The sequence below is a fragment of the Octopus bimaculoides genome, chromosome 9, assembly GCF_046866305.1.
Source record: "Octopus bimaculoides isolate indiv1 chromosome 9, ASM4686630v1, whole genome shotgun sequence".
Classification (NCBI taxonomy): domain Eukaryota; kingdom Metazoa; phylum Mollusca; class Cephalopoda; order Octopoda; family Octopodidae; genus Octopus; species Octopus bimaculoides.
The window spans coordinates 16,966,910-17,038,998 of record NC_142936.1 but is presented as its reverse complement, the minus strand read 5'-3'; the positions used below and the strand labels follow the sequence as shown (position 1 = coordinate 17,038,998).

The window sequence follows — 72,089 nt, the reverse complement described above, 5'->3', positions numbered from 1 at the left end:
TTCAAAAGCATGTTCATGCTCTAAATAACTTATACCAAGAACTTTGTTAAATGTACAACAGAAAAAAATAATGTGAATGTGTATGGAAAACACTTCCTGGGAGTGGCTGTGTGATAAGTAGCTTGCTTACCAACCACATGGTTCTGGGTTCAGTCCCACTGCGTGGGACCTTGGGCAAGTGTCTTCTACTATAGCCTTGGGCTGACCAAAGCCTTGTGAGTGGATTTGGTAGACGGAAACTGAAAGAAGCCCGTCGTATATATGTATATATATGTATGTGTGTATATGTTTGTGTGTCTGTGTTTGTCCCCCAACATCGCCTGACAACCGATGCTGGTGTGTTTATGTCCCCGTAACTTAGCGGTTCGGCAAAAAGAGTCTGATACAATAAGTATTAGGCTTACAAAGAATAAGTCCTGGGGTCGATTTGCTCGACTAAAGGCGGTGCTCTAGCATGGCTGCAGTCACATGACTGAAACAAATAAAAGAGTCCTAATTCATTTGAACAATGGGGGTGTATATTAAACAATTTCACAAAAACCTCTTGACACTTTAGCTTTGGATCCACTTAAAGCTTTTGAATGTGTGAAATTCATTTTAAATTGTTGACAATGGTCAAGGTGTATGTGTTTATGAACAAATGTCTGTTCCACCACACACTCACACACACAATGAAATATCACTAAAATTGATAACAGCTTAAAAGAAGTGTCTACGCCACAAATGAAACACTGTAAAACAGCTTGTGAAGTTGTTTGTCACTAAAATTAAAATTATTGGCTCCTATAAGATATTCCCACTTTGTAGAATTACAGGGAAACAGTTATAATTCTGTATGTAAACACTATCTCTCTATTCTCTGAATTTCCAATCCACTAATGTTCTATAGAAAAAGAAAACATTCCATGAATTTTCTCCTGTAATTATTTCCAGCCTTAATGAAAGATAGGATGGTCATAGAAGAGATACCTATGATCATGGGTTTACCCAATCAGTGCTGACCTGGGGCCGGACAACTACAGCTGTTACACATGTGCCAATAAAAGTCATTTAAGGACTCTCTGCACAAAAAGCTTAAATGAACAAAAATGGCAACAACACAAGAACAAATCGTGAAGGTTGGTGGTTCTAAGATGAGACTAAACACCACTAATGAGACAGCAAATAAAACTGTCCTGTCTTCATGGACAGGAGCAAACCATAAGAAACAAGAACTTCCACTTCCAATCACAACCAGTGACAATAAAAGGAGTCGCTCACAGCAGTAACAACAACAGTGAGAACTAAGGTATCAGGAACCAACACCTCATAGCAGTACCACTCCATCCACTTATGCCAATCAAAACCAAATGGAGGCAAAGAGGAATGGCAGGCTTATTTGAAATAAAAATGGGAAAAGACACAACAAAAAATTTAAAAAAGAAAGCAATAAAAAGAGTATGATGGGTACATCTGTAAAAATGAAATACTTTCAGTTGCCAAACTAGTTTCTCATGAAACAAAGGCATGATGGGACTTAATTATTGGGCTTGACTTAAACAGCTGAAACTCTATTCTCTGCAATACTGCCATGAGCAATATATTATTTACACCATGTGGAAAATATTCCACCAATATTATCCAAATGATTGCAGCATGGAAGGTGTTTATAAGCCATTTAAAGTAACACACAAAAACCATTAGATTCACTTCAACATTTAAATTTAATTTGTCAAAATATTTTCGTCGCTTTGAGACTGTGACCTGTTCACTGACAAAGTTCTGTGCTATATCGGTATTATGTTTACAATTCACCCAAGACTAGGCCTTCATGCAATGTGTCCCCTACAAAGGTCAAAATTGTTGAAAAATGCGAAAATTGATTTCTAGATTAAGCACAAGACCTGAAATTTGGAGGATGAGAGCAGTCAGATAGAGGAGAGAGAGGGGGGGAGGGAGAGAGAGAGAGAGAGAGTAAAATATGTGCTCAAATGGTACTAGCTTTATTGACCCCATAATGACAAGGCTGTGGCAGTATTTAAAATCAGAATGTGAAGGGTCATAACTAAATAACTCAAGAGACTGGTCTCTCACTCTCCCAATCCTGTCAATTCACTGTTGGTTAAAATCTCGTTTATATTTTTTCCCCTTTGTTTTCTCTCTCACCACACAATTATTTCTAATTAGCTTTTTTTTAATGAGCTCTGAATCAAATATGATAACAATTAATTACAGTTTTATTGCATTTCCTAATTTGAGTATTTTCAGAACTGTACAAGTTCTAAATATGTTTGAAGTAAACCTAAAAGAATATATATAAAGGCATTCTTTGGATAATGGCATTACCCACACCCACTTCTTTAGCGATTCATGAATGCATTTCTTCTATTGTATTCTTTGTCTTTTTCTTTTTCCTTCATTCCTTGGCATGGTGGAAGAGCTTGTGTGTTCCAATGATTCCGAGAGCGATACCGTCAGGAGTCCTAGACTCCTGGTAGGGCCACCCATGGATGCAAGGTCAAGGATGAGGTCCCAGACTAAACATGACCAAACACCAACATCAAGACCCCAACGGCAGACCATGTAGAGGAGGGCTATCTCAAGCCCCTAAGGATTGACTCCGGCGGAAGAGGGCAACACCTGGCAGGCAGGTGTGACAAAGGCAGATAGGTTCTGGCAACTCACTGCAACCAACCTCATCAAGAATGTATGTCTCAATTCTTGAGCCGCAGTGGAGAAGTTCCTGGCCAAGTGTGTGCACATGGCTGTCGTGCAACCACGACCACCTCAAACAATTTACTCAGTGAATGGTTTCATCTTTCTAATCTGTCTCAAAAAGCTCAATGTCAATGGTGTTGTGGACACCGGAGGCAGGTTTGGAAAGCTGGAAGCCTCTAGTCGGTGACCACACATTGGCAGTGAATCTCAGATGGTCACTCTCCAATGAATAGCCGTGACATTGGAGTTCGGTAGCTAGACTGGTGACTTGGGCTGGCCTCTTTAGGATTACTGCAGCCCACCCCTTAAGAGGCATGTTGTTATTGTGGTTATAAAGGCTGAGCATAGCAATTTAGAAATATCTCGATTTTTAAAAGTTGCCACATCTTTTGTCTACAAAGTTTGTGAGGAGTTAGAGACTGAAGATGGAAATGTATCACCAGTATCAAAGCATAAAGAGCATTCTAAACGTTCTGAAATCATCAGAACACCTGAAATTATCCAGCAAGTTCAACAGACCATTTATTACAATCCCAGAAAGTTCATGAGGTCAATTGCAAAAGATCTCCATATGTCAGAAGGAACAGTCAGAAATTTTGTCCACGAAGACATCAGATATAAGTTTTATATGATGAGAAAAAGTCAATTTGTCAGAAAATGCAAAAGAAAATCACTACATCAGATCTAAAAGGCTCTCAAACAAACTGAAAAATGCAGCAGAAGATTTGATTTAGTTTTACTCAAATGAGGAAAACTTCAACCAAGATCAAAAAGTTAACAGAAGAAATGACAGACGGTTATATACAGACCGTTTTGAAGTTACAAGTGTTATGTATACAAAATTTCCTGCAGCTCTCGAGGTTTTAGAAGTTGTCAGCAATGAAGGACATGTGATGCCTCCTTACTTTTTCCCCAAGGCCTTAGAGTTAACTCTACTGCCTACGTTGAAGTCCTGGAAATAATTGTTAAGCCCTGGATAGGCAGTGTATGCAATAGAAGGCCATATGTATTTCAGTAAGTCTCTGCACTATCACACATGGTTCTAGTAACAGGAATGGATGGCTGAAAATTTTCATGATCACATAACCCTTAACATTTGGCCTCCTAATTCTCCAGATCTCAATCCATTGAACTATTATATGGGTGCGCTGTTGAGAGAGAGGTCAATGAACACGCCCATAACACCAAAGATTCTTTGAAAGCTGCCATAGTCAGAGTAATGTCCAAAATGAACCAGGACCATTTGATTTGAGCATGTAGATGATTTAGATCTCATACAGAAGCAGTTGTTGAAGCTGAAGGTGGCTTTATTGAATAACATTATAGAAAAGAAGGTTTATTTTTATCCTCATAGCATTTTTTGATAAATATAGTTATTATCTGTTATCATATGTCTGTTTTTTATAAACATAAATCTGTCCACAAATATCTAATGCACCCTGTATATATAGGTTAGGTGATGCAAATAGGAAACAGAGAATTCAAAATATGAATATATGTTCACTTTTATTAAACATTATATATATATATATATATTACAATAACCGACGCTAACATGTGGAATGAACCCACGTAACCTTGGCAATAGCAAACTATCAATAAAAAACAAAAAAAAAACTGCTAAATTCTTGTTTGAAATATATAATTTTCAAAGTGACACACAATCACTGATCTAATGAAATAGAAAATTTCTATTTGTAAATCTCTCAATGAGAGACATTCAGTAACAGTACTCTAGAGGATAGATTATTTGTCACCATAACAAGGCAGTCGTCATTTTGAAAACTATTTACAAATAGAAATTTTCTATTTTAGTCTTTTATTTTATATCTGTTTATGCTAGTCTTAAGGTGGCTGAGTGGAGGCACAGTGGCCCAGTGGTTAGGGCAGCGGACTTGCGGTCATAGGATCGTGGTTTCGATTCCCAGATCGGGTGTTGTGAGTGTTTATTGAGCAAAAACACCTAAAGCTCCATGAGGCTCCGGCAGGGGATGGTGGCGAACCCTGCTGTACTGTTCCACCACAACTTTCTCTCACTCTTACTTCCTGTTTCTGTTGTGCCTGTAATTCAAAGGGCCAGCCTTGTCACACTGTGTCATGCTGAATATCCCCGAGAACTACGTTAAGGGTACACGTGTCTGTGGAGTGCTCAGCCACTTGCACGTTAATTTCATGAGCAGGCTGTTCCGTTGATTGGATCAACTGGAACCCTCGACATCGTAAGCGACGGAGTGCCAACAACAAACCCTTTGATAATTGGAATTTAAAAAAGCGCTCTCCTGATTATCTAAATTTATTTAATACCTTAATTGTCAAATTCAATTTCACGCTTATTCCAGTAATGGCGTTTATTATCTACTAAAAAATATATTCAATAACCGTGACATATCTCAACAAAAAATTGTTTCAAACATGGCATTCCTCAACAAAAAATAGATTAGTCACGCTGAATATCCCCGAGAACTACATTAAGGGTACACGTGTCTGTGGAGCGCTCAGCCACTTGCACGTTAATTTCACGAGCAGGCTGTTCCGTTGATCGGATCAACTGAAACCCTCAACGTCGTAAGCGACGGAGTGCCAACAACAACAAAGGTGGCTGAATATTTATTTGAAGCAGTATTTTTTTAGGCATATACACATTATGTAACTAACCCATACTTGTTTTTCAGGTAACATTGTATCATACCACTAAACTTAAAAACTGAAGTACTACAGGGTATAAAGTTCACCAGGAATTTCAACAATGATACTGACACACACACACACTCTCTGTCTCTCTCTCTCTCTCTGTCTCTCTCTGTCTCTGTCTCCCTCTCTCTTTCTCTCTCTCTTTCACTCTCTCTTTCTCTCTCTCTCTTTCTCTCTCCTTCTCTCTCTCTCTTTCTCTCTCTCTCTCATTCTCTCTTTCTCACACACACACACATGTACATTACACACCTATTATTACTGGAGCAACAGTATATATGTACCAACCCATCCGGAGCAAAGCATGGCTAAACTTGACTTCTTGAAGAGAGAGCACCTAACTCGTTAATTCATACACTACAAATGATCATGATATCTGGGACTACAAAAGGCTACAAGACCTTAAGATTTGAAGGATGATAAACAAAACAAGCTGCTTTCCTTTGCAACCTTGTTACCGAGCAGGTGACCAGTTAAAATTAACTCTAAATTGAAAAGAGATATAGAACATACATGTATATGTGTATGTGAATGTTATATATACATATATATATATGTGTGTGTGTGTATATATATATATATATATATATATATATATATATACATACACACATACACACATACACATATACATCATACATGTTATATATCCATCATACATCTTCTTTCCACACACCTACTTATACAGAATAACATCTCCTGTGGCAGGCTTGATAATTGCTAAGAAATTTTATCTTGGCATGAAACCAGTGGTTGCTTTGTTAATCCACAAATAAAGAATATTTATTCACCAATGTGGTGCTGAGTACCCATTCTCACTGTTCAATATTAGCATACATACATACATACATACATACACAAATACATACATACATACACACACATACATGCACACACACACATGCACACACATATTTCATTTAAATACATGACTGTGCTCAAATTTTAACTTTTCTATTTTAGATTTTTGCATATTTTCTTATCAGTTAAAAATTTTTTTTTTTATATATAGGCGCCGGAGTGGCTGTGTGGTAAGTAGCTTGCTTACCAACCACATGGTTCTGGGTTCAGTCCCACTGCATGGCACCTTGGGCAAGTGTCTTCTACTATAACCTCGGGCCGACCAAAGCCTTATGAGTGGATTTGGTAGACGGAAACTGTAGGAAGCCCATCGAATATATGTATGTGTATATATATATGTGTGTCTGTGTTTGTCCCCGTCCCCCCAACATTGCTTGACAACTGATGCTGGTGTGTTTATGTCCCCGTAACTTAGTGGTTCAGCAAAAGAGACCGATAGAATAAGTACTAGGCTTCCAAAGAATAAGTCCTGGGGTCAATTTGCTCGACTAAAGGCAGTGCTCCAGCATGGCCACAGTCAAATGACTGAAACAAGTAAAAAGAGTTGATTTGAAACAATAAAGTTCCTAAATTCATACTTGACATTTCCAGACCTTCACAGTCTCATATTCAAGAATTAAATACATTTGACATCTAATTTGTGTTTCATATTGCAGTTGAATTTAAGTAAACTTTCTAACTAAATCGGTGATGAGATCTTCTTATCACTACTTTGATAAATATGGTGAAGTTTACACTTTACTGAGGAGACTTAATAAGACATGTAAAAGTTTATTGTACTTCCTAAAAATGACTAAAATGATATTAATCATTGGGCTAATGTTGTCTTTTACCTCCAGTTGTATGCATATTTTTAATTAAAATTAGTGTTATCATTATAAACATTTTAAGAAATTAAAAAATATTCTACATATTTTAAAAATTAGTGTTAGCATATTTCAATATAACATATATTAGCAGTAATTTAACTATCAAATATATATCTTAGTTATCTCATAATTGTTTGTTTACAAAGCTTTATCAATAGATGTATAGGTTAGTAGTAAGTATTACAATGGCTGCAGAAATGGTTGTCAGATTGAATGACTAACAGCATTCCTGTCACAACACTTAATGCTCTAATTTCAAAATCCTACTGATGTCAACTTTGCCTTTTATTCTCTCTGAGAATTTTGTTGTTATAACTCTTAGTCAGGGGAGTGGAGATGAGTAGTAGTAGTAGTAGTGGTGGTGGTGGTGGTGGTGGTGGTGGTGGCGGCGGCGGCGGCGGTGGTGAGGCGGAGGGGGAGGAGAGGGAAGAGGAGAAGGAGAAGTTCATGAACATTCCAGAACCTTTGAATCTCATGGGGAAAATGGTAGGGAGGTAAAGGTGAAATAAACCATGACTCATGGGTGGCTATTGTTTTTAGCCCTTGGTCAGCATCAATTGAGTAGGGCTATGATCAAAGACATCCAAGCCATGACCATCCTGTCTTTCTCAAGTGGATAAAAATACTGTAAATTTGTGTCATATAAATCAACATTTAGATCAACCATCATGTCAGAAAAAGTCAGACTATATAAAAGAGGTTACATTTTGTGGGCTAACCTGCATATCAAAGTCTAGTTTATATGCCAAAAACATCATTATCTGTTCCTAAGCTACCAGAATGTGATTTATGGGAGGTAGACTTGGCTTCTATCTCTAGCAGATACAGTGGTTATACAGGGATGACCATTGGTTGCTTGTGTTAGAAAGCACCTCATCTCTTTAGATTTGAGACAGAATGCTTGGAAGAGAAAAGACTTCTCAAAAGTTAGTCTAAGGGCCAGGTGTTGATGTCAAAACAGGAGGTGGATTAGGTCAACTATTTTATTTGTGTTGGTTCAATTGACTACACTACTCCCTTAAAATTCAATGACTGGGTCCCTAGATGATTACCTCCAACGAATACTAGACAAACCACCCACACCCAGATATGTCTCTGAAAACAATAATTCTCTGCTCTATTGGGCTATGGTACCCAAGAGTTGACTGTGTGTCTCTTCCAAGTCATGCTATTAAATTAGACATGGCGTGGGCCAACTTCGGCCAAAACTTATCTAAGTAAGTAATGTATCAAAATGAAAAGTTATTTAAATTTAACACTGGACCCATGAAAAAGATGAGCTCTCCCTAAGGCTTTTTGCTACTAATAAACACATCTATTTTACCCCACTCATGTACTGAAATATGGTCTTCTTCACTTGAATTATGGTCTTCCCAGGTCTATACTGGGCATATTTCATATATTCAAGTCTATAATTTTCAGTTCGACAACTATGATAATTATATGATTCAACATTATAAAAGTATGCAGGAATTATAAGCAAAAAGAAAGAAATTCAAGAGGAACTCTAATTGAAAAATATCAAATATATGACATTTTGCTTGTGTGTATGAATGTATATGTTATAACCTAATCAAAAAGGGCCAGTGAGTAAGACTATTAGTATTAGAGGGTTTCTGAGACTGCTTGAGTAAATCAATTTCTAGACATTTATTTCCATATAATGAGTTATTTACACTATGCCCTAGCATACACAAACATACATTCACGCACACATATAAATGCTGTGTATGCTTTGTGAGTGGGTTAGGCAGATGAAAACTGAAAGAAGGCTGTTGTGTGTGTGTGTGTGTGTGTGTGATATGCCTTTATACTCTGTATGTGTAAATGTGTGCTTGTGTGTGTCAGTGTGTCTGTTTTCTTCAGCAATTTCTTGTATGGTACATCAGATTGTGTTGTCAGTTTCTCCTATCAACAAATCTCTATGTGGAATAAGAGAACAACAGATTATGTCATTAAATCATCAGAGATTGCATAAGAAATATAAAATCTAATGTGACTTGCTTTTGACAGCACCTGACACCATAAATAAATATATATAAAACTGAGTCAGCAGAATGCATTCCAGATTATTTTATATTTAGAATAAAAAAAAACATTTGTAAATTCGAAATGAATAGTTTAGACGAACATCAAAAATTCACACATTTGATATTATAGAATACTATTCTTTCATAACTGATATCCTACTTCTGATTGCATTACGTTCTACCAACAGCATGATACCAATTTAGGAATCTGATATTGAGATCATTGTTTGCAAAAAAATCTTCTTATTTTTGATAATTTATCTAAGGTTTAAAAAAATCGAGCTGAATTCTTTTATGTTTCCATATGATCTTATAAAGAGCTGCCTTATGTGAAATTATTGGAATTTGTATTTTGGACAGTTTGGATAAAAGATTTTCTACCTGACATGGTGGTTTATACAGAGATGGTGGTCTAATAATCATACATAACATCAATGGCTATGAGCTAAATAGGTTTAGGTAAGGATCCCCATGCTTACTATTTTAAAAAATGTAATACCCAACATCAATAGATGTATGTCCTCCTCACCATCAAATGAGGCTATATTCATTAATACTTCTCATCATCATAACAAAGGGTAAGGTTGTGAGCTGGCAGAATAGTTAGCATGTCAAACAAAATACTTAGCAGCAATTCATCCATCTTTACGTTCTAAGTTCAAACTCCACTGAGGTAACTTTGCCATTCATCTTTTTGGGGTTGATAAAATATGTACCAGACCTTGTGTATGTAATAGAAAGTGTTATCATAAGAAATCACTCTATAATAACACTTTTAAGATAAAATACAGTAAACAACCCATGCTAATATTTCCAAGCATAAAAATAGACTAAGAAATAGCTAATGGCACAATCTAGTTTATAGCTTAAATGTTTGCATCCATACTGCTGGAGGCTTCTTAAACTTAATCTCTCATAATTTTCTGATAAACCATTGATACCATTAGATTTTTTTTTTATAGAAATATATGTTGAACTTACTATTGTGGCATAACCATTACAAATAGGTTTAGACTAATTTCTATTGTAATACTACCATACTTAGTCTTTCTTTCTGGGTATGTGCTACTGTATTTGGAAGCAAATTATGAGATGATATCATAATACTACAATAACGGGATTAATATAAAGAAAATTTACTATTTTTTATGGGTGTGCAGTGATCCTGTAACACACCTAGAATATACACCCCTCATTATTATCTACAGTGAATTTTAGGCATTATTTGTATATTATTCATATATTTCTTTTGTTATTATGTCCTCTATAAAAACAATGGTCGAAATGGCTTATGGTAATTAGCAATGTTACCCCATATTTTCAGTTTAGATCTCACCACAGTCAACTCTAATTTTCATACTTCCATAGTTAATAAAATAAGAATCACTCAAGTACTAAGGATTAACTTTAATCAATAATATACTTTCCCCAAAATTTAAAGCCTCATGCATATTTTTCAAATTCATTTGCTGGATTCAGTCAATGGATTATGTCAATCTGGAGATTTGCCTTGTAAAGTACAGTCAGTTACATTGACCTCAATTCTTATTCCAATGTCTGGTAGTGTTTATTTGGGTTATTTACTTTCTGGGTTCAAATTATGCTACGGTAAAATTTTTGTTTTTCATCTCTCCGGTGTTGATAAAACTGAGTACCAGTCAAGTACTGGGATCAATGTTTTCAACTCTCCTTCAAAATTGTTCTATGGATATGCATATATACACACAAATACATATACGGAAGCCATGTATTCACCTCTTCACTAAGACACTTGCTCCTTATCTTTCTATCATCCTTTCATAAACTTCAGAACTATATCCCACTCAGCTGAGGGACCTTGTTTTTCAAGATGCATGATGACCCCAACAGTGCTACTTCCATGAAAATCACCTAGTACTCTCTGTGAAGTGGTTGGCATTAGGAAAGGCATCCAACTAGAAACCATACTAAAACAGACATTGGAGCTCAGCAGTCCTCTGACTTGTCAGTTCATATTGAGCCAGCCAATGCCAGTATGGAAAATGGGGCATTAACTGATGACAATAAATATATATATATATATATATATATATATATATACACACACACATAAATCTCTAATGTATTCTGAGGAGAGATAGCTCTCTTAAAATTGCTGCCCTTGTGTTCTAGTCAGAAACTAATGAATAGTATCTATCAGACACTATTTTTTTATGTCATCTATATCTTCACCTAAATAGAAATGCAGAATTTGAAATGTTGGACTTAGTACAGTAACAACACAATAGTCTGATTTTTCTAACTTCAGTAGTTTTGAGATTGTGCAATAGCTATTCGAGTTCAGGTATTTATACTGGCAAAGTGCTTCAAGCAAGATTTATATCAGGACATGATATTCACAAAGTGGGACAGGGATTATGTCATGTGGTTTTGTGAGTGAGTATGAAATGATTGCTGTAGAAAAACTGTCATATCACAAGAAAAAAAACTAAGTTGCAGAAATAAGAATATATAAGTAAAAATGATATTAATTGAAAATTCTGAAGTAATTAAGTTTGTATAAATATTTATCTGCAGAAAAACTGTAATTTTTAAAAAAATGCAATAATGAAAAGATAAAATTTAATAACATATTTCTTTATATCATTCAATAAAGAAAAAGAAAATTCTACAACGTTTATATAGTGAAGTTGCTGTTAAATTCTTTCAGTGTTTGAAAAGAAACTCCACCTTCAAGCAGAAATGAAGCAAAACAAATAAATAAATAAACAACAAATTTCATAAATAATTATTAATAGTAAATAATTAATTTCTTGTAAAACACTGAAATTTTAGAAAACAACAAGTCTTTGTAGTTGTGAAATAGAGAATTATTTCCTCCATATTTCAAAAGTATCATAGCAGAAGGTGGAGCACAGAAATGGAGAACACACGACATTTTGTTTTATCCCGCTACATATCAAGTTCAAATTACATCAGGATTTGTCTGCCACCTGCTCCCTCCACCACCACCTTCTTGTCTATAAAACAAGTATCAATATATGTACTGGGCTTGATTCCGTCAACTATACTGTACCCCTACAAATGAATAACCTTGTGCTAATGTGAAAAATCATTAGAGCAGAATAAGTGTATTATCCAGTACCTAATCCATTTTATTAGAGCATAAGAAGGGGTTAAGTCATTAATTAAAAAGTAATTTTGTAATTAAAATTTTGGGGATATTTTGCTGATATCTGATATAATTTGCAAGTCATGAAACAATTTAATTTTACATATTCAATTTGCATAAACAGAATATTTTCAGAAAGTTCCTTCAATATTATTTGTTCTGTTTGGCAAGATTACATCAAGAATTACATAATACTTCATACAAAGTAAATATTCATAGATGAAATAAAAAGAAAGCAATTACTTTTCTCACCTGAACACAAATGACAAGAAACTCTATGAAGCAAAGCAGTGACTCATCACTTTCAACTGTATCTATGTACTTACTTTACACTAACATATCGATGGTTAAGAAGTTTATTTTACAATCATATGGTTCTAGCTTTAACACTTACAGCACAACACTTTGAGCCTTCAATTGACCAATAAATAATCTGTGAGTAGAAGAAAGCTGTGAGGAAGCCTATCTATCATCTCTCTCGCTTTATATATATATATAAGATGTGGGGTGACATAACATCACTCTCACTGGAGACACACTCAAATACCATCACAGTTTGGGGGAACTTGGTTTTCATGATATCCATGTTATATCATACAGCCTTTATTGTGTTTACAGAGCACTGAGCAGTAGTCACAATATCAGTATTTTTGATACCAGGTGTAAATCATGATACAGGTAACTCTTTTCTACTATTCTGATGGTTTCCAGTCCTCCATGTCTGCTAATTTTTTCTCAACTACAACTTTAATCTTTATGCTCACCAATGCCATTGAATGTTCACCAATACATCAAGATGTTCCTGAAAAAAAGGTGACATAAAAATAAAAAAAATAAAATTAGCCCTGAACGTCCTGTGTATGTGTGTGTGTGTGCGTGTGTGGTCTGATTAATAAGTATCTGGACTGTTGCCATAGTAACGAAGGTAAAGCACACAGACTAAAGCTGCTTGGCACGAATTGACCTTCAACTCTGTTGTACATGCACACAAAGTTTTAACATTGTAACTCACTTCAACTGTTTACAGCAGTACTTGGAAGGAAGGTGTGTAGCATGTGATTGTCGCACCGACCATAACAAGAAGTTGAGCAGAAAATCCATATCAAATTTTGCCAAAAGCTTTGCAATACCTGCTCAGAGACCTATTCAAAGTTTTCAAACAGTTTTAATCATTCTCAACACAATCAAGGAGATCTTGTGCAACTGAAACCTGTGTGTCTTTTTGGTCAGCTGAAAACAGTTTTGGCACAAACTTGGTAGACACATATCTCATACCCAAATCTTCAGTGATAATGGACTGAAGTGAGCTGTACCTAATCTGTATGTCCTCTGATAACTCATAGATGGTGATTTGATGATTTTCCCTCACAGCTGCCACACATCTGCAATATTTTCCTCAGTTCTGCTGATTACATGTCTCTCAGAACTTTCGTCAATACCGACATTTTTTTGGCCACCTTGGAAACGTCTGAACCACTTATACACTTGTGTGTGGCTCATAGACTCCTCTCCATACACTTTCTACAATTTTGCATAGGCTTCTGAGCAGGTATGCCATGACAATTTTCTCTGTCATGGTCAATGTCGATGATCACACATTACACACCTTCCTTCCGAGCACTGCTGTAAATAGCGGAAGTGAACTAGAAAGTTAAAACTAAGTGCACATGCACAGCAGAGTTCAAGGTCAATCTTTGCAAAGCAGCTTCACTCTACTTGCTTTAGCTGTTATTATGGCAACAGTCCGGATACTTATTGATCATACATGTGTATATAATGTATGCATGTGTGTTTGCATACGTACAAGCAATTGGTAACAGCAACAGCAGCAGCTGCACCGCTACCACCACTATCACCGTCCCATCACTACCATGACTACCATCACTATTTTGTATTACATCAATATTAAAATTGCTGTACTCAATATTTTCTTGTCAATTAGAAACATCTAGAAAGACATCATTTTTCCCGACTCATGTCATTTTCTTAAATAACACAATTTGCTGTTTGTTCTACATTATAGTTCTGTCTATCTATCTATCTATCTGTCTATATGTATATCTGTCTATCTATCTATCTATCTATCTATCTATATGTCTATCTGTCTGTCTGTCTGTCTGTCTATCTATCGAAGTGGACCCAAGGGGAGGAGTCAAGGGGTCACATGCCCCCCTTAAGAAAAGAAGTGTGCCCTTCAAAATAATGTTATTGTACCCTTTTCTCCTGGAATTGTATTCCCTTCTGACCTTGTGCCCTCCCTTCGAAAAATTTCTGGGACCATACCTGATCTGTCTGTCTGTCTGCCTGTCTATGTATGTATGTATTTATTTATGTATGTATGTATGTATGTGTGTGTGTGTGTGTATGTATTTATGTATGTACGTATGTATGTATGTGTGTATGTATGTATGTGTGTGTATGTATGTATGTATGTATGTATGTGTGTATGTATGTATGTATGTGTGTATGTATGTATTTATGTATGTATGTATGTGTGTGTGTGTATGTATGTATGTATGTATGTATGTGTGTGTGTATGTATGTATGTATTATTAGAAGACTATTAGTCCAACAACAGTTAAACTAAAATTTGAATTAATACACAAAAAGTGTTATTTATAGTTGAAAGAGAGCAAACATTATAACAATAGAATTTTTCCCAAGCAGACAACTTGGTACTCTATGTTGTGCTTATGATACACTTGTGAGTTATATCCTGGAGCAAGCTTTGTATCTATAGGTTGCTTTTGTAAGACAATAACAATGTGCTCTTCTAATTATACATACGGGAACTGACATAATAATTGTGAGAAATCAAACAATATCAACTCCCTGGTTAACTGGGTTAAAACCTATTTTGTCTTTATGCCTTATCATGTGTTTCTAACCCTTCTAGGTAACCTTTTTATTAATTTATTTATTATTTCTGGACTGTGTTTATTTTTATAGAGCTGAATGTTTTAAAATCATTTTCTAGCTTCAGAAAAGGAAAACTGTATTTGATACAGAAATTGTCAGCTGCTTACAATACAGTAATGTCTTACACAAGTAGGAGACCAGATAATTAGCTGAAAGGGATTAGTCATTTAAATCAAATCCATTACTTGACTGTACTTTTGCTAATAGCAATAATAATTTCTAATATAGACGCAAGGCTAAGGATTGGTTCTGAGAAATTATCTGATTAATTTGACCCCAATACTTGACTGGTACTTTACTTTATTGACCAAAGAAGGATGACAGGCAAAGTTGACCTTGGCTACTTTGGCTGTATTTGAACTGTGAACATAAAGAGCCAAAAGAAACGCTCAGGAAAGGAAAGAAAAGAAAGAGGATTTCATGTTTCGAGCGGAGCTCTTCATCAGAAATATTGGAAAAGTCCAAAGAAGGGAAGACAGAGAAAGAAAATCGCCAACGATGCACACGTGGTCACATATGTACACACACTTCTTTTAGTTTGTGTCTACCAAATCAACTGATAAGACTTTGGCCAACCTGGGTCTATATTGAAGACACTTACCCAAGGTTTTGTGCAGTGGGACTGAAATCAAGAAGCAAATTTCTTGACCGCACACACATGCCTGTGTCTCTACATAAAGGTAAAATGACACCAAACAGTTGACGAAAAATGTTTGCTAAAAATCTCAGAACAAATTGACTCAGATACTCTTATTGAAGAAGTTAAACAAATGAATCAGATACTCCAAAAGTTGCTTAAGTGCTAGTTTGAATTCATGATTTATACTTAAATTCTTAATCTGATTGATAGTCAGTGAAATCAATCTACATGTCTAATGCTGTTGCTGTTGTTAGGGATGATGATGACTGTGGTGATGTTGATAGTTGAAGTAGAGTTGTAGAGCTGTTGTTATTGTTTGCTCCTCTTCCCACCACCACTAATAAGCTCTAAGTGGATCTGAGACTTTATATAACTGACTTAATCCATTGCTTTGTTTAACACCATCACCTGCTTTAGGAGTGTCTTTAACAAATTTCCCTGTTGTAAGTATTCAGACCAGGTGTCTTATTTGCTTCATAGATAACTTCCTCCCTTCATGTTATCAGCCACAGAGATCCTGTAAAAGGGTCATAGCTATTGTCTTTCCTCTGACTATATCATATTAAAAGCCATTCCAACATGCTGGCATTTATGACTACAAAGGGATAAACATCAATGCTTATGCATACACACATACATGTACATACATACATATATACATATATGAATACATATGAGAGGTTGCTGAAAAGTTCCTGGCTTTAAGAGTATCATGAAAGGCCTGGTTGGGGACCCAGCCTTCCAAGTTCTTTTACAGGACTTAGAAAAACTGAAGGACCACTGCAATAACTGTGTGAATCTGAGAGGAGAATGTCTATAATAATAAACATGAAATTCTGTCTATCCATCCATCTGGGACCCCTGTATTTCAGTCTACATTTGCTCTTGATAAACATATTATACCTTTTTGGAATCAGAGTGATTCTGGGATTGAATATGGTTCTTGAACATCCAGAATTGGGATCAGGTCTGGATGGGGATTTGTGATATGCTAACAGTTGAAAATTCAAATTTTAAAAGGACTCCAAAAATTTGTGAACTTACAAGTTTTTCATTTAAACTGAATTTAAAGTAATACCACATTGGTGGGGTACCTATAAATGTTTTATTATTGTTGTTCCCTTTAGTTTGGGGCTGCAGACCCAATTAGCCCTTTGTAGGAGCTGGCTGAAAAGTCCACATGAAATGTGGCTTTTAATCTAGTGTAGAATAAAATCATAATTAACTGATCCTTCTCTGTTTGCTCTTACTCGAAGCCAGGAACTTTTCAGTCCCCCTCGTACATATTTACATAAATATATACACACATGCACATAAATTACTGCTTCACTAACAGTATTTTATTTCAATGTTAAACTGTACTACAGAATATGTCATTACATTTTTAGCCAACACTATATGTACTAACACCATATGACAGATAGAAACAGTCTTACTTATACAAGCCCAACAAATGTTGGCTATGTCCAGATCACCTGTTTAAAATCTTGCATGTTTAAAATTTTACCTGATGATCATGGATTGTATATTATGATATAATCTTTTACGACTACATTAAACAAAATTCTACTGAAACAGCTATTGTAAATTTTAAACGCCATTTATGTTCATTATTTTATTCCTACGCCACACCAAAGATCTATTGGTGAGTCAGATCAATGATTACAATCTGGATTTCATATTTTCATATCTGTGGTATTCTGCCAGTATATGGAATCTACAATGTTGTTTATTTCGCTGTGAGCTCTGTATTTGTACCTAACCATTTTCTGGCATCTTACATGTTGGTGTGTCTTGATTCTTAAAGAATCCTTATAACTAATTCATATAATGTCTTATTTATACAATAGCTTTGTGAGTACAAAAAGAGGGACCAGCAAGACATGGTACAATCCTAAATTTGGATTTTATGAGTGACTAATGTCCCTTTTAGCAGCTGATGGAGTCACTGCTCATAAAGCCACTATTTTGAAGGGCTTAAATAAATTTGACAGTAGTAGTAAAAACAGAGAAAACTATTATAGTGAGGTAATGAATGAAGTGTTTTAGCACAGTCTTGAATGTGTGTCATGAGTGCACCATCACAGATATATGAAGTAGTGTGTCTATATGTGTAGCCAGGCAACTGAGATTTGTGAGTAAGCAAGCCCCAGCTAATTTATAAATATTTATCATCTTCTAGTAACTATTTATCATATTTGATACATAAATATTTATATTTAATATGTAAAAAAAAAATGACATGGTTATATATAGCTACATTGTATTCAACCTGTTAATTTTGTTGACATAGAATAACTGAAGCACAATTTGCACAAGTTATAATTACAGATTAGGATTTATAATTGTATTTTAACATGTCAATCTGTTGGTAAGTGTATATGTGTGGAGGGGTTGAGTAGGGAAGGGTAGAAGAATAGTTTTAAAAAAACAAGTTTCAGTGACAAAGATTTCAGAAAATATGTTACATGTAAAGGCAAATATTTTCACTTGAATGACTGATATCAACAGTCTATTGTACAAATACAGCTACATCATCATCATCACCATCGTCGTTTAACGTCCGCTTTCCATGCTAGCATGGGTTGGATGATTTGACTGAGGACTGGTGAACCAGATGGCTGCACCAGGCTCCAATCTGATCTGGCAGAGTTTCTACAGCTGGACACTCTTCCTAACGCTAACCACTCCGAGAGTGTAGTGGGTGCTTTTACGTGCCACCGGCCCGAAGGCCAGTCAGGTGGTACTGGCAACAGCCATGCTCAAAATGGTGTATTTTACATGCCACCTGCACAGGAGCCAGTCCAGCGGCACTGGCAACAATCTTGCTCGAATGTCTTTACACATGCCACCGGCACAAGTGCCAGGAAGGCGACGCTGGGCACAGGTGCCATCACGATTTTGCTTTCGCTTGCCCCAACAGGTTTTCGCAAGCCAAGTTTTGTGTCCAAAGAATTTCACTATGCAATCATCTTGTCTGGATTCAATCCCACTGTATGATAACTTAAGACAAAAATCTCATAACAGCCTCATCAGAGAAACACAAGCCTTGTAAGTGAAATTACATAGATGTAAATCATGCAGAGGCCTGACAGAACTGTAATCGTTTCTGGGGTGTTAACCCTAATCTATCATCCTGCTTAGCAGATTTAACTAATATTTCTAACTAGTTTGAGTAATTGTGTAGAGGTTCTGTCTTTAATTTGCTCTGTCAATATTTTAAATTGTTTTGTTTCTGAGAAAATTGAAGTATATGTAATCCTCTTTAACAGATAAGATTTAATGTCATGCAACTACTTAGTATCTGCTTTTGTGTACTGTAGTATGGGTAAATACAACAAACAAATCTTCTTGTTAGTAATCATGAAGACAAATTTTTGATACAATGACAAAGAATTTCTTAAGGTCATCAATAATGTCTGCCTAAACCTTTCTTTTAACATTTTTCAACTTCCTGTACCTCTTACTGTCTGTCATACTGTTAGCCATACACTAAGCTTTTTGCTTTATTTTACCTCTCCACAATGGCATTTCTCTAAAATTTCCTTCCTCTATTTTCTCATTACATACACAGACCTTCGAAATATATCAAATTGAATATTAACAGTGATAACTTAAATCAGTTGTCCCTATGCTACAGCTTACAAAGTGAACTGTCTCTCCTCATCAGACTAAATTATTTCAAAACATTAAAAATTTGTCTTGTTTTATACTAAAGTGTGTGTGTGTGTGTAAAACAGAAACAGTGAGGGAGGTATAGAACTGAATATTACAGGATAGAATTTCTACTGAAAATAACATGAACTGGAAAGATGTCATAATAGATAGACTATGTAATGAGTGCAGGTTATGTATAATGAAATTAATATGAAAGTGTTACTTCAAAAGTGTGTAGTACATAAAAATGTGACATGAAAAGAGGTTTTTGTTATTTGAACAAGAAATGGTGAGATGCTGGCAGAGGAAAATAAAAAATAAAATTAATTATTGATATCGATAAATTGGCAAAAGTTTTTAAAAATGAAAACAGACCAATCTAAAAAGCTTTACATTTCTGAGGTGCAGACATGGGCTGTGTGGTTAAGAAATTTGTTTCCCAGTCATAGAGTTTCAGGTTTAATCACATTGTGTGACACCTCAGGTTTGCTATAACTCTGAGACAACAGAACTATAATCGTTTCTGTGGTGGTAACCCTAATCTATCATTCTGCTTAACAGATTTAACTAATATTTCTAACTAGTTTGAGTAATTGTGTAGAGGTTCTGTCTTTTATTTGCTCTGTCAATATTTTAAATTGTTTTGTTTCTAAGGAAATTGAAGTATATGTAATCCTCTTTAACAGATAAGATTTAATGTCATGCAACTACTTAGTATCTGCTTTTGTGTACTGTAGTATGGGTAAATACAACAAACAAATCTTCTTGTTAGTAATCATGAAGACATAAATTTTTGATACAATGACAAAGAATTATTGATACAGATAAATTGGTAAAAGTTTTTTAAAATGAAAATAAACCAATCTAAAAGGTTCTACATTTCTGAGGTGCATACATGGGGTGTGTGGTTAAGAAGTTTGTTTCCCAGCCACGGAGGATGTAAATTTGGTTGATGAAAACTGAAAGATGCCATTTTACTCTTTTACCTGTTTCAGTCATTTGACTGCGGCCATGCTGGAGCACCGCCTTTTAGTTGAGCAAATCGACCCCAGGACTTATTCTTTGGAAGCCTAGTACTTATTCTATCGGTCTCTTTTGCCGAACCACTAAGTTATGAGGACGTAAGCAGACCACCATCAGTTGTCAAGCGATGCTGGGGGACACAAACACATACATAAACATACATATATACATATATACGACGGGCTTCTTTCAGTTTCCATCTACCAAATCCACTCACAAGGCTTTGCTTGGCCCGAGGCTATAGTAGAAGACACTTGCCCAAGGTACCATGCAGTGGGAATGAACCCGGAACCATGTGGTTGTACATATATATATATATATTGGCGTTAGGAAGGGCATCCACCTGTAGAAACTCTGCCAAATCAGATTGGAGCCTGGTGTAGCCTTCGGGTTCCACCAGTCCTCAGTCAAATCGTCCAACCCATGCTAGCATGGAAAGCGGACGTTAAACGACGATGATGATATTAGGTTGTTTCACATGAAATGTTATATTTGAAAGGTAACAATAAAAGGTTTCAGAAGTGTTAGAGAACTGATTTATTTAATCAGAGTAGGACCCATGTTCATTTATGATGTTTACCCAACCTTTCTTTATGTCATATATTCCGTCTTTAAAAAAAATTCACCTTTTGCTGTGATAAACTGTCTGAATGCTTCAATTACTTCTCTATTTAAGAATGTTTTATTGCTTATGAAAAGCTCAAAATGCTTAAATAAATGATGACCAATAGGAGAATGGAACTGCAACTATAACATCTTTATACATTTTTATTTTTATTTCTACATTCATTCTCCTATTTCTCTTTATACTCCTTATTTGATTCCTTTTCCCTTCTCATATTGAACTCTAATATTTCCCTCTATTTAACCACCTCACATCGTCTCTGATGAAGGGATATCCCTAATATCCTAGAAACAGCTGTAAAACTAACTTACTCTTTATAAATGTCCTGAAAATTCCACACAGCCTTGGCTTTGTTGTCTTGTTTTATTCAACACACACACACACACACACACACACACACACACACACACACATATTAATATATATATATATATACTAGCTGGTGTACCCGGTAATTCCTGGGGGTAAAGATGTTCTATTTAAACACCTTATTACTCTGATATAAGAAAGCAATTTCGTTATAACTGCCACAAAAGGTGTATTTATCATCATGAAAAAGCACAAGAAACTGTCAGCTGGAGGAGGGAGAGGTTGTTGGAGGTTGGCGGGAGAGGTTTTCAGAGGTTGGCGAGAAAGATTGTTGGCGGTTGGTGAGAGAAGTTGTCGGAGGTTGGAGAGAGGCAAAGACATTATTCTGCTTAGCGAAGGCATCTGGGAAATGTATAACTGCTATCATTCACAGAAAAACTATTCTTTTACCATGAGAAAAGCGCTGTTGAAGTGTTAAGTGAAATTTGGCAATCGTGGATCGAATCCACGCTATGCCTGCATGAAACCACTACAAATATGTTGTGGAATAGAAAATTCATCTACTGTCATGGAAAAAGTGTAACTGTAAAAATACAGAATTATCAGAGTAATGGGCATACATACTTCAATATTTTCTACAAGAATCTTTCTTGCAATGAAACATTGTAAAGATCAAAAGCCATTCCATTTTCAGCTGTTACAATATTTAACAGTGCATCTATGACACCATGTTTATTCAAATCAAAGTATCTCTTAACTATAGTTAAAATATGAGTAACTGAGATATCTGTACTCACACTATTTATGATAGAAAACTTTTGCATACTTCAGATATCAAATATCACTATTTTTTCATGAAAGGCAATTTCATTCCGAATGACGTACCAAAATTTTGTCCTCATTGAACATTTTGCACAAACTTACTGTTCAGGAAATATTTTCTGACATGCTGTCAGATTATCAATGTTTGCAAAGGAAATTGTATGTTCAGTAAAATAACCAGCAATAAGCAATTCAGTTTTGGTTGTTAGTTCACTTTCCAAAACTTCTTTCTCACAATGGAGGAAGAATATATCAACACTAGATTTAATCACATCAAAACACTTGTTTTACAGAAGTTTTGTGTTTCAATACCATGGATTTAAATGCATTTCTCAGAATGCTATTGCAGCATTTAGAGTGACAAGCTTCTTCATCATTCTTAGTTTGTTGAAGCAAATACTTCAATTCAGGATTTTGCAGAAATTTTTCTTTAGATGACTAGAAGCTTTCACTTCATCTCTCAGTATGATAGAAGATAAATATTATACAAATGATCAGTAAATGGACTTGCTCATACATCATTCATGATACATGACCAAAACCATCACTGAATGCTAGTTTCAACAGACACAATGCAACTACTGTGCTAAAACAGTACATGTATAATATGAAATTCAAATGTATAACCATCTGATATTTATGGGTGTGTATGGCTTGGTACTATGTACCATGCTTTTGTTAATAGTTTTACGTTTTTTTTTTTTTTTTTTTTGTTGCTGCAAGCTGACATATTTGAATCTTAGTCCCCATCACTCTTGATCTGGTTAAACATCAAGGATGTGACAGCTGGAGGAAGAGAGTGCTGCGCCAACAATCAGGCTGGTTTCATTTTAACTAACTAGACAGAAGCAATGTGAAATGAAATGGTTTGCTCACGGACACAAACAGTCTAAAGGACACAACAGTCTAAAAATTGAACCTACAATCTTATATTCATGAGCAGTTTATCCTAATCACTAGGCCACGTGTCTTCATGCATTTAATTAATGACTAAACTAACTTTGAAGATATTAAAATCATTAATAGTTATTTTAAACACAGACACAGACACAGACACAAACACACACACACACACAAATACACACATAGGCATACAAACACATGCCACACATATACACACTTACATACACAAATATAAACACACACATGCATGTACAAACACAAACACACATACACACCACACACCCACACACATATACAACCCACACCTACACACATCCAAACACTCACATACAGATGTACTTGCACTTTCAACAAAAATTCTTGGAAATGAACAAAGTATCAGAATACACAGTTTATTCAGTATATTCATTGCAGAGTAGTGAACTAAGTACTCCCTAACTGGCATGTAGAAAATGGAAGATCTCCATTACTGTGAAATTGACAAAAACCATTCTCCCTCATATAGTAAACTTCACAGTCTCAATGAGGAATAATGTGTGTGTGTGTGTGTGTGTGTGTGGTTTTAACACACACACACACACACATGAAAGAGCAAAATGGTAGAATAGTATAAAAATAGAAAATTTAAGCAACGTCATTGGTTAAATGTTAATCAGTAATTGATAAATATACATTTGATTTTGGGGAGACTACAACACTTTATGACAATATGCTATCTTAAAAATAGTATTAGCACTACATACAGGGTGATTGGAAAGTTACAGCCTATTTTAAAATAATTATAAATTATTTGTTAATTGTAATTTTTTTCTCAAATTTTTTTGTGTTTGTTTTTTGAAATATAAATTAAACCTTATACTAAAAGCTTTCCTCTCAAATCCCTTTTTTTGCAAAAATTGCAATTAATAAATAATCTATAAGTATTTTAAAATAGGGAGTTACTTTTCAATTACCCTCTGTGTGTGTGTGTGTGCGGGTGTGTGGTAAGAAGTTTACTTACCATGCATATGGTTTTGGGTTCAGTCCCACTGTGTGGCACCTCAGGCAAGTGTCTTCTACAATAGCCTCAGGCTGACCAAAGTCTTGTGAGTGGTAGACAGAAACAAAAAGAAGCCTGTTGGATATATATATATATATATATATATATATATATATAATCCTTTTACTTATTTCAGTCATTTGACTGGAGCATCGCCATTAGTCAACCAAATCAATCTCGGGCTTAGTACTTATTCTGTTGGTCTCTTTTGCTGAACCACTAAGTTACAGGGATGTAAACACACCAACATCAGTTGTCAAGCGAATGTGGGGAGGACAAATAGATACACACAAACACACACATATATGCACAAACACACACACACACGACAGGATTCTTTCAGTTTCTGTCTTCCAAATCCACTCATAAGGCTTTGGTCAGCCTGAGGCTATAGTAGAAGACACATGCCAAAAGTGTCACACAGTGGGACTGAACCCAGAACCATGTGGTTGGGAAGCAAGCTTCTTACCACACAGTCAAGCCTGCACCTATCCATGTATGCGTATCTTTCTCTCTGTGTTTGTCCCCTACACTGCTTGATAACCAGTGTTGATGGGTTTAAGTCTCCATAACATAGCAGTTTGGCAAAAAGGATCGATATAATAAGTAACGGGCTTAAAAAAATAATACTGGAGTCAATTCGCTTGACTGCAAAAATTCTTTAAGATAGAGCCCTGACATGGGCATAGTCTAATGACTGAAACTAAATATATATATATATATATATATATATATATATATATATAAGCAATGTTAATTCTCTAAATGAAGTATTAACAGTAACTGCAGGATAAAGTGTAGTATATTGCCACTTAAGTGTGGCTGACCCCTAGGGGTGGATGTTACTGTTGCTTTTAGCCCCAGGAGGACATCTCCTCCAGCTGGCTTATCGACACACGACTGTGTCCTGTTTGCCAAGGGAAGTTATCCCTCTCACCACGATCTGCAGCACGAACGGATCCGGATTTCAGGGTTATTTCCCTTCGTCGGCGTTCGATAGCTACTGACCTCGGCGAGAGAATTTCACTGGAAAAGTAGATATAAGATTGCCAGGATTTTGTCTCTCTCGCCGAGGTCAGTAGCTATCGAACGCCGACGAAGGGAAATAACCCTGAAATCCAGATCCGTTCGTGCTGCAGATCGTGGTGAGAGGGATAACTCCCCTTGGCAAACAGGACACAGTCGTGTGTCGATAAGCCAGCTGGAGGAGATGTCCTCCTGGGGCTAAAACAACAGTAACATCCACCCCTAGGGGTCAGCCACACTTAAGTGGCAATATACTACACTATATATATATATATATATATATATATATAATTCTTAAAAAGGAATATTGTTGACAATGACTTTGAAGTTTCAGCTTGCTAAGCCATCAACAGACTGCCTATACATACATAGGTACATGATACATACATACATACAAACATACATACATATGTTTGAGAGATATTTGCACCTGTAAAGGCTTTTCTCTGTACTTTGTTGTGGAGAAAAGTATTTTCACATGAGACAAAAAGATGTTAAAAAAACTATAGTCAACTCTAAGTGGTCTGTGTAGGACTGATGGATGCATTTCAAATTTGTTGCTTCTCTTCAGCACCAGATACCAAGAGAGGCAACTCTGAGCTATGAGTACTACATGCCTCTCAGATGTGGAGTATTGTCTTGCAAATTACTTGGTGAACTTATATGTACTGGAGCCATGTAAAAAGCACTCAGTACACCCTGTGAAGTGGCTGGTGTTATAAAGGGCATTTAGCCATGGCAAACAAAACAAACAGATATTAGAGGTTGGTACAGTCCTCTGGCTTGTGATCTGTCAAACTGTCCAACCCAAGCCAGTATGGAAAAGTGGACATTAAATGATGATGATGATGATGATATATATATATATATATATATACGGAGATGTACTTGCATAGTAAGTGACCTGATCTGAGATCGTGTGCTGGAACGAAAACAATTGCAGCGTGGAAGGTGTTTATAAACCATTTAAAATAACACACAAAAGCCGTCAGATTCACTTCAACATTTAAATTTAATTTGTCAAAATATTTTCGTCGCTTTGAGACCGCGACCTGTTCACTGACAATATTGTGCTGCATTTTGTCAGTGAACAGGTCGTGGTCTCAAAGCGACGAAAATATTTTGACAAATTAAATTTAAATGTTGAAGTGAATCTGACGGCTTTTGTGTGTTATTTTAAATGGCTTATAAACACCTCCCACGCTACAATTATATATATATATATATATATATATATATGTATAAATGGCTACTTTAATGTAGCTGTCCTAAGAGATGACGATATTGCTATTTAACTCGAGGAATCCATCTCCTCCAACTGGTTTATTCAGTGCACTTCTCACACTTGATATTTATTGAAAGTAGAAGATAACTTCTGCCACTCTAGCTCTGAGACCACCAGACCACATGATTTTGATCTATATTGGATCTCCTTGGTGGTGGGTACTCATTTGCCAGGCATGGCAGCAATATATAACAGACTAGTTTCCTTGTATATACACAGACATGCAGAAAGTAAACAGACACCTTTAATTTTCAAAATCTTTTATTTAATATGCAAAGCGAACAATTGAAATGTAATCGATAGATAGGACTACATACTTTAGTATTTAGTTGACATTCCCTTTGCAGTTTTTAATTCAGAAACTCTTTTTGGCATTGAACTGATAAGCTTTGTGATTGTCTCTTGTGGAATTTCTGTCCACTTTTTATGCAACAATTGAAACAATTCATCTTTAGATTTAGGTTTCTGTCAAGTTTTTCATACAGCTCTATCTAGTATGCTCCAAAGATTTTCAATTGGGTTCATGTCAGGAGATTGGCTCGGCCAAGGAAGCTTTTTGATCCCATTTACAGTCAGCCATTGTTGATTCCTTTTCGCTGTGTGGCATGGAGCCCCATCTTCCATGAATAAAAACTCATTTTTCATTATGTTATTGTGTGAATATATTGGAAGTAGTCCTTGCCTAAGTATTTCGATGTATTTTTCAGAGTTTATGGTTCCAACACATTCAATCAGCTCAGAACGACCATTGCTGGTGACAGCTCCCCATACCATTACAGAGATACCGTTATGTTTCAGAATTGGTTGGAGTCATTTCAAATCAAATTCTAGGTTGGGAAGCCTCCAGACCCAAACACGTCTACTGTCTGAAAGTAATGCAAATCTGGATTCATCTGAGAAAATCACTCTATTCCAAAATAAGCTGGATTTTTCTGACATCCACACACAAAACACACACACACACACACACAAATTCAGGACCTTAATCCAGTACAGTACAAGATCAACACAGCCACATAGTCATAGCCTGTTAGCATGTTTTGTTGGTATTCAACTATTTTTTCTTCCTTTGCTATTGTGCCTTTAGTGACCAGTCTAATATGACCCATAGATAGTTCAAATTTTACATGACAATTCACTATGTAACATGAAGTCACGCGTTACTCACAAACAACGATTTTTCCCCTCAATTTTCAACTGAATTGATTTACATTACATTTTATAATACTACTAATTATTATTCTTGTTCTGATTGTTCAATTATCTTAATAAGTTGGCACTCCTTATACTGACTCATCTAATCTTCTTCCACTTCCCCTATCACAAACTTTTAATTTTCAATATGATTCCTTCCCAAAAAAAGACACTTAACTAGATAAACAGGATAAATAAATATATCAATATAAACACTCTTGTCCTTTTAATTCACCTGTTGTGTAGGTGAATTCAAAAATTTCATAGTTCTCAGTTACTTGCTATATACACTGTTATACAGGGTGTTCGGGCTAAATTTGACGATTTTTTATTTCCTTTCTACAGAAACTGCTTGATGTAGTGGTGAACAGTCAAGGCCGCTAGAGAGCATAACGATTGGAGTTGGAGTTGACAAAATTTAGTTGACATGGCAAACTAGTAGTCATCTGAATATTGGAAAAGAGTTACCTGTATCATGGTAATTCACACCAGGTATCAAAATGCTGACATCATGGCTACTGCTCAATGCCCCATAAACATTGTCAAGGCTGTGAGATGTGACGTGTTCATCATGAACACCTAATTCTCCTGAACTCTCATGGTCTTTGGGTATGTTTCCATTGAGGGTGACATCATGCCACCCAACATTTTTGAGCAAGGCCTTAGGCTCAATTTGGATGGCTATGTGAAGTTGTTGGAGACTGTGTTCAGACACCAGCTGGATTGGGTTGCTGCTGGTAGGCTGTGTGGCAGCAGGATTCAGCTCCTTGCTATACTTCCAGCAAGAGTCAGAATTGGTTGGACTTCATCAATCCCAGTTTCTGGCCTCCTAATACCCTTGGTTGTAATCCCATGGGTTAGTATGCATTGTGTGCAGTTGAGAAAGACACCAACCACTCTGCCTGTAACACCAAAGCCAAGTTAATGGCCAAAATCAAGGAAGTGCTCAAAGATTTTCCAAGAGACACTGTGAGGAATGTATGTACCAGATTCCAAGCTGTCTGAAGCTGTGGTGGAAGATGGGGGCAGCAACTTTGAGTAAACTGTTATTATCCAACCATAATCTAGTTGATATTTTTTGATTTATTGAAAAATACTTTTATTTTTGGATCAGATTGTTTTCTTTCTGAAGGAACAGCTACACACTATGGAAATTTGAGACAAACAGGCCATTACGAAGCCCAGAATAATCTATACATATGTATATGTGTGTGTGCATGTGTGTATTTAACAGGGCGGTAGAAATAGTAAGTTGATAGAATCTGATACTGCATATTTTACTATATCTAGGTCAAAATTATATTCTTATGTTTCAAAATCCAACTGCTGTCAACTTTGCCTTTCAGCTTCACATCAAGAAAAGGAATGTGTATTATATCAAATAGTATGCATCACGATCCCAGTATATAAGAATATTATTATCCTTATATAGTTATAATATGATCTGAATTAAGACACCTAGTGATAATTGAAAATCAAACCAATCAGAAAGTAGAGTACGGGGGTGAGCTGAATAGTTCACAGGCTGACTATGAAGCAATGATGCTAGAGCTGTGAAATGTTGCATGCATTTTCACTCTCCTTATTAATAGCTGCTTTGTTTCTTTCCAGGTAAACTGACAACTGACTGTTCAAAGAAGACTTCAAAAGTAACTGGTTGTGACTTCTCTTGCAAATGGACAAAATTTGGCATCGTGATGTTATCAAGAACCTGCAGAAGAATTGTTTAACCCCCAAGGACATTCATGTTGACATGGTTGCTACATTAGGGGAGGACACTCCAGATTTATTATCTGCAAAAGTGTGTGGTTGAAATCAGGAGAGGAAGGGATAGCCTTGAAGATGACCCAAGGTCTGGATGCTCTGTAACTTCCACCACTGAGTAAAACAAAAACTATTTATATGGTTTTATATACTGTTTGTAGGCTTTTTATGTGCCTTATAATTTTATATTTTCATTTTTTATTTTTTTATTTTTACTTTATTCTTATTTTATATTTGTATTGAATTTTGTAAATCTCTGAAGAGGCCTAGCGAATCATGCATGTAGCCCCATTACATCATTTTCATCTACTAATTACTCCGGCGTACAGGAGTTATAGAGATAGAATGGGGCATGCCAATGCTAGGCCGAAACAGGTGTAAGTTTCTGTCCTTTCTCCAATTGCTAAATGTCCTTTCTCCAATTGCTAAATGTCCTTTATATTTGAAATCTTAATTGTTAATATGACATGGTATGTCATAAGTGTCTGTATATTGTGTTTTTTGTCAATTTAGTTATAAAATTAACAGATTAATCAACGGAATACATTGTCTGCAAGTCGATGGGTACCACATATTCTCATTGCTATATATATATATATATATATATATATATATATATATATATATATATAGATTGTTTGCCAACATAACATGGCAGTCCTGGTTTAGGACAAATGTTGCTGTAATTTAGCTCCAGCAGACATTGTCTCCAGCTGGCTATATGACACGATCTGTGTCCTTATATTTTCAAACAAGGGAATATAAGGACACAGATTGTGTCGTATAGCCAGCTGGAGACGATATCTCCTGGGGCTAAACTATAGCAACAATAGTCCTAAACCAGGACTGCCATATTATGTTGGCAAACAATCTTTACTATAAAGTAAACCGGGAAACCGGGCCCATGAGCCTGGCTAGGCTTTAAAAGGGCGCAAAAAAAAAAAAAAAAATACACACACATGATGTGGATGGATGCCGATTGCTCTATAAAGAAGTGCCAATCTCTCAAAGTGGATGAAACTTGTGGAAGAGGGAGACCAAAAAAGACATGGGACAAGACACTGAAAGATGACCTCAGGATGTTGAACCTTTCAGACAAGATGACAAAGGACCGCAATATCTGGTGCCTTGCTGTACTCAAGAGAACCCATCCTCCACAGCAGAAGTGTTAAGGCCAATTCCCCCTGGTGAAGGGGAAAGTCCTATACCGGTGCCACATCAAAAGTACCCAGCACACAAACTGTAAAGTGGTTGGCATTAGGAAGGGCATCCAGCCGTAAAAGTCAAGCCAAATCAAACTGGAACCTGGTGTAGCTCTCCAGTTTACCAGCTTTGGTCAAACCGTCCAACCCATGCCAGCATGAAAAACGTACGTGAACGGATGATGATGAAGGAATATGTTATATACAACAGGCTTCCACATAGCTACTCACAGTTTCTGTCTAATTTATTTACAAGATATTGGACAGTCTGGGGCTATAGTAGAAGATACTTACCCAAGGTGTCACACAGGGGGACTGAACCCAAAACCAAGTGGTTGCAAAGCTAACTTCTTAACCACACAGCCATACCTATGTATGTATACTAATATGATATTATTTTGCTCCAAACTTATGACCAATCTCATTATAGTGTCAGCCATCCCCACTCCCTCTTTTTTTTTTATAGATATTGTTCATCTTTCCACATCTTTCAAAACATTTCCCGGGTACAAACACGCCTGACCTGTGAGGTATAGGAAATAAACGGAAGTGCGTCTGTAAGCACTGAACGATCATCTCGTGACTAGTGACGTCATCAACCAATATATATATAAAAGACTGTTGTCTTCCATCCAAATTCTTTTATAGTTTCGTAGGTAAGTCAGCCATTTGTTTACGTTTTTCTTTTTTTTTTTTCTCTCTCTGTTCAAAACTTGTGTTTAATTCATGACCACTATTGGATTAATAAATAGTTTGGTGTATTTTCTAACTTAACAAATGCTATTTTATTTGTCTATATCCCCTTCTCCCATTTCATCAACATTCATTTATGATGTTGTAAATAATAACTCCTCTTTTGTTTCTCTATACACAAAAAAAAATATATATAGGTGATCTTTAAAATATATATTTATCAGTCTATGCTATTATTACACACCGATTTTAGTTCCACACAAACATAATGAGCATTAATATTTTACAGAAATAGAGTAGTAACTAGTAACTGTTTTATTTTTACCCACTGTTTTAATGTTTCTATTTCTTGTTGCTACGCTCAATGGCTAATGGTTAGCTTCTATTTGCTTCTACATCACACACACAAAGATATATATATATATATATATATATATGTATGTATGTATGTATATATATATTGTTTACGTCTGTATTACTAACCCTCAATGGCTACTGCTTAGCGTGTTTATGTCTCCTCTTTGTACATCACATACATACACTGTTGAACCAAGGAGGGAGCCTTGATGCAGTTACTCACATATCTTATCCTACTATTTCAAATGAAGGAGATTATTTGGACATCTTAGTCATTGGGTATCTATTTGGACTAGATTGTCACGGCTATAACGTCTTTACTTGTAGGTTTGTTCGAGTTGGGGGTTGGCTGGGCAGCTTAAAACACCCATCAATGTTGACGTCTGCTGCTGCTGCTTCTTCGTGTTTCTAATGTTATTGTCTCATAAGGCTTCATTTGTTATCTACAGTGAAGTTGTGTGCTTCATGCCATTAAATGATTACATTCTATTCCGCCTTTCTGTTTCTACAATTTCTATTTTTCATTATCTCGTCGCAGAAATGAAAATAAATTATTATTACCCTACATGGTTTCATCATATCCAGACATCTAGTTCACACGCGCACGCGCGCACCAATGAAAGAGATTTTGTTGTCAGTTTCTATTTGTCTCTTTCTCTAGTGAAATGGATGTAGTGTTATATTTTTTATATTACACTCACACACTCTCATATATTAAATGAGTCAGAAACACACAGATTATTTTGTTTGTGATCTCGGTTCACACACCCTTATCAATCTTTGTTTGCTTCTCCCATATTTCATAATCACACTCCTGATAAACAACGCCATGTATTTTCTCACATTTCTTCATCTTCCCGAAAATAAAAAAAATCTTCCTCCCTGTGATGTCAAAATATTTGTTGTTAGCGATGATGCTGGGATAATTATATATATATATATATATATATATATATATATATATATATATATATATATATATATGGTTTTTTTTTTTCCTTTCTCATTTCTACTCTAACCTCGTCACAAAGGGACACTAGCTAAGCACCTCGCCTGTATGTTTGTGTATATAGGACAAGTTACATCAAATATTTATATACACAAGCACTAGCATTTAAATACAAACCAGTCGTTATAGAGACCATCTACCATACTGAGACCATTATAGCGAAGCACTTTCCTAACACTACCCAATAGCACCATACATTTGCTTACGTAATAACATCCTTGTTTCTATACACACGTACTGTATGCGTGTGTGTGTGTGTGTAACTAAACATATAATCGTTTGAGATCTGTGTTAACGTCGTTAAAATGTTTTAAGTTTCACTTTGTCGACCATCCTTCCATTATTTTTTAAACAGTTTTATTGGTGGCCATAGACACATGGGACTTTGACGTAATAGACACACACAAACATATCTATCTATCTATCTATCTATCTATCTATATATATATATTTATATAGATATAAATGTGTGTGTGTGTGTGTGTGTATGTATGTATATTGTTGGTTGTCACTTTGAACACGGCCAAGCCACAGGTGTTAATGTACATTAATCAGAAACAAGAGGCACTTAATCGAACTGGAATAATGTTTTTGTCTAACTTAAATGAATAGTTAGAGAAAGCTGGTTCAATATCTGACGATAATTATGAGCGGTCAAATGACGTCAAACCGATTGACGAGGTGGGTAGGGATGGGACAGAATTCTTTCAAATAGTAGTAATGTTGAAAGAGATAACGTGTCTGTAAATGGGCGTTATTATAGTTTCCAGTATCAACAATAACCATGACGACATCAAATCTTTTTTCCCATTGCTAATGTTGTCATCTTGGCTTTCTTGTCTAAGGTGACATTTTTCTATTCACATCAGTAAGTTATATCGTTTTCTCCTCGATTTTTTTTTTTTTGTCTTTGGCTTTTTAATACAAAGCCACATTTGCAAACACAGCGCTTTAATTGATTGAATCGACCTCAGTATACTGCTGCTATTTTTTTTATCGATCCTTGGGGATGAGCGGCGAAATCAGCATTGTAGGTATTTAAATTGAAAGGTCTCGAGATAACATGAAAAGCTGTTCGATATTTATTTAATCAAGCGATCTAATTTTTTTTCTTATTTACACTTTCCTCACAAATACATGGTCATTCATTCTTAGTAGAAGAACACAACCAATTGAATTGACCCTCTTATTTAACTGGTGCTTGCTTTGTCGACCGTGGAGGGATAAATGGAAAGACGATAAGTTTTAAATGAAGGCAGAGGGATGAAGCTAAATCATCGAGATGTTTTTAATCAGCTGCTGTAGTTTGTCTATAGTTTTTAAAGAACAATTTCATACATTGGCGCAAAGCCACAAATTTGTAGTAGATTTAATTGGAGTGTGAAAAACCACCTCCTCCTGAGTTTATTATTTTACCAATCCTGAAGGTTAATAACAGTCAATCCTTATTTGATTTAAACTCAAAATCTAAAAGAATGTAACTAAATACCGCAAGGCACTCACTCAGTAGCTACTGCCTTCTGTGTCACTGCTCTTATCCCAGCAGACAGTGTGAGATTACAAAAATAGGGAAATAAATCTGAAAAACTGCAAATGGGGGAACAGTGTGAATAAAGGAAATATAATTTTAGTTATTCGAAAAGCCATTATTGGCAACTGATTTGATATTGTAGATTAATTTCAGAGATCTCAGCTATCCTCACCCTGCTCATCTTCAATGCTAGTGAACAGTGTCTTGAAGTTTGTTTGCTTGGTACAGTGTTTTTGGCATGTAATGATATAGCCAATGCTAAACTGAGAAGTAGCAGTCTATTATTATATACACTAACAAGTATGTTCAATAAATAACTAATTAAAGTAGGAAAAGAACAATTGGTAATAATTGCTTATTGCCCATTTTTTTTTCTCCATTTTTATTGTCTCTTCACTACATCTTAATTATTCAGGTACACAACACTCACCCCTTCACCACCACCATAACTGAAGTGAAAGAATCACATCTAGATGAGTGAATTCTGATCAGCATCCACAAATGTTGGGCTGTTGGTGACTAAACCTGCAAACCCACTGAGTTTGCTCTGTGAGGAGGGTGTTTTTCTTGCTATTTGGTCACCCTGCAGGATGAAAATCAAGACCTGCCTTAAGGGTGGATGAACTCTGAGGAGTCAACAGCCATCCAAATAGTATTTCTTTATTAGTTGTACTGCCAACGCAATCATTACTGTTAGGACAGCAGTAATAATAGTAATAATAATAATCCTTTCTACTAAAGGCACACAGTCTGAAATTTGGAGGGAGGAGACTAGTAAATTACATCAACCCCAGTGTGTAACTGGTACTTAATTTATTGACCCTGAAAGGTTGAAAGGCAAAGTCAACCTTGGTGGAATTTGAACTCACAACGTAGCGACAGGCAAAGTACCATTAAGCATTTCATCCAGCATGCTAACGATTCTGCCAGCTTGCCACCTTAATAATAATAATAATAATAATAATAATAATGATAATAATAATAATAATAATAATGAATACCCTGAGGACAAAAATGACACAGAACATCTTGATGGGGATAAATCTGCCACAGAGGGAAGAGAGTCTCTTTAACCTTGGTTGGCAACCCTCTAGAGATGGTGTCTCGATAAAAATACTGCAACACAATCCTCTTTATAAGTGTAATGTCAAATAACCCTCTCAACTGTGTCTGTAACAGCCAAACTCAGAGTGAAGGTCTCTTGTCTGGCAAGTGTTCCTAAATACTACTACAAAGATGAGAAAATGAACTCAAAATGACAATAGAACTGTAATGGAATGCCATTACAGAAGTGGGTCTACTAAAATAGGATACAGGAAAAGAATGCATAAAATTTGGACAGAGTAATTGTGAAAAAGAAGTGGCTGTCCCAGATAGAGCTGGAAATCTCCTCAATAGCAAAAGAGTGTGAGCATGACTACCACTGAACACAATGAACAAAAAGCAGAACTAGAACAGGGTGTAGTAGAGGGACCTATAAATATCTACAAAAGAAACAGCTGTCTTGATGAAGGTAAATTTTACTTGAAGAGAAAGGCTTACTGAGGAAGAAGCCTACTACTACACTTGAATGAAGCACAAAAGAGGGAAAGAAAGAGGCTGAGAGGAACCAAAAGAAGAAGACTGTATAAAGGATGGATGAACTGTTAACAAAAATCTACTTTGAAAACCTTACAGATCTGAACGACCTTATATACTGCACCACCTCTGTTGCTGTGCAAACTTTTGGGGGTTAAAAGTCAAAAACAAAGGACAAAGCACCATGTTGGAAATGAAAGCTTGAGAACCAAATTGAACAACTCAAGAGAGATCTTGGATGGATAAATACAATCGTAGAAAAGAAGAGGATGAGAAAAAGACACAGGAACAAATTGCATAAGATGTATGATGTAAGACACAAAAGACTGCTGGTAGTTACAGAGGAACTAATACAAAAAAAAAATAAATAAATAAATGTTGGGTGAAAATAGGATACCGACAGAGATCAAATCAGTACCTGCAGAATAGACTCTTCAAGAACAATAAAAGGAAATTCTATAAACAACTAAGGTAACGAGTCAGTAACTATAGACCTTTTACTTGTTTACCATTACTCAAGAAACTGTTAATTGACCTCATAGCAGATAATTTTCTGGAAAAGAAGAATCTATAATCAGAAAAAACAAGATGTTGGAAGAAATCAAGGGTCCTTGCTGATGTGTTATATATAAGATAGTGGAATATTAAATAAGGTACATGTAAGAAAGAAGAACTTAGCTGTTGGTGGATAGGTTATGGGAAGCCTTACGACAGTGTCCCATACATCTGGTTCTTGGAGTGTCTAAGGACTCAATGAGTCAATGAGAAGATAAACAACTTTTTGGAAAATTCAATGAGAGTGTTGGAAGTAGAACTGACATGCAAATGAATGGCTTGGTAACATGAACGTACACAGATATTTTCCTGGGAGATTCACTCCTTCTGTTAAGCCTGCTTATAAGTGTACCAAAACTAAAATGAAAACCCACCTGCTTTATATGGATGACCTCAAGCTATATACATAAAATGTAATAAACCTGGATTTTTAAAATCCAAATTGTGAAAGTATTCAGTAAAGATATTGGAATGCAGTTTGGAGTAAATAAATTTAAATAGGAGGGTAAACTCTAATGGCATAAAATTACAAGACAATATTAGATTGCTGTGGAATAATGAGAGATACAAATGCCTAGAAGCACTGCACAATGATAGGATAATAGGAGAAATGAAAGAGAAAATCACTAAAGAGTACAGGAGAATTAGAAAGGTGCTTGAAACAAAATTAAATGGAGGGAGCATCATTAAAGCCATGGGCTATGCCAGTATTGAGATACTCTTTCCCCCTTTGTGAAATGGACAAAGGGCAAGCTACAGAACTTGGATAGAAGAACTAGAACGTTCCTCACAATGCATTCTACCCTAAAATTTCAATGACTCTATCTACCAAGAAAGGAAAGTGGCAGAGGACTACTAAGCACAGAAGACATTTTAATATTGTGATACTGGGTCTGAAAAATTATGTTGTGCAGAGTAAAGAAAGAATACTATTGGCAGCCAGAGATACCCATAAAATAACTGAGGCAGTAGGAGAATTCAAAGAGAAAAAGAACAGAACAAACAAATAAAAAGAAGTGAAACTACACGGCCAATTTGTGCAACAGACTGAAAATGTTGGAAGTAAAGAATGCTGGCTCTAGTTGACAGATAGGAGCTTGAAACGAGACTGAAACACTAATTTTAGCTGCTCAGGAACAAGCGATTAGAATAAATCTGATAAGGACAAAGATCAACAAAACTCAGTCAGACAGCAAATGTAGAATCTGTAGAGAAGGAGACAAAAGGGTCAGTTACCTTTTGAGTGAGTCCAGTATAATAACATGAAAGGAGCATAAGTATAAGCGTGACTGTGTAGGCAAAAAAGTGCATTGGAGTATTAGCTATGTGGCTTCAAAATAGCAGTAAGGTGGTATGAATATGAACCAGAGGTTGTGATAAAGAATAAGAGTTACAGGCTCTTGTGGGACTTCCCCATAAAGACTGACTATACTAATGAAGAAAGAAGAGCACCGGGATTGAAGTAATTGTTTGTCCCCCCCCCTCACTACCCCAGAATGTCGTACCTTGTTCCTATAGTAGAAAGGATTGTTATAATTATCAAAGGAAGTAAGCTGACAGAATCATTACTATTTCAGATAAAATACTTGATGGCATTTCTTCCGGCTCGTTACATTCTGCTGAGGTGAATTTTGCTTTGCAATCTTTTGGGATCAATAAGTACCAGTTGAGCACTGGTGTCAATGTAATTAACTATCCTATACCCCTAAATTTCAAACCCTGTGCCTATAGTAGAAAGAATTTCTATTATTATTTTTAGAATGACACACTGAGCAAAATATTTTGTTAAAAGAAAGTTATTTGGATATTTGCTGAACAGGCTACAAGCTCTGAAAAAGTGAAATCTAGTCACTTGAAAAACAATATAGTAGAAATGAGTTATCTAAAAATGTAATCAGTTACATGAAAATCAATAGAAGTACATTCACACTTGTATTTACATAACAGTTTCTTTCAGATATTGCTGTCTATACAATAATCATAAAAAACACATTTGTGTGTGGAAAAAACAATTTTCTTTTATTTGTATTCATTAATCTTTCAATATTGAATCAAATATTTGTTTGTGAAATAGAATGTTTGCAGATATATCCCTGTTTCGTGCATGTGTATAAATTGCTGACAAGGACACTGTATTTCATTTTGCAACTATTATATACTACCAAGTATATTAAAGGTTTACAAATCAACAAGTGTCTTACTTTTGTCTTAGCAGTGCATGTTTTCACTTACGTTTATCTCTTATAGATTTCCTATAAAATTCAGAGCCAGCACTGCAAATTACAATGTTTCGTGTTTGTGTGTATGTGTGTCCATATATCCAGTTAACATCATGTTAGAATACCATGTTTACCTCTTCTGTTATTCAATACCAACCTGTTTTGAGTTAAATTTTGGTAACTTAACATTTCACATGTCTGTAGTTCCACAAATTAAGAGGTATGGTGTGTGTGTATGTCTGTCTGTCTGTCAACTTATGTCAGAATACAACCACTTCTTGGAAAGTTGTAAATTTCAAGGATGTTACCTTGAAACCTGCAAAGGGAAACCAACTGCTAGTTGTAAGGTGCAGGCCAGTTTATTAGGCTAGGTCCTTTCTGATTAACAAGTGGGCAATGCTATTCTTGGAAAGGTCTATTCAATCACCCAAGGTGCTGTCAAATCTTTCCATACCATGGATGAGAAAAGAAGTTACTAATATCCCAAGCTGCCTTTGTGTAGGCTTCCCATTACATACTGCCGACTGGTCAAGCCTGTATATTCTACTACTTCCCATCGCTGTATGGCTTTCTTCCAAAGTATGTTTTCCAAGAAGCTGATTATATAATGAGTGAAGCATGCACTGAGCTGCACTTGCCTTTCAAATAGATTGGCTTTCTTTCCAGTGGCCCAGGAGTAACTAGTTCAATCAGAAGCTGAATGACCCTCAGGTTTTACATCATATCTTCTTGACAGATTCACTATCATGAGTATTCTGATGTCCCTGCTCATTTGCTAGGTAGCTGTTGACTCTACATTGGGTTCATTCATCCTTTTGACAAGTAGTTTTTTTTTTTTGTCCTACTGTATTACTAACAACCCTCTTCACCAGTCGCCAATGATCCAACTATACAAGAAATTGTTCCAGACTACATGTTACCAGATCACAAGTGAACTGGAGTTACCAATAAGAAAAAGTACTTGATATATGTAGGGTTATTTATTCAAAAGAAGCTGATGATTGACTTCAATTTCTCACTCTGAGATTCTTTAGCCAACAAAAGTTGAATGAGTAGAAATTGATGTAAACTAAAACCCTGATCAGCTAAATTTTTGCTGTACAATAGCAGTCATGTAAGGGGGCTCAGCATGTTGTTATGAATGCTCTTATCTAACTGTTGTCAGCCAAAGTAAATCAGCCCAACCAGTGTTCTTATTTGTCTGCGACAAGTTATCATTTATTGTGTTACTTAAATGATTGCACCCAACAATGGAGTGAACCATCAGCTTCCAGAAATTTCTAAGTGATTCTTTTTCACATTTTTAGGTAATTCTTAAAGGTATCTATTTACTCTTTTTGCTGGCTAGAAGCCATAGAACTTACTAAATTAGAATGATACAGTCATGTACACACACACACACACATCTCCATATATCCACATAAGAGTCAAATGCTAAGAGCTCAGCTGAGTATTAAAAGCCTCAGCTATTGTATGTAGGAGAGTTCCCTGCACTGGTATTGTAAAAGTGACGCAGATGAAAGAAAATGTGCTGCCTAATGATAGACAGCCAAGGAAAGAATGGCGAGGTTAGATCTAAAGATGTTAAACCTCACAAATGCAATGACACAGAATTGGGCAGAGTAGAACTATGCTGCACTGTAAGCTTATCATTAAAGTTATGTATAATGTATTTTATTTTAGTTTATTTATTTATGCATATATGCAATACACGGATGTTTACTGTGTACTCAAGGTCTGTTGAACTAAACTTGATAATACAGGGAAATAGATCTGCTATGAGAAAGCTGATGCTTTTATGAGAGGATGAGTAGTAGTAGCATTAATAATAATAATGTCTCTCAACCTTGGCATTGGTCCAGTGTTATAGGGATGAGATGTAATTGATTCAATAGACACCAATAATAATGATACCAATATTTTAGTTAACTGTTGATTTTGTTTTGTTTTCTTAAATCTTGCATTATGTATTACACAAGCCTGTTTTCACTATTCTGAAAATCATTTTTTTTTTTTTATAGTACTTCATTTCACTTACCAACTGTATTAATTATGAATAATCAAGCTGATTGATTCAAGGCAAATGTTGTACTTGATTGTGATACTAAATATTAATTCTTAACTTTTTTTTATATCATTCAAACCTCTGCTGATTTTATAGAAACTTTTCCCTTCTATTATCCTCTTGAAGTATATGGTTCCCAACACTAATATTTCAACATGGCCTAGTTAGAGAATAGTCATCATCAGAACAATTAAGCACTTATATTGTTTGCTATCCTGTAATCTACAGTGTCCACAAAGGCTGGGTACATGGAGTAAATAAAATCATAACATAAACAATTAAATATAAGAAATAATAATTTCTTAAAGTATGTGTTAATCCCCATGTACCCAGACTTTGTGGACACCCTGTATATAAAATCTGGTTTAGAGTTGTGTAATTGACAGTTTTCTGCCTTAATAGACATCTGGTTTCTAATCCTACTGAAGTAGCGCCATCCTTGTTCAAGAGACAGTAAAATTAGATGCTTGCCAACGGGCTGAATTGTGTGTGGTCTCTACACTGCAGTTATTGGCTAACTGTAACCAGAGCTGCTCAGCAATAACAATTTAGGCCACTATGGGAAAATAAACATGTGAATTTAAGTCAACACGAGAATACGTCTTTAGTTATATATGATGCTTATATATTGGTTAGTTGAAATTGCTGTCATCTATTTCGATAGCATTCCTCCTGTTTTTACCCTCTGAGGCTAGTTGCAGTTAAAGGAAGATTTGAAAAGAGATGCTATTACCAGTAATCTGGAACAAGCGATCCAAAAGATGTCTTTAGCAACATCATTGTAGTAGTATAGGAGAGGGAATCATAGCCATTATCTAAGCATGGGTATTTCCAGCTGAAAATTATTCTTTATAGTAGCAGCAACACTACTACTACTACTACATATAATATAATTTTCAGCTGAAAATACCCATACTTAAATACTGGCTATGAATCCCTTTCCTATACTAATAATTTTGCAACTAGAGCATGTATATTTTTAGTTGTTTTTACAATCAAATAAACACTAGTTGTTTATTAGACTTAAAGAAAGTTTCCTTTAAAATACCACTCACTCTCTCTTGTAACTAGTTTCCTATGCTGTAAGCTGATAACTGATTCTACAGTAGTTATAATGTAACTTTGGAACTTGTGGTAATGGGTTTTAGTAAGCAGAAAGTCCACTACTATCTGAAAGAACTTTGTCTGAACTGTGATAATAAAACTCAGAATGCTTTTCTTTCTTTCTTTCTTTCTTTTTTTTTTTGTACTTTTTCTTCTAAGATGCTATGGTCTGAAGCAAATATTTTCTTCTTTTTGCTCAACAGCTTTCCAAAAGATGTTTCCTTTCTTTCTTTTTTTTCTTTATCTCAAGATTTTTCAGATTCCTTTTTCAATTATTTTCTTTTATGTTTTTAGTTATCTTTAAAGACTTCAAATATTTTCCATATCTAGTTGTCTGTTGTAAACAGTTGTCAGTATTAGGATTTTTTTTTTCTTCTTTCCAACAAGGCTGGATGTTTGGAATACATTAGGACTTTAAAGACTTTATATAACCTAAAAGTACACTAATTTCCTCTACCTCATATTTAATGAATAGCATTCATTTTGACTTTTAGGTTATATCATAGGTTATTGACTGAACTGATGTCTGAATTATACTGAAAGGCTCCTGAGCATTACACAATTCAACATGTTCATGTTATTCATGTTTAAAACTGAATATATGAAATCATGAATAGGAAATTTCATTCAATTTTGGGTTGCTAAATGCATTAGATAAAATTCAATTTCTATATATTACATTTTCCTTTCAGCAGACAGTTTTCTTGTAAAACATGAAATGTAATTATTGGCATGACTAGCTAGCTAAATGGGATTTTATTTCTTGTTCCATTAAAGTTCGTCTTTCATCTTGTTAGCTGGCATGAAAGCATTAAAATTTAATGCTACTTTTAACAAAGCATATCTTGAAGATAAACACATAGAATGTTCTGTTTCATATTGAGATATTATTGATTATTACACATACTCTTTAACTATCTGCTTTTAATAAACTGAGTAATTAAGCCAACTAGATTATATACAAGCTAATGCAGAAGCCTCCACTTGTTAGACTGACCTATTATAAATCAACATCTTACAGGAAACGCATATTGGACAATGTAAACCTAGGATATCTTTGATCATGGATTGTTAGTCCTGGGGCTAAACAACAAGAGAGCTAAAAATAAATAAATAAAATAAAAATGTCTATTTAAAAGCAAGCACTGTAGAGTAAGCAGTTTAAGTTGTTGGCAGCAATCCTGTTTTAGTCTCCAGTTGTTGTCATTTCTCTTTCTTTGTTATAAATGCCAGTGAGAAATGGCATATACCACACATGGGTTTAAGTAGGACTGATCACCAAAATAAACTGACTTTATCACAAAATGCATGGGATAGATATTTGCAAACTTTACTGTAAATCTTGTATTGTTCTCTAGGCAATGTGGTACTTAATTGAAGTGACCTTCATTTGTTTGACTGACAGGTTCCACTTTTATTTGATAATTAATGGGTTTTGCCTATAGGAAGTGCATCCAACTGTAAGCAGTTGTTTCAACAAACACCATTCTACTTCTTTCCTTCTACTGTAAGAAAAAAAGAATCATTGAAACTAGTGATTGCTAAACTGTTTATATTAGAGCTTGTTTCTATCCAGTGAACTATTTCCTTTTCCTCTATTTCTTCCCTTATAAATAATTTTACCAATTTGACTAGCATTTAAAAGACTTGAAATAAATATTTTAGAGGTTGGGGGAAAAGCTATGTTAATATAAGTATATTTATTGGAATAGTGAGTAAATTGATAATTCCATCTAGGAGTTGTGTCTGAGTCACACTCACCAGGCTCATTTGTTCATTGTCTTCATATACTTTTCAAATATAACTTGGCTTTATTTAAACAAAAATATGCATTCACCCTTTGATTTGAAGTGAAACCATTAGTTAATTTTATTGCTGAACATACTAGATTATAAACAACACATACATTCAATAAGTGCAGGCGTAGCTGTGTGGTAAGAAGCTTGCTTCCCAACCACATGGTTCCGGGTTCAGACCCACTGCGTGGCACCTTGTGTAAGTGTCTTCTGCTATAGTCTTGGACTGACCAAAGCCTTGTGAGTGGATTTAGTAAATGGAAACTGAAAGAAGCTTGTATATATATATTTGTGTGTCTGTGTTTGTCCCTCCACCATCACTTGACAACTAATGTTGGTGTGTTTACGTCCCCGTAACTTAGCAGTTGTGTTTATGTCCTTGTCACTTAGCGGTTCGGCAAAAAGAGTCCGATAGAATAAGTACTTGGCTTACAAAGAATAAGTCCCGGGGTCCATTTGCTAGACAAAAGGCAGTGCTCCAGCATGGCCACGGTCAAATGACTGAAACAAGTAAAAGAGTGTGCTACTTGAAATTCTACTTTGATTGCTAGTTTATGATCTAAGATAATATTGTGGCACAAGGTTTTATTTAATTTAAAATGAAAATATCTATTTTCAAGATTGAATTCCAGTTTGCGGATCAGTTTTCTTTGTAACTTTAGATCAGTATAGTCCACATAATTAGCTGGGTATTGATTGAAGTAGTCGTGTTATGCAAAATAGTTATAAACTGAGACAAAGAACTTTTTTATATTTGATAAATATGAAAATTAAATGAATGAGACTGCAGTTAATTTGAAAAACCTTAAAGCTTTTATAATCCACAATATTTAATCTGTAAATGTGAAAGGTGTTTGAAATCCTAGCCATTGCTAAGCTGTTTTCATACAGAAGTGGGTCAAGAAAAGAACAGTCCAATAGATAACTTAATATAATGTGTTGTATTTTCTGGAAATGAGGTCAAAAGTTAGGTTTTCATATCAGTTGATGATTTTTGTTTTTATTTTGTTGATGTGTGAATATTTTTTTGTTTAGGCATGGGAGCATGTGATTTTGTGGCAATGGTATCTTTCTAGGAACATTAGTGATTGTAAACAGAGTTAAGTGCTTTTAATGGAAATCACATTGAGTACTTAACAAATATCAAATGGTCTTATTTAGCCAAACTGTTAAGTTAGTTAAACTACAGATTCAAACATTTTATGGACCAAGTGATTACTACCATTAACCACGAATATTAGAAGAGATACATTTTTGCTAATATATATTTGATAAAGAAAGACATGAATGTCATTAAATTTTATTTTTCATCTTCCATCCTATGCTCCTGTGTAAAACACACACACACACACACACACACACACATATTCACATAGGCACACATGCAGCCTTTAGATTTAAGAAAAGTAATGTATCAATCCAATAACTGTCTGGTTTTAAAAACACAAGTTTTTAATCTCATAACTGATGCTTTATTATAAATACTTTTTTTTTTTTTTGTACTAAGTAGTGTTTACTTCTAGAAGTGGTATTTCTACTCTGAATGTTAATTAATGGCAATATTTGCTTGTGTCTTCTGATGATACATCTGAGGCAACAATGGGATTAAGGATTAAATCTGCCCTAGATAAACCTCATTCATGAAGTAGCAAATTAAAGTATGTGTCAGGAATCTAGCAGTGAGTGGATGATATTCGTTAGCAGACAAAAAAACCCATATAAAAAATATGTATGTTAGGCTTTCCTTACAGAATGATACACAAAGCAGTAGTTATTTGTTGTACTGCAGTCACATTTCATTCTTAGCTGCTTTAGAATGAGTCATTATTCTGATGGTTTTGTTAAGTAAGTTTTTTATAATTCAACAACTAACTTTAGAGTTATTTTAATTTTATTTTGTTATGTCCATTGTTAACAAGTTTGGTTTGCAATCACATACATAGCTCTTTGTTAGATTGCATGGCACTTTAAACAACCACCTTCTGCCAACCCATAGAGTGAATTTAAGCGAATGGATTGTCATTAGGAATGGCATCCAGCCATAAAAACCATGCCAAAGCAGACATTGGAGCTAGCTTGTTGGATGGTCTAAGCCTGTTCTTGGAAGGCAGACAATCCATCACCGTTTCCTTCTTTTACTTTCTCATACTATCTGCTTTCATTTTTCCTTTTAACTTCTACATACTTCTTATCTTTTACTATCTCTGTTAACTGCTTTTCAGTAGCATTTTCATCATCATTTTTTAACATCCATATTCCATGCTGGCATGAATTTGATGGTTTGACAAGATTTGATGAGCTAAGTACTGCATCATGTCTGCTTTGGCGTAGTTTCTAAAGCCAGATGCCCTTCCTAATGTACTGGATGCTTTTTGTCATGCCATCAGCACTAGTAAGTTTGCCATGGAGCTTAGAAGACTACAAACCTTGATCATGGTGGTAGTAGAGAGGGTTAAAGCATAAGGGCTGGAATAGAATAAGTTTCTTGCTGCAGAGGAACACAACTACTCAAATTTTTGAAGAGAAAGTGGGGGATGATCAGAGGGATCTGGAAAGCGATAAAAATAGTGGTGATGTAATGTTAGTGGACCTTCAAGGTACGAGTGGGAACGGAGTGCCAGAAGTGAGAAGAGTTAAGGATCTCTGGTTGTGCAGAGTGGTAGAATAGAAATGGTGATACTGTATACTGGAGAAGGACATAATGGAGATATCATACTTTTGAATAGGTTATGGGAGAACCTATCACAGTCCCTTTCCCTTTCTGCTGTCTGCTGCTATCTTCCATTGCATCACATAAGTATGCATGTGCAACCGATTTTGTATATCATTGTCTTCAGCTGTTGGTATTTAGTATTAGATTTTTTTTTCTCTCATTGCAGATACTTTGCTGTTTAAAAGTTAACAGAAGTTGTAATCATGGCATTGTATCCGTCACTGGAAGATATGAAAGTTGACCAAATGGTCAAAGTAAGTACAATTTTCTACTCGTTTGTCTTTATTATCCAAACTTCTAGACATCTGGCTGCTGCTTCTGTACTGACGAAATGGTCCTCGCTTATTGATATTCTATCATAGCTTAAACAGGTCTTTCCTTAGTTCATCCATCTTGTGAGACAGTTCAGTCAGTTACTTGAACGTTCCTATATCCATGATTGGCTCTGTTAATCTCAATTATGGGGATTAATGATTGGCTTTATTATTAACTTCTATATGGAAGCTAGAGGAATCTTAGCATCTATGGGTGCTTGGCTATTGGACACAATACTGTTGACAACAGGATATGGCTCATTGACCTCTTAGCTTATTGTTTTGTCTATTATCCACTTTGTAAATGCACTCCTTTGTAAATGTTACCAAAAAGAAATAGTGGTGGTGGTGATGGGTATACACAGAAACTTGACCTATTGGAAATATAAGCCGAATCTCAAACAAGTCATGTTCTATTTGGGAAAAAAGAGCTACAATGAATAATGTAGTCTTTGTAACATTAACTGAAATGTAAGACACATTGGTGACTGGAGTATCATTTAACCAGAGTTGACTAAAGGTTGGACAGTATGGAGTCAGTGAGAGAACCTCTCTATGATTATTCAATTTATTACAAATAAAAATCAAATCTCCAAATCACATCCTACTGTCTTTCATAAAAGAAGGACTCTATTGAAAATGTAGTCCTAAATAAACTCTGAAAACTATAAACAGGATTGTCAACTGGAATGCCATTATTCAAACACCTTTTTGGTCAAGTCTGATCTGAGGTTAAATAGCTGTTTGTTTTTATTGTCAAGGGACCATAAGTAGAGCAATATCCATTTACCTAGGAAATAAAAATGAATTTTTTTTTCAATGCCAGTTGTAAATTACTGCTTCAAGACTGAAGAGATGATTGTGTTCTCAGAAAGTAGATACATGGTAATCGTTTTGTAGATTTCAGCAAATCAAACAGCTAATGCTTGCCTCCGCATTCTGTAACTGTAAGCAGTAGTTCAAAAATCTTCTCTTGGCTAAGATGATTGACTTATTGTAAGTAATGCTCTTTAGTTCTGTCACCTGTTTTTAACTGTTAGATAAGATAGTCTGGAACACTTGATCCTGTAATATCAACACAATGAAACATCTGCAATGAATACAAACTAGAAAACCTTCAGCTAAACAATTCATTATTTTAGCCATTCAGCCATGTATAAGCCTAGAATAACTGTAAAAAAAAATACATGAGAATTTGCCAAATGAGCTTTGTTCTCCATGAACTGCCTTTATGGCCAGCAGAAACCAAGTCATTTGACAACATTTTTTTTTTCACATAATATAGGTTCAGTTGGTAAAGATTAGCAGATTTGTTATTAATAATAGAATTCATTAAGTCTTATCATTTAAATGGCTAGAAATAGCACCCAAATCAATAATCAAAACGCACCACACATCATCATCATCATCATCATCGTTTAACGTCTGCCTTCCATGCTAGCATGGGTTGGACGATTTGACTGAGGACTGGTGAAACCAGATGGCTACACCAGGCTCCAATCTGATTTGGCATAGTTTCTACAGCTGGATGCCCTTCCTAACGCCAACCACTCCGAGAGTGTAGTGGGTGCTTTTATGTGCCACCGGCACAAAGGCCAGTCAGGCGGGTACTGGCAATGGCCACGCTCGAAATGGTGTATTTTATGTGCCACCTGCACAGGAGCCAGTCCAGCGGTACTTGCAACGAACTCGCTCGAATGTCTTTCCACGTGCCACTGGCACAAGCCAGGAAAGTATTTAAAATAATATTGTCTGAGGTACATGGCCTGAAAAGACAGGATGGTCATGAAATGAATGTCTTTGATCATAAATCTGGTCAGTTAGAGTTGTCTTGGTGTTAAACAATAATTGCTTGATTTTTATTTTTTTAATTTTTTTAGATCAATAACTTCATCTTTTATGATTTTCTATAAAATGTTTAGAACTGCTCATCATAAGTTGCCATGTATATCTATAATAAATATGCACACACATACACAAATATGCTCAAGCTGGGATTGAACTGGTGAACAGCTGAAGACAAATGACAACTAAATGATTTAATACATTTTACAAAACCAAAAAAGATGTTAATGAAGTTTGTTTTTATCAGCTGTACTAATAACTCATTTTGTATATTTAGTCATGGTTGCTTATTATTTTGTTTTTATATTCTCTTATAGAAAAATAAATGAATAAATAAATGTGATTGTGTTGTAATCTTGTGATGTGACAATAATCTGTTGTTATTGTTTATATATGTGCCTGTCTCATTCATTTAAGATATGAAATGTTCATTATATTTATGGATGATAATTATAGATTTGTAAAGAACAAACCATTTTATCATTAAATAATAATAAATGGCTGTTGGTTAAAACTTCAGGCACTTGTGCCATCAACTTGCTCGTTGAATTAGCCTGAAAATACTGGAGCATTTCACGGATGCTTAGAGCCGTAATGTAATATTCAGGCAGTCAGCATGACACTATGTGATTAAGCTGTTCCTCTAAATTACAATCCATCTATATTTCCAAACGGTTTCCTTCAACCCACAAGACTTTGATCTACCCAAGGTTATCATAAAAGTCACTTGCCCAAGATACCCTGCAGTTGAATCAAACCCAAGACATTGTGATTGTGAAGTGAACTACTTAACCATTCAGCCATTATTATTATTATTATCCTGTCGCTACGTTCTAAGTTCAAATTCCACCGAGGTCGACTTTGCCTTTCATCCTTTCGGGGTCGATAAATTAAGTACCAGTGAAATTCTGGAGTCAACGTAATCGACTAATCCCCTCCCACAAAGCTTCGGGCCTTGTGCCTATAATAGAACAATGTTAAGATAATTTTTAGTGCTATTAATTGTAAAATTGTAATCTTAATACCTCATTTTAGACATGTGCAGAAACTGTTATATAATAATTGAAAAGTGAAATTAAGCAAACAAATCTATTATGCTACCTTCTTCAGCCATAAATATTTTTGTTATTTAATTGTGAAAACTCTAACAATTTATCAAATATTCAGATTTTCAAAACTGACCTATCTGTCTGACAAGAAAAATATCTTGAAATGTTTAAAATTGCAAATATTTCCAATCCTAACACCACCACGCAAATTTATTTATTTTCGTCTATTGTTTAATCAACAGGAAAGGTTAAATTAGAGCTGAAATAGGATTTAAACACACTTTGTAATGTAGTAATAATGTGTTGTAATTTCTGATGGCTTTATTGATATAAATCTTTTGTTTATTATTATAATTTCCAGGAAAAATTTCAGTTATCTGAAATTTTACATGAGGTTTAGCTCTCTTTTTATTGTCTCTACAGATTCAGAAAGGTGGTTTGTTGATTGAATCATTAGAGTATTTGTAGTATTTTTAGGATAATCTTTGCTTTTCTTTCTTTTAAAGTTGATTTTTTTTTAAAAAGTATCAATCAAGGTCAGTGGGTTGATAGAAATGTTAGACAGTTAGGTAAAATGGTGTTGTGGCATCTGTTCTGGCTCTATTGTTAAGACAGCAATGCTTGTAATGCCACTAGTGCTATGCTTTATCAGCACAAGTTGTATAAACATTGGTGGCATGAAGAATGAAGGCTTATGTGCATAAGCAACTGCTAGTCTTCCTCAAAAAAGATCTTGCTTAGGTCTCCATGTACAACATGTGCAGATATATTACCAATATTCAACAACAGAGTTCCCTACAGACTCAAATTTATTAATTAATGTTTTCAACGTGATATAAGTAATTTCTTTACAAACTCCTTGATTTATGTATGCACATAATTACTCTCAGGCGTAATTTTATCATTATTTGCCTTTTGCAATATTCAGATTATTGCTGAGAAATCACATTATTATTATTATTATTATTATTATTATTATTATTATTATTCAGTAGTTTTATTTTTATAGCGTGCTTTCACTTCACTACCGAGCACAGCTTTGTGCGCCTTGGGTATGTGCTGTGGTTTACTGTAATGCTCTTATGGTTACTGTATTGAAAGTGTTTTGCGTAGGATGTGTGCAGTGCCCAGTAGTGCAATTTTCTGTATGTTATATATATTTGTAAGTCCTGGTGTTTTTGTTATGTATTTGTCTGAATATTTTTTTTTTATTATACCTAAGGCACCTACTATGATAGGAATTGTTTCTGTTTTTAGATCCACATTCGAGTTACCTCTATTTCCAGGTCTTTGTATTTTGGAAGTTTCTCCATTTCTTTTAGGGATACGTTGTCATCTGCTGGTATTGATACATCAATTAGAAAGCATTTTTTTTCTTCATGATCTTTGACAACTATATCTGGTCTATTTACCTTAATTTCTCTATCTGTGTGTATTGGCATATCCCAGAGTATGGTTGCTTTCTCGTTTTCTGTGACCTTTTCTGGCGTGTGTTTATACCATCTTTTTTCTATTGTTATTCCATAGTGTTAGCATAGCTTCCAGTGTATATAGGTCCCATGCCATTCAATTGATTAGTGTGCATATGATTATTAAGTCAGTGAAATACATTTTTATTTTACTTTTAAATAACTATATTTCCATGTTTGTAATACCTCATTGGGAACGGATACTGAAGAAGCTGAGTTTTTATTGATTGTTATTTAGACCCCAAGTTGGCCCTGATTGATTAGATATATATAATCAAAAGCATTTATTTTACTAGTGTACTCCAGACCATATTATTCAATTTTTTTTTTTTTCTTTGATAAGATGGTATAGTGAGGATTAAGGAAGTTCTAGTTGCTATCAAAACAAGGAAAGAATTCTCTTGGAATGTTTTCTTAACCCAAATGACTGTGGCAGTAATTAGTTGGATGTATTTTCAGATTTGTTCAAAATCAGCATTGTTTCTCTTACAGTTTCGTACAGATGGTAGGGAATTGTAAATCTATATCTAGCAAGTTGTTCATAAACTTAGTTCACCAAGTAACTTTTGCATATTAGTTTAATGTTGAATTGTGTTCAAGTGATGAGCAGTTAAGGCATCCTTATCATGCTTGTAACTGAGCAAACTTCTTTATAAAATTATTTTTTCTTTTTACCATTAGATTGTCTTAAATATCTTGTGCAGACAATTCTTTTAAATGGCAGTGACCATGAAGATGAACTCTGTCTTTTTTTGCTTTTAGCTGATATCTTTTTCTGCACTTTGATTTGGTTATTAAAATACTTGACTCTGGAATAAACAAATGTTAAGTGTAATTAAGGTTTTACAAAATACAGTAGGACCAGAAAATGCATTGAACCTGAATTGTTGCTGACAGTCCATATGGTTCCAGTACATCCGTTATTGGAGTTCTTACCTGGGGTGGTGGATACACATACACTCTATATCTTATTTTTCTGAAGCGACAGACATACTTTTACTTAACAATATTATGCTGCCTGTGTGGAGGCGCAATGGCCCAGTGGTTAGGGTAGAGGACTCGCGGTCATAGGATCGCGGTTTTGATTCCCACACCGGGCATTGTGAGTGTTTATTGAGCGAAAACACCTAAATCTCCACAAGGCTCCGGCAGGGGATGGTGTCGAACCCTGCTGTACTCTTCCACCACAACTTTCTCTCACTCTTACTTCCTGTTTCTGTTGTGCCTGTAATTCAAAGGGTCAGCCTTGTCACACTGACACGATGAATATCTCCGAGAACTACGTTAAGGGTACACGTGTCTGTAGAATGCTCAGCCACTTGCACGTTAATTTCACGAGCAGGCTGTTCCGTTGATCGGATCAATTGGAACTCTCGACGTCGTAAGCGATGGAGTGCCAACAATATGCTGCCTGTATCCTCCCACATTTTATTTTACATCCTCCAGAAAGGTTCTTGCTTTTTGGAAATAACTAGTTGTGTATCATCTATAACCAAATCTTGTAGTCACACATCCTGCCCTCACAGATCCTATTCTAGATGCTCTTTCCAATCCTTCCTCAGATCAGTAAATCTTAAAAGCCCCTTCCTACCCACATCTTCTGTACATACATGTGATATAGAGATTCAAGTTGAACAGTAATTGTAGTAACCTGCTAGGATGATTACCACTCAGACTAAATTGAAATAAAACAAAATAGATAAGTGAAGTTAAAACAAAACATGTCATGGTAAAAAAAAAAATAGATAAAAGGTTCATTATCATGACTAAACATTCATAATATTGCCCTAGTTAGCTGCAGCAGCTGATGTCTAACCAGTTAATTTGTTTGCCTGCTTGAATGAGCTATGTTGTTGGAAGTGAGCTGATTTTCTCTTTTATCATTAGAGATAAATTTGACTCTATGTTAATATACATTTTTCCTTCTTTACGTTATTAAATTTTTAGACTTATTTTCCTGCTTAACAATGATCATCCTTATTCATTTTTCAATGGGCTTCTAACCCCATCCATGACAAAAGTCAGCATAGAAATATTTTTAGTTTTGTAGCTTTTAATATTACTTAAGCGAGTCTGCAAAGAAAAATACGAGATCATTAATTATTTCTAACACAGACATAAGGCTGCTGATATTGTAGGAGGGAACTATTGATTTTTATCAATGCCACTAATTACCTGGTACTTTTATTGGCCTTATAGGAGGGAAAGTAACAGTTGACCCAGACTAGATTTGAACTCTTAATGAAAGAACTATAACTAAATACCACAAAGCACTTTGTCCAATGTCAAATGACTTCAGTCTTTCTGAAATCAATAATAAAATACATCTTGTTATTATATTTGTAAATGTGATGTGGATGATAGAGGTGAAGGTGCAAATTTAACTGTTTTTTGTCTAGTGATCAAATACTTTTAACTCCTTTACAATTACTGTAAAAGATTCTTTGAAATCAGTTAATTTCAGTGAATTTCCCTTCCTTATTGTATCTAATTTTAAGTTGTTTATAATTTTAATATTTAGTATTTAAATGCTCATCCAACTCAGAGTTCAAATCCCATTGATGTCAGCTTAGTCTTTCATCCCTCCAAGATTAATGGAATAAAGTACCAGTAAAGTACTGGAGCTAATAGTATCTGCTAACTCCCGCTTCCTCAAAGTTGCAGGCCTTGTACCTACATTAGAAACAGTTATTTAAACATACTTTTGATATGAACTTTTAACAACAAAACTGCTAAGAAAATAATAATACATATAAAACTAGAACAATAGGTATATTCTCTTTACAGTATGCCTTCACAAATAAGTAAACTCTATCATTTCGTATTAAAACTACTCATGCTTGAAAATAGTGGATGAATTTCCAAACCTCACTTGATGTGTGTGTGTTTGTTTGTACATACTAATCTATCTGTGGAGGCGCAATGGCCCAGTGGTTAGGGCAGCGGACTCGCGGTCATAGGATCGCGGTTTCGATTCCCAGACCGGGCATTGTGAGTGTTTATTGAGTGAAAACACCTAAAGCTCCACGAGGCTCCAGCAGGGGATGGTGGCGAACCCTGCTGTACTCTTTCACCACAACTTTCTCTCACTCTTACTTCCTGTTTCTGCTGTGCCTGTATTTCAAAGGGCCAGCCTTGTCACACTGTGTCACGCTGAATATCCCCGAGAGCTACGTTAAGGTTACACGTGTCTATGGAGTGCTCAGCCACTTGCACGTTAATTTCACAAGCAGGTTGTTCCGTTGATCGGATCAACTGGAACCCTCGACGTCGTAAGCGACGGAGTGCCAAGAACAACAACAACAACAACTAATCTATCTGATGTTTGTATATATGTATAATTATAGGGTTGTTCACTTATAAGATTGTTTCTCATTAACTAATTTGTATTCTCATTTTATAATTCTAGGCTCAACAAACTGCTTATGCCAGCAATCATGCTATACAATACCCTGCACAGTCTGAACATGGTCACTTGTATCCAACTCTGGGAGATTATATGGGTCTACCATTGACTCCTGAATTGGTTCAGGATATGGCACCACCAGCAAATATGCAAGTTGCTTTAAGTCGTGGACATAGTGATCAGATGCAAGTAGCTCCAATAACTGGTGCCAATAAAGGTTTGGTAAGAGCCGAGATAAAACAAGGTATTCGAGAAGTGGTGTTGTGCAAAGACGAACATGGAAAGATTGGACTGCGTCTCCGACATGTGAACAATGTAAGTTGTTTAAGCTTGTGTTGTTTAGTACTTCAGTACCTTGTGTGTTTCTGTGTAATGCAGTTGATCTCCCACTCAGTTTAATTTCTCAAGATTTGATTATACTTTTGAAAGATAAATTTTGTTTATCCTTTATGCTACATGAATAGAAGCTGTTAATTTTTGATGATTTTTGTTCTTATTTTTTTGTGATGTTTACATATGAATCACTGGAATATTACGTCTTTGAGCAATCCTCTTACATATGTAGAGCTTTGTTGCTCTGTATAGAGATTAGATGCTTTGAAGGGAGCCATAATTTCAGTATACTTTGTATGCTATACTGCACATTTTGTAATACAATATTTGGTAACATGAGGTACAGTGCAGAATCTTAAATATTCCATTAAACTTGATGTCCATCTAGTTTTGATGTGTTCATATATGTAAGAATGTTTTGTTTGCAGGCACAGTAGAACATCGTCAATGTGTGGTAATCTAGATTCTTCATAGATAAATGAAGCTAGTTAGTAATTCAGCATTAGGTTTGAGCTGAGATAGGAAGTTCAGTTCAATTATTTTTAGTGTTTATACATGTTTCATCTGGATTGGATAAGAGATTGGCTTTCATAATCCTGTTCTGATGATTTGGTGTGTTTTAATGTTGAGCATAATGCTCCCTACCTTCGGATGTGGTGCTCTTCCTTGCCAGAGGACAGTATTGTCATGCCATCTATCTACTCGCTTGTTGTGTTGGCGCCCTCAGGCGAAGAAGTAGGATCTTCTAAGACATATAAATAGAGGTAGTCCGAGATCATTGCCAGTGCTGCTGGACTGGCTCTTGTGTGGGTGGCACATAAAATACACCATTTTGAGCGTGGCCGTTGCCAGTATCGCCTGACTGGCCTTCGTGCGGGTGACACGTAAAAGCACCTACTACACTCTCGGAGTGGCTGGCGTTAGGAAGGGCATCCAGCTGTAGAAACTCTGCCAATCAGATTGGAGCCTGGTGTAGCCTTCGGGCTCCACCAGTCCTCAGTCAAATCGTCCAACCCATGCTAGCATGGAAAGCGGACGTTAAACGATGATGATGATGATGATGATGGCTGTGGTAGGAGTGTTGAGTAGCAGTTGAGTGGAGATCATCTGAAGGTGCTAGATAGCAGTAGCGTGAGACATAACATCACCCTTGATCTGTCCTCCTCATTTCACTGATTTACATCAGATAATAGTCTTTCATCACTCTTAGTGTGTGGACATTCCAGGTGCCTACTCTTGTGTTGTCATTGGTGTTGAAGATACAGTTTATTGTTGGTTGGGCTTCCTCATGGCTTTGATCCAACTTCATTACAACACCCAAGGATGTGTCTTCTCTTCTGCATATTTGTACCATAATGGTCACTTTTCATCCATGTAGCAATATGTGAACTTCAGAAAGTTGAATTTTTAGCCCCATACCCCAACCCATCTTTTGCAACTAGCTTGAAACCATTTTTGATGGAGTTAGGGCCAGCTTAGTCTAATGCCATCACCCAACATTCCACAGAACAATGAAGGTACTAAAATTTTTAGTTTAATGGTGTTTTGGTATGTTGTTAATGTAATAATATTCTTATATTTTTAATGACATTCTGGTACCCTTTATCAACCTTACTGTCATTATGTTGACTGTGGAAAACATTGACCCAACAATTCTATTTGGTTGTATTTTATAACTGCTACATTAACTGTATTTAAGAACAACTCATTGGTCAGTTTCCCTCTTAGGTGTCATTCTTTTTTTTTTTTGTGTTTGAGTATTTAACACTAGAAGGAGCATTCATCTATAGAAGTTATAATCTCCAACAGCTCATATTGAACAAAAATTTTAACAAAATCCATCCAACCATTCTGTCAGAGGCACATTACAGATGGTTATATTTTAAAATTGATTCACTAAATGACTTTGTATAACCTTCAGATATTTTTGATTATGTTTTTCTCATATCATTTTATATTATTTTCAGGGTGTATTTGTAGCTTTGGTGCAGAGTGGTTCTCCAGCAGCTATGGCTGGTTTAAGATTTGGAGATCAAATTCTTCAAATTGACAACCAGTCAGTTGCTGGTTGGGACAATGATAAAGTTCATAAATATTTGAAGTCTGCCAATCCTCAAAAGATTTGTATGGCTGTTAGAGACAGGTAAGTTAATAGTATATTATAAGTATTTTGTATTTAAACCAATATACTATACTCATTGCCTAAAATGAAATGGGGTTTTTTTTTGTGTTTTTTCTTGTAGGCCATTTGAGAGAACTGTCACTATGCAAAAAGACAGCAGTGGCTATGTTGGTTTTGTTTACAAGGATGGCAAGATTAAGTCTCTGGTGAAAGATTCATCTGCTGCTAGAAATGGTCTTCTTACTGACCATCAACTTATTGAAGTGAATGGACAGAATGTTGTTGGGTTAAAGGTTAGATATTCTAAAATAATATTTTTCTGAATCATAATTTTGTTAATTGAAGAATAATACAAGATTTCATTAACAGGTCATGGCTCATTTATTTCTCTATGTGCCTTGTTCTGTTTAAAATGAAACATTAACATCACTTCTATTCATCCAAATTTCAAATATTTCCTTTAACATTTGTACAAAATCATATTGGTAGAAATTTCAATACCTTTTATAATGGAAGAAATAATTGTAACTGATTCAAAAGAAAATAAGTTGCACATATAGTAATATTCTGATACAAATTAAATTTATTTAATACTTACAATAAAAATCTATTATAATTGGAATAGCTAATAGCACCTTATCAAAAACAAGGCAAAAAAGATAACTTCTATTGTGAAATTTATCCATTTAATTTTAATAAACTCTGATTCTCATGAAATTCTAATTCATCAGTAAATATGACATTTCCATTATATTATGGAATAGATTTATTTTTTATGATACAAAACAGTTGATAAATGCTCATTACACATTGTATGTTTTCTCCTGTAGTGTTCTATCACTTCAACAGCTATGATTTTTCTCTGTTAATAGCATTCCTTTCATTTTTTTGTTAGCCTCTATCCTTACCTGACTCTCTCAAATCAACATTTGCTTATTCTTGGCCTGCTTCTGTCTCTCTTATCTCTTATCATCTAACTTTAAGAATTTGTTCACAAAGATTTCCATCTTTCTCTCTGCATAATAATTCCATTTAAGTAGTAGAAATTGTAGCCAAATCCAGTCTGAAAGGTAGTCATTTATCAACACTGTTTGAAGGCAATGTTCCAGTTTGGCTTCAGCTATGATGCTTGCAACAAACTAAATAACTATATATAATCGTTTGATTTTTGATTAGTGATAATAATTTCTCAGAAATCTTTCAGCTGTTAGTTAATCTGCCAAAAGTCCTGTTTTGAAAATCATGTGATAGTTTTTTTTACTTTTTAAAGTTTACATAACTGCATTAAGTTGTTTAGTCAGGCAGCAGCTGTGAGGAAATACATTCCATTCAAAGGTGTGACTACAGTCTAAATTTTGAAATAAATTGTCTCTGTCTTTGTTATTGTTTCTTACACTTTCCTCATGAGAATTTTCACAGCCAACCTTCTGTTTGCTTTGTACAAAAATACTGACACATCCATGAGTAATTTACTATACATAGCACTTTTAATCTCATTTTGACCAGGTAGACCAAGCCCAGCAGAGTAGATATGTATATAGTTAAACAATAAAGGGCTGATCATTTACAGTAAAGAAGGAGAGGGATAAATAGATAACGAAGAAACAAATATAAAAGAAAAATACTACTCTATGTATTGGTTATAATAGCAGTAGATAAATAGCACTTATTTGAAGTGCTGGAATATGAGTGAAAATGTCAAATTGAAAGCTTTGACAGTATTTAATAGACAGAGCACTACTGAGTTGATATAACTTCCAGTAAATATGTCTGTATAGGGTGGCGAGTTAGCAGAATCATTAGTATGCCAGGCAAAATGTTTAGCGGTGTTTCGTCTGCCGTTACGTTCTGAGTTCAAATTCCGCTGAGGTTGACTTTACCTTTCATCCTTTCAGGGGCGATTAAATAAGTACCAGTTACACACTGGGGTCGATGTAATTGACTTAATCCCTTTGTCCTTGTTTGTCCCCTCTATGTTTAGCCCTCTGTGGGCAATAAATAAATAAATAAATATGTCTGTATATCTAATCTTAGCATGTTCAAGCAATTTTGCTTTTCTCAGTTGTTTTCATGTGGCCATGCTGGGGCACTATCATAATTTAACATCTATTTTCCATGCTGGCATAGGTTGGATGGCTTGGTGTGTGTGTGTGTATACACACACACACACACACACACCAAGTTCCCACACACACACACTTTTGCCTCTTAAAATGTCTATTGAAATGGAAAACTGACTTCATTTACAATTGGAAGTTCATTTAAAAAATTTTTTTATGAAGTGATTAAATGAGTAAAATATTGAAGTAAAGTAGCTAACAGGCTATAAATCCAATCTTTGCCACAGGCATTTGTATTTCTTTTAGCACACCTTTTGTTTTTTAAAGCCATACCTGTCTTTAAAATATGTAACCCTTCCATTTTAAGATTGGACTAATAACATATCAAAGATTAAAGTTTATGAATTCAATTGTAAAACCTTAATTTAACAATCTGTATGTTTATTAGGGGTTGTCAGTATGAAAAATAGCATTAAAAAAAAAAAAAAATCTTTTTAAATAAAAATGATTTCCAAGAAACATTTATGCATTATTTTTATGTTTGAAACTCATCATTTGTACAATTCTTCATGAGTTCAGGACTCCAGTTACATTTAAATCTGGTTTCTCCAGATTATTTATTGACAATGTTAAGGATGAGAGGCGTCTTTTATTTTGAGTAGCTAATATAATTCCTGCATAGTATATCATCATCATCATCATCATTTAACGTCTGTTTTCTAAGCTGGCATGGGTTGGACGGTTTGACTAAGAACTGGCAAGCCAGTAGGCGGTTCCAGGCTCCAATCTGATCTGGCAAGGTTTCTACAGCTGGATGCTCTTCCTAATGCCAACCACTCCGAGTGTGTAGTAGGTTTTATACATGCTACCAGCACGGGAGGCCAGTCAGGCAGTACTGGCATCATATAATGTGTGTGTGTGTGTGTTAAACTGAAATAATGCTGTGCTTGGCTATTTCATGTACACACCCTGCTAATAATAAAAATCATAATGAGGGGCCTATTTTAACTTTTCAGCATTTAAACTGGCCATATCTGGACCAAATATTCTACCTGTTTTATGTTTACACCAGCCAGATCCAATTTCTATGACGGATTATTTTGTAAAAACATTCTCTTTCTTAGAACAAGATGTTAAATTTGGATTTGGATTTTTTTCTTGTTTAATCTTCATATAATGTTTCTATCCTAAATTATGTATGGTTAAATTTTTCAGTCATTTGCCATATAATTCTTATTCCATTTAATGTAATCTTTCATATTATGGCCATGTGGTATTAAGTTTGGTCCCACTGCATACTACTTTGAGCAAGTGTCTTCTACTGCAGCTTAGGTTGATCACTGCTTTGTGGATGGAAACTGTACAGAAGCCTGTTACATGTTTATATTTTGTGCCTTTGCATTGACACCATTTTAGCAGTGATGACATTGTTTCCACATAAACAAAATGTCTGGCACTGGTTTGATATGTGAAGAGGTGGAATGAAGTTCCAAATTTGAAAAACAAAGGTTGGCATCAGGAGAGGCATCAAACCATAGAATACTGTCTCAAGAAGCCTCATCTAACCCATGCTAATATATGAAAAGCAGTCAGAAAAAACAGAATGAAGTAAATAACTGGGGTCAGTGTAATTGACTCTGTCCTGATAGGCAGTGCCCCCTAGTATGTAAAAAAAAAAAAAAATTTTATTCACACTTATGTTTTTGTTCGAAAAATTGTTTTCATAACTGGATGTCATTTTTATCGCTTACTATATTCAGTGATGATGTAGGAGGGTCTTTTTTTTCTGTTTATTGTCATGTGGTCAGTAGCTCAACTCCTCAATTATTGTACTTAGATATGTGTGTAGCAGTAGCTTATATAGATGATTATAATCTTTTTTAACTAAGAAATTCATAAAAGAATAAATTACTGTAAAATAAGGTCATGTTTTTAATCACACACATACAATCACATACACATATATATGTAATTAAAAGTATTATTTTATAGTAATTGTACATGCAGGATTAAAAATTCTATCTTATTTTACAGATTGTATGTGTGTTATTTTTTGTTGTAAACTTGACATTGTTGTTTAATTACAGGATGCTGACATAGGAGCTATTATTGATGCCGGTGGTCGAACTATTACAGTTACTGTGATGCCTAGTGTCATCTATGAGCATGTTGTTAAATGGTGAGTAAACAATTTCCTTTGCTTTCTGACAATCTCGTGTTAAGTTTATTTCTAAAATAATTATTCAGCGTGTTGTTGCCAATTTCAGATATTCATTGTATTACTAGTGTATCTATACTAGTGTATTCATGGCAAAACAGTGCTGTTATAATAGCCAAAAGTTTTAGTGTCATAGACATAGTGTAATATATTGTTCAAAAATATGTCAATGATCTTCTATACTCAGTTGTATGTAGGTACTATTGGGAGTAAAGTTCACTAGCATAGACAATAGGAGTACTGTATAATTGGTGATTTTGTTAGCTTGTCTTGCTGAACCTAAATCATTTCTCGAGTACAGATTAGAGTGGAATTAAAGACTTATTTTCACAGAAGGAGCTCACTCCTGTGAAAATAAGTCTTTAATTGTTTGGCTACAAACTATAGGATTATAGAATAATTTTGTACTCTTAACTTATTAACTCTATTTGCCATGAAAGTTTTTTTAATCTAACCTTGTCTGTGTTTAAATGTCTTTTAACATGGAATGTTATGTGTTGCCTCAGACAAAAAAAAAATGTTTGGAAATATTGTCTCCTTGTCTCCAGATCTCTTGTCATGTTTCTATTTCTTCTGATGTCTGTTGTTGTGTGTCATGGGCTACAGGAAACAAAATGTGTCATTTCAATGTGACAGACAAGCAAGTCAGGAATTATTTTAAATATTCCTTTTTAAAATCCTTCCTATGCTGTAAATATAAGTTGTTAAATTACTGATGTTTTGCTTGTAATAAGCTAAAAAAAAATCACCAAAAACTGACCATTTATGTAGCAAGGATTTAAGCTATTTGTTGGAGAGAACTTTTTTCTAATTTGTTTTTAAAATATATTATAATTGGCCTTTCATCTGATCAATTAATCATTCAGTCCAATAGAATTTATAGTGATTTTATAACAAGTCTTTCTTTGTATTGTATTGCAAGTTACAATAATTTATGCAAGCATGTTCAACAAACAAATGTCATAAAATATGTATACAGTGTAATAGTTGCGATAGAAAATAACAATTTCAAGAGATAAACCGATCATGATACTCTTGCATTGATGATATCTATAATAGTAATAAAACAAAGCACATACTGTAATATTGTTATAAGATAAAATGGAAAAACAATAACATTGAAATAAGAATTGATGTTTGGTGGGTAATAAAAACAGTTTGAGGAATCTAATGGTCTGCATTGGCAAAATTCATTAGTAAGTTCATATATTTGAACAAGTTTGCATACCATGGGGAGGCATGAATATTGATGTGTTTCTATACTTACAATTATGGAGCAAAGTATTCATTTGTGTTATGGTTTTAGAGAAGAAACTATACCCAAAATTTGTCTAACTTTTCTACAGGGTGTCCACAAAGTCTGGGTACATGAGGATTAACACATACTTTTAAAAACAAAACAATTTTATTCAATTATAATGTTAATAAATAATATTTTCAAAATGATTTCCATCATTTTCCAAAAGTAAAAAAAGGAAAGTTATTATTTCTTGTATTTAATTATTTATGTCATGATTTTATTTACTCCATGTACCCACATGGGGGATTAACACATACTCTAAGAAATTCTTATTTCTTATATTTAATTGTTTATGTTATGATTTTATTTACTCCATGTACCCAGACTTTCTGGACACCCTGTATATAAGTAACAACTTCCAAATAGCATCCAAAGTATGGAACCTATGGTACAGATCTGAGATAATGCCAACAATTTTATTTCTTTTTACTGCTAACAGAAATATGATGTTATATTTTTTTGTGTAGGAGGAGCCTATTATAACCGATAATTATGTGACCTGTTTTTGTAGCTTGTTTTAAAAACAAATTCTTATGACCCTTCAAACTGCAGTTAAGTTACTACTAAGAATTTGGGATATGTAGCTTTATTTTACAATCAGTTTTGTTCACATCTTTTAAATTTTTATTCTTCCTGATTGTGGTAGGAGCTACTGATAAATTCCAAACAATTTTCTACATATGTATATGTATGTTGTATATTTATGCTACACTGATATAAGTATTTAAAGTCATCATCATCATCATTGTTTATCATCCATCTTCCATGCATGCTAAATGATGATGATGATGATGATGATGACTAAGTATTTATATCAGTATAACATACGTATAGATATGTAGGAAATTCTGTACAAAAAGGTTTTGTCACCATGTGCAATATGTGGTCTTCAGTTCTCCCTTTTACTGTCTACACATAGATTCTATAGCATTAAAGGAATCAGAGCTAGCTCTTTCTCTCTCCAATGATATCAAAGAGTTTTTAGAATTTTCAGTTACATGGACTTGGGATGAGAAATAAAACACTTGCAGTGGTTTTGAACTTATAATTTGTTAGGTAGTAGCCCAATATCATTCAGTTTCATGTCTATGATAATACTGGCACTCTATTTTATATGAGTGTCCTGGTAGTGTATAGTAGTGATGAGAGCATGTAATTGTAGCATATAACAATAAGGTATGTAAGGCAGTGCGTAGTGATAAAGATATATAATGATAGCATATGGCTTTATGGATTATAATGGTAGTTTACATTATTTACATTATTTACATTTGACGGATATTTCTCCTCATCTTGTTAGTTGTTAACACAACGTTTCGGCTGATATACCCTCCAGCCTTCGTCAGGTGTCTTGGGGAAATTTCGAACCTGGGTTCTCATTCCTAACGATGTTACTATTATTATTTATTATTATTATTACTATTATTAATCAGGTCGCTGCCGTGAATCGAACTCGGAACTCGGAACCTTGGGGTTAGTAGCCCGCGCTCTTAACCACAAGGTTCCGAGTTCGATTCACGGCAGCGACCTGATTAATAATAGTAATAATAATAATAAATAATAATAGTAACATCGTTAGGAATGAGAACCCAGGTTCGAAATTTCCCCAAGACACCTGACGAAGGCTGGAGGGTATATCAGCCGAAACGTGTTAACAAACAAGATGAGGAGAAATATCCGTCAAATGTAAATAATGTAAATAATTCCTCATCTCTTAAATATAGAACTGTATAATGGTAGTGTTTAGCAATAGTGTGTTATAGTAAGTAGTGTGTGGCAGAGTCTGAAGGGTGTAGGAGAAAATACTTTTTGTTATTTGATCATATCTCTTTACAAACCTACCCGAGTCCACTTTCACTTTCATTCTTTATTGGGTTTATAGAATAAGTTCTGATGCTACAGCATAGTCTCAGTCTAATGTCTGAAACCAGTAAAAGTGTAAAGAGATTAATGTAAACTTCTATTTATTCTGTTTAATTTTGTTTCTTCTACAGCATGGGTAACAGTTTGATGAAGAAATTAATGGATCATTCAATCCCTGACCTGTGAAGTCCGGCCTCTATCTAATGCTCAAATAATCAGCTGTCAATGGTTGCATTAACAAAACTTGTGACACCTACTGTTTATTCAGTTTTAGGTTGCACATTATACCATTAAACACTGAATGCTTTGACGTGTGCTATGAAAAATGTGTGTATGAGTGTGTCCATGATGAAGAATGGGTGTGTTGAGTGTTTCTGATAGCTGCTTGTCTTCAACAATATATCAATCGAAAAATAATATAATTACACTATAACACAACTTAAACATTTGAGCCAATTTATAACAATTTGGCTAATGAATCATTCTGGTCAATTAGCAAAGTTGTTTGTTTTTCTTTTTAACTTAGAAATTTGTTATGGAGGGTGCATATGATTTTATCATGATTATCATTATTTTTTTTTTCTTTTAGATTGCCAAAGGTTTTAGATTATTTTACAGAATTTATTTCATTTACCTCTACAATTTGTCTATTAAAGACTGACCATTTCATCAAAATAACCTAAATAATAATCATATTTAGTTCAAATATATAAAACAATCTGTTTGAAAGAAATTTGAAAAATCAGTTTTAGATACAATATTTTGTCTAGTATTATATTTATGTAATCTTATCTATATGCATCCTTTATATGTATTTCTCTGTATGTGCATATGCATACATATATTAAAATGTATGGAATAGGTGTGCATATATATATCTAATATACACACATACTCATACACACATATATACATATACATGCAAGTGATAAATTTTTTTTAAATATATATTTACTCAAAACTATTTTCAATAAATATTTTGTACCATCTATGAATTAGTTGTTGCTTTTTTTTCCTCTAAATAAATAGTTTATCAAGTGTTTGCCTCATAACAAAAATGCCATGTAATTTGGTAGTAATGCTAAATTTTATCCTGATATTGTATACAATTCACTGAAACTTTCCTGTATATAGACTTTGAATAAATGTATTATTACCAAATGGAACATGATTTGAATCTGTTTTTAATTCTTTAAAAATATTAGTGCACATGTCTGCATAAAAGTTGTCAGTTTTGTGAAGAAGCCAGTGGCACAAGAATCTCAATGTTCTTAAGTTGGTTATCAAAGAAATGAGTTTGAAAATGACATTTGACTTCACAGTTCTGGTTGCATGTACATACTTCTTATACTTCATATGTATATGTTCATGTAAGATATAGTTTTCCCTTTTAAACATGTTATTTAATCCTTTCAGTGTTAACCTTCCCAAAACTTTCTGATTCTAAGATAAAAACTTAGTTTTAAAGTGTGTGTTTAAATTAAAACCTTCCGTCATAACTATATATAAAAACCTTATTTAACACCAGCTTAATAATGATAGCTTCTTGTGCTAAAATTCCTCAATGCTTATTTTCAAAATTAAATAAAGCACAGATAGTTCAAGTTCATAACAAATATAACCATGGAAGGATTGGTAGACAGACTGGCACTATGTTCCTGTTTTAACTTTGAAGGAATTTTCTTATTTCCCTTTAATAGTCTTTTATCTTCAACTGAGAAAAATAAACTTACAAAATCTAGTAATATGACTTTTCTGATTTTACCTTCTGAATGCAATTAGTAGTGCCAGTTATTGTTTAATTATTTTTAAATTTTAGGTAAGATTTAGTTTAACGTTGCTTATTTTTCATTTTGTTATCAATGGACTTTAGCTTTTGTAATTATTGATACAGTCTGTCTTACTAACAAACAAATATCTTGCCACCAATAAACTGTTTCCTGATCAGTGAACATATCAACAACAAAGTTTCAAATTCAGTGATAACAAATGACAGGTGGTAGTGTTCACTTTAATCTTATCTAAAAGAAAAGAAAAAAGAAAAAATACCTGTGAATGATAGAGAAAATAGTTTAATATAACAGTTAAAAGCTAAGTGCCTATCGGTCAACTTTGCCTTTTTTTTTTTGTTTTTGTTTATAAAGGAAGTAACAATCATCAATATAATAAGTTCATACAATATAAGAAAGATCAATATAAGTTCTTCTTTTCCACTTATTTGTAGCCTTGTGCATTTGTTAGAAATTATTTTTATCTAAAATTGATTTTAAATAGACGACAGCTGCCACTACAAACACCTTATTCAAGATAAGACAAAGGTTGTCTTGGAAATATAAATAAGAAGAAACTGTTTAAACTAGAGCTGGTCACACATACACATTCACTTGTTTAGATCCAAGTCTTATGATCAGAAACATTCCATTTGTACCATCCCGTTTTTCATTTGGGCACAGTATACCTAAGACTGCATAGAACTGGTTGTCATTTTTTGTGATTTCATAGTGTACTCATCATCATCATCATCGTTTAACGTCCGCTTTCCATGCTAGCATGGGTTGGACGATTTGACTGAGGACTGGTGAAACCAGATGGCAACACCAGCCTCCAATCTGATTTGGCAGAGTTTCTACAGCTGGATGCCCTTCCTAACGCCAATTAATAATCTTTTGTACTATAGGCATAGGGCCAACTATTCTAGGGGTAGGGTGAGTTAGTCATTAACATTCATTAGTCCAAGTCACTGTTGACCTCAGTGGAATTTGAACCCAGAAGAAATCTCAGGCATACTAATTAATGATTCTGCCAACTTACTATCTTATTCACCAGAATAATAAATCTTTCTACTGTAAGCACAAGGGCCTGAAATTTTAGAGAGGGCGAGGGGCTAGTCATTTACATTGACCCCCCCCCTAGTGCTCAACTGGTACTTATTTTATCGACCCCCAAAATAACAAAAAGGTGAAGTCAACCACAGCAAAATTTGAACTGCAGAAGAAATACTACTGAGCATTTTCCACAATGCATTAAGCCATTACCTACCAGTGATCTCATATGAGATCACTTAAAAATTACAGATGAAGAACAAATTAAAAATTACTGGTGCACTTTGTATGGAAAATATTTTTTTAAATGCTTTAAAGTTAACTAAAAAGTATTGATCACCTCATTCAATTAATCCTCCTCCTCCTCCTCCTCCTCCTCCTCATCATCATCATCATCATCATCATCATCATCGTCGTTTAACGTCCGCTTTCCATGCTAGCATGGGTTGGACAATTTGACTGAGGACTGGTGAAAGCAGATGGCTACACCGGGCTCCAATCTGATTTGGCAGAGTTTCTACATCTGGATGTCCTTCCTAACGCCAACCACTCCGAGAGTGTAGTGGGTGCTTTTACGTGCCACCGGCACGTGGGCCAGTCAGGTGGTACTGGCAACGGCTACCCATGTATTATCTCATTCGTTTTTAATGTCCACTTTTTCTTGCTTGCAAGGGTCAGACAGAATTCATTGAAGCAGATTTTCTATGGCCAGCTGTCCTTTCTGTCACCAACTCATATGTTTCCAAGCAAGGTAATATTTCCCCATGACCAGATACGGTTTCACAGAATATTGGAAATGTATGATAGTGACTCAAAACTATTGTGCAATGGGAAGTGAAGGACATGCAAATACAAGAGGTTTCTTTCAGTTCCCATCCACTAGATCTACTTCACAAAGCTTGATTGGCCCAGGGTTATTAGTAGAAGACTCTTGCCCAAGGTGCTACACAGTGGGACTGAATCCAAAACTATGTGGTTGGAAAGAGAACTTACTTAACCATAAAGCCATGCCTGCACCCATAATTATACTTACCATCATCATTATCAATTAACATCTGTTAACAATGCAGGCATGGGTTGGATGTCTTGACAGGATCCCAAAAGACTGAGGACTGCTGAGTTACAATGTCTGCTTTGGCATAGTTTCTATGGTTGGATGCCTTTCTTAACCATTTTACAAAGTTTAATGGATGCTTTTTTTTTTTTTTTTGTGATACCAGCACCAGTGCAATTGTCCCCCTTGACTGAGTGTCAGTGTAGCAGGAGGGAAGCTGGTTTATGGCAGGTGTTGAAAGGCTAAAATATGATAGAGGGACAGGAACAGGTATCTTGCTGTAGAGGAGATACATAGCTACTCTCTACTACATAATGATGGGTGGAAATAGCTGGAAAAAGAGATAAGAGGTGGTTTCAGGGTGTACTCTCAATGTACTCTCAGGTGAATTTAACAGGATTGAGGAAGATGGGTGGGCAGGTAAGTTCAAAAGAGTGAGTGGTGGATGGTTAGTGCTGAATACAGAGAATTATGAATAAGGGTGGCAGTGTGGTTGATGATGAATATCAATTAGGTGGGAAGGGTGAAGGAAATAGGAATGGGTCAGTACGGGAGGTGATAAGAGGTAGTACAGAAAGAGTGGAGAGCAGCAATAGGGAGCTGTGATGTGGGGAGAGTAGGGACGAAACAGAGATGGAGGTCAGAGGTATATAGGGGGTGGATATAGTGAGTGATGAAAAAGGTGGAAGGAGTTATCAATGGTAGATATGAGAGAGTGTTACAGATGAGCTATGACAGTCATAAGATAATCTGTTCAAGGGAACAGATTATTCAAAGGAAAAACAAAGTGGGAGAGCATTATATTGAGAATGGGTTACAAAAGGAAGTAGTTTCAAGGATAGATAACTGGCATCACAAAAAGGGATGAAATGTATGCAGTTCTCACATAATTTTAATACTTGAATGAATTGTGCTGTGTGTAAGTAGAAGAGGAATTGGTGTTAAAAAAGATGAGAGGTAGGAGAGGCTCGATAAAGACATATTGGTTGCAAGGACAGAGATATAAACATAATGCTTTAGGACCCCATATTTGTCATGACAAAGAGATCTTCTCAAGCACAGCAAATTACCAAATTATCATTGTCTTTTGTCATTTCCAAAAAGCTTAACATCATGAGGTCAATCTTCACTACATCCTATGTCTTCCTAGATCTCCCGCTTCCACAAGTTCCATCTACATTTAGTGATTGACACTTCTTTATGTAGCCACATCACATGACTAAACCATCACAGTCTTCTCTCTTGTACACTAAATCTGTTTCTCTTATGCCCAATTCTTCTTTCAATACTCTTGCACCTTGTCATACATGAACCCTAATGCTGCACATCCACCAGAGCATGCTTACTTCATTTCCTTCTCTCCTTCACATGTCCTCTGCTTTCAGGACCCTCGTCTCACTACCATGAAGCATTGCTGGTCATACACATCCATCATACAATTGGCCTTTGACTCTAAGACAGAAACATTTTGTTACCAACAGAGGTGTATAGCTCTCTGAACTTTCTCCAGCTCATTTTTAGTCTAGTGACTATACTTTCAGAATAGCCACCTTTCACTGCTAATTAACTCACTTAGGTAAGAGAAATAATAAATGATAATCAGATGGGGCAATGTCCAGCGAATATGGTGGGTGGGGCATCATTCCCCATTCAAACAGCTTCAGCCTTTGGAACGTCATCCTCACTGTTTGTGGCCAAGCATTATCCTGATGGAAGAACACCTTTCATCTTGAAACCAAAGATGGTTGTTTTTCTTCTGGCGCTGACTTAAGCCGCTTGCAGTAAAAACCTTTTGTTATCAATTGGTTTGAGTTTAAAAGTTCTAAGTGGACTAAACGGTCCAGATGGACTATATGTAATCTGAACCTTTCCCCCCTTGTTTTATTTATTTTTTTTTTTTTTTACGGAATCCCACGTTTTAGGCTATGGAGATTCTGAAAAAAAATTTTTTTAAATCTCAATTTCAAAATTTCGATTCCCCCCCCCCACTGGTTTTTATATAGATCCACAGGGTAAACCTAACCCTAACTCAAACCCTAACCCTAACCCTAACCCTGACCCTGACCCTAACTCTGACCCTAACCCTAACCCTGACCCTAACCCTAACACTAGTTTTGTGAGATTTGGCTGTTATTTCTAGCATGTAAATAGCCTGCTTGGTGTGGGGGGGGGGATTGAAATTTTTCAAAATTTTTTTTTTCAGAATCGGAATCTCCATAGCCTAAAACGTGGGATTCCGTAAAAAAAATTAATAAATAAGGGGGGGAAAGGTTCAGATTACATATAGTCCATCTCTACCAACTAAACTTTTCACATCCCACCAAAGAGATAACAACACCTTACATAGATGAAGACTTCTTTAGCCTGGGGTGCCGGTGTTTCCCCCTTCCCTACCCACTGTCTTTGGCACTTGACATTTTTATAGAGAACCCATTTCTTGCCACCAGTCACTATTTGGTCCAAAAAACATTCATTCATGAAATGTGACAGCAAAGAAGAACACACATTCACTCTCTGCACGTGATTAGACTGGGAAAGTTTGGGAAGAACCCATTGACCCACTTTGCTAACTTTTTCAATGACCTGCAGGTGTCGATGAATGATTGAATGACCAAATCCAAGCTTCTCTGCTAGTTCTTCAATTGCAGGACGTCCTCGTCAAGTTCTACAGATCTTCAAGAATGAGGCTTGTTTTCTAGACTGTAGTTTCCGGCTCAGAATTTCTGGAACTACCATTGACACTGGCTTACACTTATTGTCCGATCTCCATATACTGCATTTAATATTTCTCGCACTTACCGTTGTGTTGTTGCCTTTATTGAAATCATAAAGCAAAATATGCCGAATATGCTCCTTTGTCACTTCCATTATAGCTTTGAAAGAAATAGCTGTTGAAACTGAGCTGCACTCTTCAAACCTTGCACTAAGAATAACAACAAGGTAAAATTAATAGCTGCTTTTATTGCAAGTTGATGCAGGTAGTTTATCCCGTCCCCCTCCGACTTTTAGTTTATGCAATTGAAAAAAACATTATTTATGAGATGACTGAATACGTATGGTGCACTAAAAATGTTTTGTCAATGCTATACAAGAATATACTACAGAATATATCTATAAATCTTTTAACCAATATTTTTGTATATAATAGATATGGTGTCTTTACATGTCTAAACAAATAGAATTGGCTAAATATCTAAATATATTCTGTAATGTGTGTGTGTTTAACACACATACACACACTCTCTGTCTGTCTGTCTCTCTCTCTCTCTATATATATATATAACAGAATATATTTAAACATATATTTATATAATAAGAGAAACTGTGCAAATATGAATGGGAACAAGGAGAAAATATAAGATTAAAAAGAGACCCAAGACAGAAAGAGTGAGATGAAGAAATTAATGGGGAGGGTAAACGGAGAAAAAAAAATGAAGAAAAAGGAAACTTGCTATATATAAAATGAAAATGAGATGAGAAAATGGAGAGAGAATGAATGAAATGGATGGTGGGATAAAAAAGAAGACAGACAAAAAGAGAATGCATTAGAAGTAAAAAACCAAAAAAAAAAGAAAGAATAAAGAATATCTCTATCACACAATGCAAACTAACTACCATTAAGCAAAATGAATGAGTGTGAGTGTGTGAGATAGATAGAGAGGGAGAGAGATGGAAGTGGGGAAATTTGAGAAAGACCTAGAAAAAAGAAAAAGCAGAGATAGCAGGGAGAGAAAATAAAAACGTTTTACAAGATCAAGAGGAAAAAAGAAAATGCTGGAAAAACAATGAAGTGTAGCTTTTCAACTGATGTCGCTAAAGTAACTTCATTGTATTTTGGTGCTGTTTCTTTCTCTCTTCTCTTTCCTCTCCTCTTTGTTCATTGTCATGCCTTTTATTGTTAATATATCAG

The 72,089-nt window shown here is 35.0% G+C and overlaps 1 protein-coding gene across 2 annotated transcripts; it reads left to right on the top strand.

The window, feature by feature from the left end:
* The first annotated feature begins 31,289 nt into the window (after positions 1–31,289).
* LOC106869660 (syntenin-1) lies at positions 31,290–65,469 on the top strand. Of its 2 annotated transcripts, none has more exons than XM_014915479.3 (7): positions 31,290–31,360; positions 46,491–46,578; positions 54,411–54,722; positions 56,708–56,883; positions 56,984–57,155; positions 61,010–61,101; positions 64,435–65,469. In XM_014915479.3, the coding sequence occupies exons 2-7, from the start codon at positions 46,528–46,530 to the stop codon at positions 64,487–64,489; spliced, it is 858 nt and encodes a 285-aa protein (XP_014770965.1). In that variant the 5' UTR covers positions 31,290–31,360; positions 46,491–46,527; the 3' UTR covers positions 64,490–65,469. The 2 variants fall into 2 exon arrangements, with proteins under 2 accessions (XP_014770965.1, XP_089213322.1); XM_089357196.1 differs by lacking the exon at positions 31,290–31,360 and adding an exon at positions 33,465–33,631.
* Positions 65,470–72,089: the final 6,620 nt, after the last annotated feature.

What these genes read in the sequence shown, in the direction of transcription:
- LOC106869660 (XM_014915479.3), top strand. Translation starts at nt 46,528, where the DNA reads ATGGCATTGTATCCGTCACTGGAAGATATGAAAGTTGACCAAATGGTC. An exon ending in AAGTTGACCAAATGGTCAAA is followed by an intron (nt 46,579 to 54,410) that starts GTAAGTACAATT and finishes TTATAATTCTAG; the next exon opens with GCTCAACAAACTGCTTATGC. An exon ending in GTCTCCGACATGTGAACAAT is followed by an intron (nt 54,723 to 56,707) that starts GTAAGTTGTTTA and finishes TATTATTTTCAG; the next exon opens with GGTGTATTTGTAGCTTTGGT.